At 42.3% G+C, this 60,948-nt stretch overlaps 3 protein-coding genes across 3 annotated transcripts; 1 reads left to right on the top strand and 2 right to left on the bottom strand.

The window, feature by feature from the left end:
- Positions 1 to 23,303: 23,303 nt before the first annotated feature.
- Positions 23,304 to 29,425, bottom strand: LOC311052290 (uncharacterized protein). The gene is made up of 5 exons (XM_084067183.1): positions 29,376 to 29,425; positions 26,800 to 26,893; positions 26,262 to 26,360; positions 24,947 to 25,216; positions 23,304 to 24,683 (listed from the first exon to the last, which is right to left on the bottom strand). Exons 2-5 carry the CDS (start codon positions 26,864 to 26,866, stop codon positions 24,043 to 24,045), a joined length of 1,077 nt encoding a protein of 358 aa, XP_083923309.1. The 5' UTR covers positions 26,867 to 26,893; positions 29,376 to 29,425; the 3' UTR covers positions 23,304 to 24,042.
- Positions 29,426 to 30,328: 903 nt separating this feature from the next.
- Positions 30,329 to 35,434, top strand: ebna1bp2 (EBNA1 binding protein 2). The gene is made up of 9 exons (XM_084066681.1): positions 30,329 to 30,526; positions 30,938 to 31,021; positions 31,391 to 31,578; positions 31,930 to 32,053; positions 32,269 to 32,358; positions 33,513 to 33,588; positions 34,160 to 34,259; positions 34,358 to 34,538; positions 34,705 to 35,434. Exons 1-9 carry the CDS (start codon positions 30,419 to 30,421, stop codon positions 34,750 to 34,752), a joined length of 999 nt encoding a protein of 332 aa, XP_083922807.1. The 5' UTR covers positions 30,329 to 30,418; the 3' UTR covers positions 34,753 to 35,434.
- Positions 35,435 to 35,675: 241 nt separating this feature from the next.
- cfap144 (cilia and flagella associated protein 144) lies at positions 35,676 to 40,231 on the bottom strand (the record flags this gene model as incomplete). Its single annotated transcript, XM_084066329.1, has 4 exons — positions 35,676 to 35,789; positions 39,516 to 39,619; positions 39,853 to 39,912; positions 40,111 to 40,231. The coding sequence occupies 4 exons, from the start codon at positions 40,229 to 40,231 to the stop codon at positions 35,676 to 35,678; spliced, it is 399 nt and encodes a 132-aa protein (XP_083922455.1).
- Between the last annotated feature and the right edge of the window lie 20,717 nt (positions 40,232 to 60,948).

Genomic DNA, 60,948 nt, shown 5'->3' with positions numbered 1-60,948 from the left:
CCCATACACTGCCTTCACACTGATGCTCATTCATATTTACTGATGTGTTATGTTTGTTGTTTAGTTAGTTTATATTTAAATAAAGACATTTTATACACTTTTAACTGTGCCTGTGTCTCCCTTTTGTTGCAACCTTGAGTCAGGTCGTGTGTGTGTGTGTGTGTGTGTGTGTGTGTGTGTGTGTGTGTGTGTGTGTGTGTGTGTGTGTGTGTGTGTGTGTGTGTGTGTGTGTGTGTGTGTGTGTGTGTGTGTGTGTGTGTGTGTGTGTGTGTGTGTGTGTGTGTGTCAGCAGCTCTCAAATTCCTTGTGCATGCTGCTAGCAGGACAAGGAAATCAATCCCCGAATATTTTTCACACCGGTCACCAACAGCTATGCTATTTGTTATTTCTGTAAATTCATAATCTCAGATCCACCATCCCTCCAGGCTAAAAAGATACAATAGCCTACATGTAAGGGTTGTCTTAATAGCCAAATACAATGCTCCTGGTAATCCATGCGTGTAAAATATATATTTTCCAGCTAATCTCTTAAATCTCTTAAATCCAGCTCACACTACAGGATAATCAGGGAGATTTTGGGTTGGGAACGCCCTTCCCGACTATCACGAGTGCTGTTCCCTGTATAATTACAATTTATCCAGATGCGAAATCGGAATTAGCAGAGTAATCATGAGCCCCAGTCAATAAACAACAAGGTAAATGTACACATAAGTAGACTGCAGAGAGAACAAAGTAGTGCCTTGAAAAAAGGCATTACCTGTTCGCCTGATTGGGATGGATTATCTGGCAAGATTGTCCTCTAATGTGAGGGGTTCAAAGATCCAATCTTAAGCCTCCAGATTTGCTCAGGCCGCGCTGAAGATTTTCCAAATATGTTTTATATTTGCTGGATGATTCTGTCCAAGTGGAATGGCAGGTGTGGCGAGCAACCAAGAGAGTTACAAGTACAGGGAGACAGACGTGAAGTGAATGAGAGAACTTTTGACATCGCCGGTCCAAACAACCTGTTACTGTACATATCGACAGCTGAAGCTTGACACCGCATGTTTAACTGGCTCCATTGTTCACAATCTGCATCTGCATGTGTTCATGTGTGATGAGATCATGTGAGGTGCTGCGTTGCTCTGGCAAGATCAATAATCTTAATACAATCCTGTTGTGTGTGATGAGCCTTGGTTACACCAAGATGGTTGTGGTGAAGTAGTGTTGGTTTCATTGGAAAGAGTTTATAAAGATTACTACATCTGTCTCTTCCACAAAGTGCTAGACTGAAGCACACTCATAGACGGAGAGAGGAAAGGAGAGAGAGGAATAGCGGCAGAGAGAGAGAGAGAGAGAGAGCGAGAGAGACAATTTGACATTACTGCATCAGTGTATTATTATTGGGGCATGCCTCCTGGCGGAGATTTGCGCTCCACTGAGCACACTTTTCTTGTTAACAACTGCTTTTATCACCCCCTCTACAATTAGTTGAACAATGAGGTGCATTTCTTGGAAAATATTTATGCTTATTAAGAGTTTTATGTTCCCTGTCCTGCCCATGGATGTGGTTTCCCCCTCCTATATTCACGTACATTTAAGATTATGTATTGAATCTGAAGATAAGCCAGCATAAGAATTATTTTTTATTATTTCAAGCAAGCACCAATACACACAAAAGTGAAACGGCGGCGTCTAGACACACCAAGCGAGTATCAATTTATAACAACAATGAATAATGTCATAATCAATACATGCTTAAGTGCTTCTGAAAATTGCTTTTCATTCTGTGATGTAGGCTCTCTTTTCTAGGGAACAAACCAGATGTAAAACTGTCCACAAAAAGTTCGGAAAGTTAACTTCGTTGATTATTTCTCCCCTTTGATAATACCAATTTGTATTGTGTTTTATATCATTTTTATCGTTGATTATGATTAGTCACCTTTACAATGAGGTACTAGCCTGACACTCAGCCTGAATTTTCATTTCGTTTCACTCCATTATTCAGTCTGAAAGCCCTCTCAATGCAGCCGATTGCTGAGATGGGGGCGTGGCCAACGTTTTTTTTTTCAAAGACTCTTTGGCGATTGGTTCATACTGGATTATCCCGATCCCAATTCGTCGTACAGATTTTCAACCGAGGCTGAGACCTTCTATGAGAGCATCACCAGACCAGAATCGCCTGAACATCTTTTTTTAATGGGCGTGGCTAGCGATTCACGGGCTGGAGCCAGGCTAATGAGGTACAGCTTGTAAGGATCGGCTACAACGTGTGGGTAGCGCCCCAAAATTATTTACCAAAATCCCCTGCAATATCCTTTTGAGTTGCTTGGTGGATTGGATGATTGCACTCTCCCACAGTCCTTTTTTAAGAATCTATGTATATTTTATATTGTTGTTCTGACTGTTGACCCCTTTGTTTCTTTCTGTATTCTTGGTATTGGAGTATTTTGGTTGGAGCTTGTCTGAAACAAATATCACCCACTATTTTACACCTGTAAAGTTGAAATTGAAAAAGTTGAAACTGTTGCCTACCCATTTATTTCACAAAATGCTGACTCAAAAAATGTATGTATGTATTGTTTATTTAGACTATGATTTAAATCTGTTGTTGTTGCCACTGTAGGGTCAGGACTCGCTTCTTACTGATTTTCTCCGAAAATAATAGCTTTGTATTTTTCCTTTGAAAATACTGTCTGCCTTTAATGACAGCAGGTTAGGTCAGGTCAGGTCGGTTTGTGAAACATTTGTCTTCCAAGACACTCTGGATGTATGAGATGAGCTCTCATGAAGATAAAACAACATAACAGTGTTTGCAGGAGGCTACACCTGGCCAAATGACTGAGTCATTACACTGCAGGGCACACAGAGCGAGAGAGAGAGAGAGAGAGAGAGAGAGAGAGAAGGAAGGATGAAAAGAGAGAGATAAAGGGATTGTAAGGAAGAATGGACAGGGGGATGGATGAAAGGGGGAAACGGACAGAAAGGTAGATGGACACTGATTAAACGAGGAAGGCAGTTATTTGGGGCAGGTACAAACAGTAATCAGAAACAGAGGGATGAGGCGGAGGAAAAGAGAAACCGGGATAGAGGGAATGGGGGTCGAAACGGAGAGAAAAACAGAAAAGAGAATGGGTAGGAGGAAAAGAGATGGATGCATGATGGAGGGATGGACAGAGGGATGGATGGATGGAAAAAGCATGACAGGACAGTGTACAGGATGAGAATGTCATCAGTGTCCCATAACTCACTGTGTCAGTACACTTATTGCTCCACATATCGGTTGTGTATTTCATTTCGGCCTTTACAACAGTCAGACGCATCTAGTATTCTACATCACGCTCAGGTAACCGCATCGCACACTCACAGACTGATGCAAAGTGACAGGAATAAAAGTGATATGAAATGTAATACCTTCTACCAAATGTGAAAGGTACATTTGGAAGTGAAAGCAGATTAGAAGTGTAGCATGTAATGCATCTGGTAGGAGTGTAATGCAATTACCTTTGAACCTGGACAAAACATGAGCATGTGTCCGTCCGTGTGTGCGTGCGTGCGTGTGTGTGTGTGTCAGGGGCGGCTCTAGGGGGGTGCTTGGAGGTGCTAAAGCACCTCCAGGGAAGCCCATAGCACCCCCGTAGCACCCCCAAGAAATGTGTATATTTCAATTGGTAGGCTATATCCACAACTCCTTAGCACCTCCATTAATAGTCAAGCTCCCTTCCAGCCCCCCCCCCCCCCCCCCATTAAAAATTGTCTGGAGCCGCCGCTGGTGTGTGTGTGTAAGTATGCATCCAGTGTCTGGGTGTATAGTATGTGTGTGAACTTGGCACATCACTCCTTGTAAATGAAACTGATCTATTGGCCTTTGAGAGAGAACGCGAGAGAGAGAGAGAGAGAGAGAGTTAGCAGAGCGCATAAAGCCAAACTATGGCCAGATGGACATACTGGCTGGCTGCTAGCAGGAAGTAACAGGCTGTACACTTCTTTTTGATTGGCTCTAATTATGATCTACTGCTGTGCCTTCCAGAGAATAGCTGACTTGGTGTGTGTGTGTGTGTGTGTGTGTGTGTGTGTGTGTGTGTGTGTGTGTGTGTGTGTGTGTGTGTGTGTGTGTGTGTGTGTGTGTGTGTGTGTGTGTGGGAAGGGCTTGAGTGTAAGAAGTATGTATATATACGGCCGGGTATAGAGATTACCCCAAAGACGGTTATCAAGGGAAAGGGTTCTATTGTAATATTGCTGGTTTCGCCTAACATGTTAAAGAAACAAGACTAATATTGGAACAAGTAAAAGACATATGGGTAGGATTTGCCGCTTATGAGCCACAGCTATCACATGTATCACTTGTACCTCGCAACAAGCCACTACATTTTAGTAAAATGAACCCTATGAATGACCAATAAATGTAATTACATTTAGTTTGGAACAAGAGGATGTACTTGACCCTGCTTCAATCCCACCCCCAACACATGGCATTGAAAGGACCACAGTGGAAATAAACTCTTGAAAAATAAGCTTTTTCATTTCATCCTTTTTATAATATATGTTCAAATTATGTTCATATATACTTTTTTGTCAATAAAAGCATCACTCAATCAATCATAGTTGTGCTTCGAGAGCCCACAAAAAAAGTAATTGCGACAATGAGAACCCGCTGAAAGCGGAGGGAAGGATGTCAAATATGTGTGAGCGTAATTACAAACTTGGAAATACTGTTAAAAATGAGATTGGATTAAATTCTTCTTAATGCAGAGACCATTAAAAGTGGCAAATGAGCCCTCGAAATATAAATGTGAGAAATGAACCTGGCCTCCTTCTCTCCATGAAGTGAAAGCTGTGTCTAAATTAGAGGGAGGAAACAATTGGTTACAAATAGGGCTGCATCTTGTTATAGCAGCAAGTTTGAAATGTTGCCTAAACTGGATTTCAAATGTATTTGGGACAACAAGAAGTGAGAAGGCAAGGGCTGTAGATGATGCACAGGAAGAATTGTCATCCATTACACACCAATCAAGGTAGGATCAGAGCAGGCTTAATTTCTATAACCAACTTTGTAACGGATATCTGTGACAGATATCCAAAGTCATCAGCATAGAAAGATACTCAATGTTCTGTTCAAGTTATATAAACTAGACCATACCCGTTGGGGAATATGAGCACCCAAAGTGTGCAGTTTGGCTTATGCGCTGAGAACAGAGAGTTTATCAGGGATCGAAAGTGAGTTTGTACTGTGTAGTCCATTGGTTCTCAAAGTGGGGTACGGGGACCCCCAGGGGTACTTGAGGCAGTTCCAGGGGGTCCCCAGCTAAATGATAGATAGGAACCAAATGCACCCTTATGGTTCTGTAACTCTGAGAGTGTACAAATGGAACCAAATGGACCCTAACGGGTCCATTTGGTTCCATTTGCACACTGTCAGAGTTAAATTAACATTGATTTTATAATATAAATTCGGGCCCCAGGTATAAATGCCATTAAATGGGGGTCCGTAGCCTAATGCATGTCAAACTGGGGGTACTTGACATTAAAATGGTTGAGAATCACTGCTAGAAAGCCGTATAAACCTTCTCTTATTGGGGTCCCTGGCTTATCTTTTCAAATGGGGGTCCGCGGGCTAATAAGTGTCAATTTGGGGGTCCTTGACATGAAAAAGTTTGAGAACCACTGGTGTAGTCAGTCGTGTGTACACACACACGGGTGCACATCCCGTCATGGAGGCACAGAACACACCCGCGCATATAACAGGCGGAGCCGTCCCAGCCGTCGTAAGCGCGCACAGCCACAGAGACACACACACACACACACACACACACCACGGTACATCCATGCGGCCCGTGGCCCGTCGCGCACACACACACGGTCGATCATCTACCCCCCAGCCACACACACACACCACGGAGGCACGATGCTACCCCCCCCCCCCGTCCCCCCCCGTCGTCGCAAACACACACACACACACACACACACACACACACACACACACACACACACACACACACACACAGAGAAAGAGATCCGTAACGGCCGATCTAGACCAGGCTTTTCAAAGCGAGCGTATGCGTGGTGCGTACAGCGCGTTTGTTTAGATCCAAGTGATTATCAATGATAGCGGCTACACCAGGCGCGCGGATACGCGAGTCCCCCATACGCAGACTTTTAAAATAGGACTGGATTTAAAAGTGCATATGTGTTGTGCATCGTGTCGTGTGTGTGAGAAAAGTCTGGTGTGTTTCCAGAATGCTCGCACAGAGTGGGCGGGGTCTATGGTGTGGATGGAAGCAGGCTGAGTTGCCATGTCGGCTTATTGTAAGCGCTTTAGTGGCAACATTGGTGGTATTGTGTTTTGGCGTTGGTTGTGAAAGTGCAGGTGGGTGTGGGGACGCGTTGTGTGCTTGTAGATCGGCTGTTTTCCAAGAGGCAAGGTATATGCGTGAAGGCGCTTCGTTTGGCCTTCTTTTCATAGACCTTGCTGCTTGTTTCTCTCGCGAAACCTGGCAACGACGCATGCGCAGTTTGATCAAGAGTCCACCCAACCACCACCCCCACCACCACCACCACCACCACCACCGTGAGGTTACTAGAATTATAATAGGATAGCAGTGAAGAGTGGGGAGCATTTGAGAATAATGGAAAGAGGTTCTAGATACATCAAAGAGCATGGGGAGATCAGGCAACCTTGACGAGTTTGTCAAAAGAAAGTAGTAAGACCTTTCAGCGTTAGGACAAAGTATAACAATTGTATCTTAGAAATACATTTAAATGGCGCGCGTGGTGCAGTGGTAAAGTCCCTGCCCACCACCACGGAGGTTGTGGGTTCAAAGCCACCGTGGTGCATCCAGCTTTGTCGACCGTCTACACAAACCCAATTGGCCCGTGTTTGGTGGAGGAAAGCCAGGCGGGGAGGGTGATATTGGTCATTGCATGTACTCCTACGGGCTGGGACGGCACCTATCAGCGGGGAGTGTTGGGCGGGAGGAGTAGGACTAAGACTCTACGTCCTCCTGGTGGGGACTCCTCACTGGCAGGTGAGTCAGTGGCATACGACAGCGGTGAAAACACAGAAATGTGCGTGGGGAGGAATCAATTGGGATAACGACTATTATAATGTGGAGGCAATGAGAAAGCACAATGTTTATGTCTTCTATTTTAGACGATTATTGCCGTCCTCTAACAAAGCCTGTTTGATCTTCAGAAATTAAGTCTGGCAGGCAAGGATCCAAACGGCATGCCAAGACCTTGTCTAGGATGTCTTTACATCCGAGTTTATAAATGTATTGGTCTCCGGCTGCTGCATTCTTGAAGGTACATGTCGTTCTTGATAATACGCAGAATTAAAGCTTCATTTAAAGTTTGGGGGAGGGAGCTTTATTTCAATTAATCATTAAACATGTGTAATATTAAAGGGTGTAAAGTAGAAAGCAAAACCTATAGTAGCCTACAAGTCAGCCGTAATTCCATCTATAGCTGGCGGCCTGGCGGCCTATTTTGCATTAATTTAAAGAAATCTCCTCTGACTGTATAGATTTATCCACATCCTTCTTGTTATCATGATCTATAGTAGGGATGTCTAAGCTATCTTTAAAAACTAAAAGTTTTTGCAAAAACTGTTTTTTTACAGGTATGGTGTGTATGATATGAAATCCTTAATCATATTTCATCATATATGGAAGGGCCCCAGTAGCCCTTGGAGCCATGCAGGAGCCCTTGAAGGGCCCCAGGAGCCCTTGTCAGGGCCTCAAACCCAGCGAGAATCACTGCTGTAAATACAGAGGAGGGGCCCACACATTTGATATTTGATTAACCTATACATTTCATTTTAGTAAATTGTCGATGGCCGCGTGGCCCAAGTCCCCCGAAGGGCCCCTGAGAGCCAAGGGCCCCTGGGCCACGGCCCCGGCGACCCAATGGCTAATACAGCCCTGGTGGTAGAGGCTATGTTTTGCACCCTGTCTGTCTGTCTGTCTGTTAGTCCGTCTGTCTGTGTGTGTGTGTATGTGTCCGTCTGTCTGTGACCAGCTAATCTCCGGCATGCACTGTTAGGCGGCTCGCAGCGAAACTGTGCACATGCACACCCTCCCTGGATGCTAGAACCCACATTTCTCACATGGGCCTGTTATAGCGCCACCAGGAGGCCGACTTTTGCAAAACAAACAAACAGATTTTTCATATTCTATCCTGATTGGCTAAGATTGGCTTCCAAAGTTTGCAGAAGTGCTCCGTTTTTAACAAAATGCCTCAAATCATGAACACAAATGCACACTAGCCCTAGAAAGAAATGCCACTTGAAGTTTTTCTAATCAGCCTCATGGTGACACTATAACAGGCCGATTCGTGTTTTTACCTATACTGCACCGATCTGTGTAAAACTTTGTATGCACTAGAGGCCAAGGAAAAACCTTTGCCCTGCATTTTTCACATCTGCCTTTTATACAGTAGCACCACCAGGAGGCCGACTTATGTAAAACATATTTTTTTATATTACTCCTACAAATTTTGTCCAAACATCACGCAAATCGGTACACATTATCTCTATAGTCAAGTGATCAAGACGGATGAGTCAGATTTTTCATATGCCATACTGATTGGCGAATTACAAACATTGCTGGCCCACAATAACCTACCTGACCTAGCGGAGACCTGTGCCCCGAGGAGCACTTTTTTTTTTTTTTCTGACCAATTTTTTGCTGTAAGGGTGGAGATGACTCTCCAATCCATGAAAACACAGATTCTTAATGAAGGGCATCCCTGCCCGTTTTCTAGACACAGAGGTCAGCTGCACACAAGAGTGTACTCACACACGCATGCAAGCACACACACAGTCTTTGTGAAGAGGGACTACGCTAATCCAGTTGTCTGCTGATTATGTCCCCTTCACCAGCCCGTTGTCCTCCATCATCGCTAGTCTATACGTGTCTCAGTTGTCCTCCGGCTCTCCTCTCCGTCCCGGGCCCCCTTGTCGCTCCCCTACTCCTCTGTCCCTCCCTCCCTCCTGTGAGCCTCGTCTTTCAGTGTGAGCAGCAATACATGCCAGCACCTCCCTCCCATCCCTTAGCCATCCAAACCCTAATCAGATCAATTCACTATTCCATTCACAGGGATGTAATCAGGTGATTATGCATGGTTCCCTGTTCTGCTCGTCTTTCTCTCTGTCTCTGTCTCTCTCTCTCTTTGTCTCTCTCTCTCTCACACACACACACACACACACACACACACACACACACACACACACACACACACACACACACACACACACACACACACACACACACACACACACACACACACACACACACACACACACACACACACACACACACACAAGCCATGCCCCTTCTTTAGCATTGATGAGGGTTGACGTTGCATTTCCCTTAAACAATTCTGTGGATGTCCTCTGCAGGAGAAACCTTGTAACAATCGGCCTTTTTACATGAAAGGATAATTACTACCAAAAAAAGGAAAAACAACGAGAACGGTGGGTGTTTTAACTGATAAGATTTTTTATATAATAGCCAGGTATAAATGACAGGTCAAACGGTATTTAAATGAAATATGAACACTTTCAAAATTACTTCTGTCCCTGTTATTCTCTCTGGTAAATAAAATAAACAAGCAAACAAACAAATGAATCAAAAACAAACAATAATCACTTTAACTGCCCCTCCCTCCCAAACAAATCCCACTGTCCCTTGTAGCCCAGCGGGTCACAATGCTACCAAAAACAATAAACAAAAACACACGGCGTCTAAGAGTCTGTCATGCACGCACGCTGTTTAAATAAATAAATAAACAGTCCCGCGACCGTCCTCTTCTGACGCGCTGCCGCGACGCAACAGTTCCTTATAATCCAAATGAAAAGAAAAGTCTTCTCCGCCCGACGCGGCCCAAATAATAACTAAATGACGGGGTACCCCTCTAATTTGTATTCCAAAAACGAGCAGAACGCTCGGGTTGATCTCACCGGTTTGGGCTGTCGGCTCCAATCCCCACCGCAGCGCTCGTAGTCCCAACGCACGGTAGAAACGGCCGGTTCCAAACTCTGCGGGGCTCGGAAGTCCTTTTAACCTTAGCTGCAGTCTAATGTCACGTTTAAACTTAGATCAAAACGGTATAAACTGGCGCTTCAAGGTCTCTGCTTTCCTCCTCCGTTCAACCTGTCACCAAACGGTTTGGTTCGTTCCCCCCCCCTGTTGTGTACCACACCCTGTATTAGTAACCTCGGGTGGCATCAATGATTCAATTACCCCCCCAATCAGACCCGTTACAGTTCATGTGAATAGGATCAGTTCATATTTTCTCATGGATTCAAACATGTTACATACAGTATATTTACAAATATAATAACATGCACAGGTCGAGTGGAATACTTATAATAATAATGTGCAATTGTCACAGTCCCCCCCCCCCAAGCTGGAAGCTAATTTTCAAGTCCTACCAAAGTAGGGTTTGAGGTTGACCACATTAAGCGTATCCACTTTGTCACTATCTTTCCATTTCACTCTGTAATTGATGGGGCCTGTCTGACTCGTCACGATAGCTGGACCTGACCATTTTGGCGCAAGCTTCGACGAGTATGCATCAGATGCTTTGGAGAGTGGATGTGTTCTCACCCAGACCAAGTCGCTCGGCTGGAACTGTACATGTTTCCGCCGGGCATTATAATACTTGGCTTGTCTGGCTTGAGACACCCCCACCCTTCGTTTGACCTCTTTGACCATGGCCTGCTGTCTTTCTAGGAGGTTGTATGAGGGTTGTGAGGGCATTGGTGGAGATGCCAACATACGCTCCAAGGGTCCGTACAACCCACGGCCCATGGACATTTCCGCAGGTGTATGGCCAGTGGTTTCATGCATTGCAGTGTTGATGGCGTATCGGAACTCGGGCAACCATTGATCCCACTTGTTGTGCTGGTCTCCCACGAACGATGCGATCATAGTCTTGATGGTCCGGTTTGCCCTCTCCGTGAGGTTGGCCTGAGGGTGGTAACTGGTGGTGAACTTGTGTACCACGCCCCAGGTCTTGCAGAGATCGTCAAAGACATTTCCGGTTAGTTGTGGTCCGCGATCCGAGATCAGGTACTTAGGGACCCCCCATCGAGTGAATATTTCATCCTTAAGGATCGCACTAAGCCTCGGGGCCTTACCATCTCTCAGCGGAAACATTTCCACCCATTTGGTGTAATAATCGATGGTGACCAACAACATGGTGTTTCCCTTCTTGCTCCTCGGGAACGGCCCCATCAGGTCGATCCCGAGGGCCTCTCCTGGTTGGCTTATCTGGGTGGACTGCAACATACCGGATGGTTTTTGATTCTCTGGCTTGTACTGCTGGCAAACTTGACACTTCTTAACATAATCCCACACCTCACGGCGGACCGTCGGCCACCAGGCCACCTCAAGAACTCGAAGTAGGGTCTTCAACCTTCCTAGATGCCCACTCATGGGGCGGTCATGGAAGTACTCCAGGAAACATTGGACAAGGCTCTCGGGCACCACCACCTGATACTTCAGTCCGATGTCCCTGGTTGGCTGCCTCCGATACAATATTCCCTGAATCTCCTCGAAGCCTATCCGATCGGTCCGCTGGTCCGACAGGTCGAGATTCTCCAGAAGATCTCTGACCTTAGGATCCGCGCTTTGTGCTTTGGCTAGATCATCTAGCGTTGTGGGTAGTTCCGAGTTGCCAGACACTGCCACTACTGCACACACTGCCCGCTGTTCAGTAGGAGTCACCGCCCGAGATAAGGCGTCGGGGACGATGTTCAGGTGACCCTTCCTGTAGTATATGTTGAATTGGAACTCTTGAAGGCGTATTGTCCAGCGAGTGAGTCTAGACGAGGACTTAGGGTTCTTGAATGCCCAAGTGAGTGCAGCATGGTCGGTGTACACGTCGAACTCCACTCCTTCAAGGAAGTGTTTCCACTTTTCCACCGCCCACACGACCGCAAGACACTCCCTCTCGGATGTAGAGTAGTTGCATTCGGCTCCTCTGAGTCCCCGAGAGGCATAAGCAATCACCTTCTCTAAGCCGCCCACCTGTTGGGTAAGTACGGCTCCCAACCCGACACTACTGGCGTCAGTATGCACCTGGAACGGTAGTGACAGATCGGGCTGGACCAACACAGGTGCCTCCACCAGAGTCTGCTTCAACTTTTCAAAGTTTGTCTGGCATTCCTCCGTCCAATTCCACTTCACTCCCTTCCGCTTCAAGTGATTTAACGGCGCGGCCAGGTCTGCGAAGTGAGGAATGAATTTGAAATACCAGCCCGCCATTCCGAGAAATCTCTGCAGTGACTTCAAGTCATGGGGAGCTGGATAGTTCATAACGGCAACGGTTTTGTCTGGGTCCGTCTCAACCCCCTGGGAAGAGACGATATGTCCCAGAAACTTCAGCTGCTCTCGGTAGAAGTGACATTTCTCAAGATTCAGGGTGAGGTTGGCGACATGAAGCTTGGCGAACACGGCATCAAGATCTTTCATATGCTGCTCGGGACTTGGAGAGAAAACGATAATGTCGTCGATATAGACGAAACAGCACCTTGCCTTGAGATCACCGAGCACTCTCTCCATCAATCTCTGGAAAGTAGCACCGGCATTTTTCAGTCCAAAGGGCATGGTTCTGAATTGATACAGTCCGATGGGTGTTATGACTGCGGTCTTGTGTTTGCTCTCCTTATCCATTGCCACCTGCCAGTATCCTGCCTTCAGATCCAGGGTGCTAAAATGGCATGCTCCATGCATTGATTCCAAGATGTCGTGTATCAGGGGCATGGGGTAGGCATCCAGATTAGTTTTGGAGTTGAGTCCTTTATAGTTCACACAGAACCGGTTACTCCCGTCCGGCTTCTTGACCAACACCACCGGTGCGGCCCAGGACGAGTCAGAGGGTTCCAAGATCCCCTTGGTGAGCATCCCCTGTACCTCATCCACGATGATTTGGCGTTTGTATGGTGAGACTCGATAGGCTCTACACCGCACCGGCATCTCATCCGTGGTGTGCACCTTATGGGTGGCAACATTGGTCTTACCTAGTTGCCCCGAGCATACAGACGGCCATCTCTGGAAGAGACATTCCACCTCGGGTGGAACATTTCGGACACGGTGTAATGGCGTGACACCAACACTGCCCATCGCTGGCGACACCGGCACAGCAAGATAGAGCTTTGCCGACGGCAGGGCGGGCGCTGCTTGTGAGGCAAAGGGATAGTGTGTGTAGCCCTCAGGACCCCACACCCCGTAAGTCTTTTCGCCAAAGTTAAGGACAGTTTTGGTCTTCAGGCAGAAGTCGAGGCCCAGCATCAAAGGAAAGGTGAGATTGTGGTCGTCTAGGACGAATGTTTCCACAGACCACATATGACCATGCCAGTCGTAGATCAAACCCACCTTCCCCACCGCTTGGTGCTCCTTTCCATCCGCCAGGATGAACTTCCGGTCATCACACTTCCTGAGATGTTCCCCTGCTCGGGATAACCGCTGCCAGTTGCTTCTTCTCATCAGGGTGTATGAACAGCCTGTGTCCATCACCGCTTCAAACTCCACGCCTCTCGTGGCAATGGGCACGAATAATAAGTTCATCCATTCCTCTTGGTCAGGGTGCCCCTGTTTGACATCCATACGTGCCATTTGAGCTCCTTTTCCTGTCGGCGTTTTGACTCCTTTGTCACTGCCTTGTTTGACTCCCTTGTCTCCGCCTTGTTTGGCTCCCTTGTCTCCGCCTTGTTGATTTACTTTCTTCCAGTAGGCGCTGGAGGAAGAACAATCCCGTTCCACCTGGGACCCAACCTTCACCAGTTGATCCACCGTCTGCACGTGCCCGCGCAGACACCCCGCAATCCTCGGATTGCAGTTGTTGAGTATCTTCCTCACCAGTTCACTTTCAGTGATTTCCGGCTTCCACTTCAGACAGAGCGCACGGTAGTCATAGGCAAAGTCTCGAAGACTTTGGGTGGGAAGCTGCAGCATGTCACGCAGTTTCTCCTCCACTTCCGATTGATAATCGGTAGGCAAGAACGCGAGAAAAAACGCTTCCTTGAACATTGCCCACGACTTACACCTCTGCCTCTCGGATGTCCACCAACTCCTGGCGGACCCCTCAAGGACACTCGACAGCGTCCCCATGAGCTCCACGTCTGACAGGGGCCTAACGGAGAAGAAGTTCTCACATTGCTCCACAAAGAACATGATATCCGAAATCTCCTTAGATCCGTCATACTTAGGGAATTCCATTCTGATGGCGGGTTTCGTGTATCGGTAGGCACTGGCAGGTGGTGCACTAGTGGACTGGTCAGTAGCTGCAACGGGGTGCTGCCCCCCAGATGGCGTGACGGATGGACTGGAAGAAACGGGGGCGGGCAGGTCAGGTGAGGCCATAGTGGGAGCTACCTGAGGTGCACTGACGGCCTGACTGGCTGGTACTGGGACGGATGGACCCTGCGAGGCAGCAGTGGGCGGTACCTGAGGTGTACTGTTGGACTGCTGGTGGGGGGTACTTGTGGGATGATGGCGAGGTGTATGTGTTCCATAGAAACTAAATTCTGGGCGAGGTGAAACTTGGACCCTTCTGAGGTGAGCGGTACTTGCTCTTTTTATTTTTGTGACCTCATTATTCCATCTCTCGTCCCTCCTCTGTAAACACTCAACAACCCCTTGCTCTAATTGCTTGACTGAGTTCCTCACAAGCACCTCCATCTCGCCCATCCTACGGTCTATGTACTCCCTCAAAATCTCTTCCCGGTTAATAGTGCTCTCGGCTGCTTTCTCGAACTCCTCCCGCACATGGTGCACATGACCTTCCAAGGTTTGAATCTGGTCCTTAATCATGGCCAAATTCTGCTGTATTGGGCCCGGGCCCTCAATTTCCTCCTCTTCGTCATCGTCATCCTCACCATCCTCATCAGAGATATACAGAGAGCTAATGAGTGATGTGATTTCACCTACAGGATTACGGTGACGTTCAAAGGATTGGCGCTCTGGAATACTCACTTCCTCCTCTTCCTGAACAGTGGCTGGCTCCTCTACAATCAGAGCTAACTGTTCTGGGTTTCCCCCACTTTGTGCCATTGTTTTTTTCCAGAAGTTTTTTTTTACAGTGTATTATTCACTTTTACCCTTTTTTTTCCAAAATCAATTCTCAAAATGCTGGCTTTCAGTGTCTACTTTTAAACCCACGTTCCCCCTACGGGCCACCAAATGTAACAATCGGCCTTTTTACATGAAAGGATAATTACTACCAAAAAAAGGAAAAACAACGAGAACGGTGGGTGTTTTAACTGATAAGATTTTTTATATAATAGCCAGGTATAAATGACAGGTCAAACGGTATTTAAATGAAATATGAACACTTTCAAAATTACTTCTGTCCCTGTTATTCTCTCTGGTAAATAAAATAAACAAGCAAACAAACAAATGAATCAAAAACAAACAATAATCACTTTAACTGCCCCTCCCTCCCAAACAAATCCCACTGTCCCTTGTAGCCCAGCGGGTCACAATGCTACCAAAAACAATAAACAAAAACACACGGCGTCTAAGAGTCTGTCATGCACGCACGCTGTTTAAATAAATAAATAAACAGTCCCGCGACCGTCCTCTTCTGACGCGCTGCCGCGACGCAACAGTTCCTTATAATCCAAATGAAAAGAAAAGTCTTCTCCGCCCGACGCGGCCCAAATAATAACTAAATGACGGGGTACCCCTCTAATTTGTATTCCAAAAACGAGCAGAACGCTCGGGTTGATCTCACCGGTTTGGGCTGTCGGCTCCAATCCCCACCGCAGCGCTCGTAGTCCCAACGCACGGTAGAAACGGCCGGTTCCAAACTCTGCGGGGCTCGGAAGTCCTTTTAACCTTAGCTGCAGTCTAATGTCACGTTTAAACTTAGATCAAAACGGTATAAACTGGCGCTTCAAGGTCTCTGCTTTCCTCCTCCGTTCAACCTGTCACCAAACGGTTTGGTTCGTTCCCCCCCCCTGTTGTGTACCACACCCTGTATTAGTAACCTCGGGTGGCATCAATGATTCAATTACCCCCCCAATCAGACCCGTTACAGTTCATGTGAATAGGATCAGTTCATATTTTCTCATGGATTCAAACATGTTACATACAGTATATTTACAAATATAATAACATGCACAGGTCGAGTGGAATACTTATAATAATAATGTGCAATTGTCACAACCTGGCAACTTGACGCTCCCTCCCGCTTCATTTGTCTCATCACTTCCAATCAGTGTCAGGGGGAGGAATGGAAGGACGTGTGGAAAGGAAGAAAGGAGTAAGAAAGGGACACAACTATAAAGGAGGAAGAGGGTATTGGGGTGGTGATCAAGGAGATTAGAGGGAGTTAGGATGGAGGTATAACAGGCTGAGAAAGAGAGGGCGGAGGGAGGGTGAGGAGGTTGGAGGGGTACAGAAGGATGATTAATAGGAGTGGGGGGGGGGGGGGTACAAGAGGTTGTGGAGGTATATGGGTGCCAGTAAATATCTAATTAAACCACGCCAAGGGGCCTCTTTGGCTCAGGTCCCACCAGCTCTACACACACAGCTGAATTCTGATGGCCATGACCTCTACTGGTGAGGTTTGTCCACTTCCTTGGTCTCTGTATTACCCGTTTCCCATTATAGGAGACCTGTGTGGTCAGCTATCCACTTAAGTCCTTTATATACATTTTCATATGATTAAAAGCTAAAATAGTGTGGCAGTGCATCAAAGAGGGAGACATATACTGTATAAATACTGTCACACAGTATAACAGCAAACTACATTTATAAACATGACAAACAGGAGGGGATCCCTGGGGGATCCATGTGAACAAAGTATGTAGGGTTTAAGTGGTTAAAGTAATACAATGCAGGTCCTCAAATAACGATTTTAGCAGCCTCTGCTGGTCATTACCGTCACCGCAGGTCGTTCGTTTATTCCTGCGTTACCCAGAATTCCATTTATTTTCACCGGAAGCGTTTCAAAAAGCGTTCATTTAATTGTTTTATACTATCTGTGGATCGTTTCTCTTAGCCAGTGAAGCTTTAGTTACCGTGAGCTGTGTTTTCTTTTGCTGTTGTTTTTCGATCTTCAAATCCTTCAATCTCTTAAAAACAGCGTGAGATTCCTTTTTGTTATTAGCGCGGTAGTTCCTGGCCAAACAGGAAACCGGTGCGGTAGTTCCTGGCCAAACAGGAAACCGGTGCATTTCCGTTTCCGTTTGACGGCCGGATGACGTCATTTTCGCGAGAATGACTACCCTAGCCACCGTTTCAACATAAAATAGTTTATAAAAGGCTTTCGGGGGTGAAATTCATGGAGTGGGTGTTGTGAAACATTTGCCACTCACAAAAGATATACAATTTAACTTGAGTTTTGTTGAAAAAGTTACCTAGTATTACTTTAATGTCTGCACACATTCAGCGCAGTGTAAGCTGTCAGAGAGTCAGAGAGAATGATGCAGAGATGTTGACAATAAAGGACGATGGAAGAGAAGAGACCATGTACAACTGTTAATCACATGTCACGCTAATCATCCAGTGATCTTACACATTCAACTCAGTCCGAGCTGTCTTATATCATGTCGTAGAAGAAGATGGATAGAAGTATTACGGCATGCCTTGAGATTTGCGTTCTACTGAGTGCACCTTTCTAGTTGTTTGTATTAAACTGATTAGAACATGTAAGGATAACAGGTCTAACTTAAAGGTCTACCTGATTACGCTGAGGAAGACCTGTTAGGTTGAAGTGTGTGTGTGTGTGTGTGTGTGTGTGTGTGTGTGTGTGTGTGTGTGTGTGTGTGTGTGTGTGTGTGTGTGTGTGTGTGTGTGTGTGTGTGTGTGTGTGTGTGTGTGTGTGCGTGCGTGCGTGCGTGCGTGCGTGCGTGCGTGTCCGTGTGCGCGTGCGTGCGTGCGTGTGTGTGCTGGCTATTTCCTCACCTACCTGATTATAGCCTATCTGAATATAGCACTGTATCATACTTACCTGTTCATACCTACCTTAATACAGAGTAATACTTATTGTCACACCTGTGGAAAAAGAGAGAAGAAAGTTATACAGTACTTACCCGCTGTTAAAATAACAACGGGTCTACTACTGCCAATAGGTGGCAGTAGTAGACCACAGCATCACAGTAAGTTTCTAGAGGGAGGAAGACATAAGGTACACATTTTAGTGAGTGAGTGAGTGAGTGTTGTTTTGTGAACATACCTGTTGCATGTGCTTGTTGCCTCATATAGTCTCCTGTTGTGTTTAAACAAAAAATAACAGTTTTTGTTACACAATAATTATGTCAAGAGTCAATGCAATCTAAAAGTAATTTCATAATAATTATAGGTGGAGTTTTTTAGTGGAGTTCAGGTGTTTTGTTGTATAGAACCTTATTGGAAACAGAGCCTTGTACAGCGGAGTACCTTCTCCTTCAGGCCTGCCTTGGTGAAGAGGATCTCCTCTCTATAGTTGATCTCCTTTTCAGGCCCTGCCTCCGCCTCCTTGTCAATAAGCCTTCAGATCCAGCAGCATATAGTGTAGGCTTACAATGGATGAAGTGGACACTCTTTGTATTTTATTTACGTAGTGCATCAGAAAGTACAGCTAAGACTACTGCTATGGAATTTTTATAATAATAATCCAGTCCAGTCCAGTCTGTTTTGTGTAACATAAGCATGCAGAATGCCGTTTTAATTAGCAGAACAGAAATGAGCGAGGATAGCCCATGAGACTTAAATAGGTGCATGTTCAGCACAACGGCAGCTGTTAGAAATAATGCCTTTTCCTAGGCAAAACACAAGCTCGCATCCACTGTTCCAATATAACTGAGCAGCCTATAATAGCCTTCACAAGTCTAAACAAGCCCAATGGCCATTCGATAAGGTTGATTTGTATAGAAAGGCCTTCTCTAGCTATTGTAATTCTATGTCAGGAGCACTGGGGACTAATTCTCCATTATCCTCATAATCTAAAATCAATATTTCAGATCTAACATACTCTGCACGCTGATCAATGGAGTCAGTTTTATGCCTGCAGCCTCAGAGCCTCAGAATAAGAAGGATGTGTGCTATGTTGCATTTGCTAGCACATTGTGCAAGTGAGACATGATCATAATTATTGACAAAAAGGACCTTGGTGATAGGAATGGTTTGGGCCTGGCACTTCACCCAGTGTTTGGCAGTAGGTGACAGTGGATACTTGATGGCAGCTTGCAGCCAGTGTATGACATAGTGGTGTGTGTGTGTGTGTGTGTGTGTGTGTGTGTGTGTGTGTGTGTGTGTGTGTGTGTGTGTGTGTGTGTGTGTGTGTGTGTGTGTGTGTGTGTGTGTGTGTGTGTGTGTGTGTGTGTGTGTGTGTGTGTGTGTGTGTGTGTGTGTGTGTGTGTGTGTGTGTGAGAGTGTCAGGCATAATTTGTGTGTCAGCGAGTGTCAGTGGCCAGGCATAATTCGGATAATTCGTAAATTAGGTATCTGAATGTCAGTGAGCAGGCCCCTCTCATGGGGTGAAAAGTGACAGTGTAGTGTGAATTAAATAGCCCTGTATGGGTCAAGCGATTAGGATGATATGGAAATGATGGTATTTTGTCTTCTGAAGATGTCTCAGTGCATTCTGAGAGTGAATGAATCAATTAAATGTGGTAAAAGAGTAAACCGACGCTCCATCATAGGAGGATCCTTCTGCAGCACCACATGAGAAGATAAGCCACTGAAAGTGAGTGATGACATTTCTCCTTGGATCTCTCAACCACGGCAAAATACTGTTTCCTTTTATGCTGCCTCTTGGTATTAGTACTGAATTGGCAATTGTATTCGCAGTTGATATAAACTGTATATCAACTGCAATTGTAGACTAGATGCTATTATGCCATTTCTGGGCCAATGTGAAGGTCTGTATGGAGGACAAAAAGGTTTCCAATTAGAATTTCCAGACAATGGGATGTGGAGAACATGGGCAGCAGTTCACACTTTATGCAGTAAAAAACAAGACAGCGTCTAATGATGGCGTGGCATCGTGACGCGTTGTGAGCTTGTAGAATGGCTGTTTTTGCTATGAATACATATGAATTGAGATTTTGAGATCTTGCGCATTGGTGATAACTTTATTTTTTTTAAAACACTGCCATATGCTGACAGATGTCTGATGAGGCTTACGGAGGCAGGTGGACAGGCCAGAGATGGGCCCAGAGTGGAATAAATGAGACGGAACTCAAACTGACCATGATTGTCCTTGGAATAATTCAGACATATAGACACACGCACCCAACACAATCATGTCATGTCTGTCAAACCAGTTTAGCAGCATGCTTCTCCACGTTCCACATGTTTGTTTCCCAATTTATTTGACTAAATCGGGCTACTTTTTGCAGTCAATGTCTGATACATAGTAAACATGCTTTAGAGGCTTAGCTATCACAAATCAAAGGTTGACAGATATCCTGAAAGTATCACAAAATGTAATTAGCAGTAATGACCTCGCTGAAGACAGAGCTGTCCTCTGTCAGTGGACGCCACAAGAGTCTGTCTGGTGGCCAAAGATGGGACCTGCTGCCTTTCAGCATGACCGAGAACCACACACCCACACCCACACACACACCCACCCACCCACCCACACCCACCCACCCACCCACCCACACACACACACACACACACACACACACACACACACACACACACACACACACACACACACACACACACACACACACACACACACACACACACACACACACACAAATGCATACAGTGTAGAGGGAAGACAGATCTTGTCTACTGTCCTCTATCTTGTCAGACAGGCGGTCCCTGCGCCAGCAGAGCATGCAATAGTGTAATCGCTGTTACCTGCGGTACTGAACAGATTCCTCAACATGCCTCAAAGCTGGACTGAAAAGGGTAGCTATTGAATAATAATCAAAATGTTACATTTCCTGAAATAACCAATCCCACACACGTCACCTTTTGAGCAACTGGGGGAAAAATGGTTTGGTTTTCCCATGGATGGGAATGATTTCTTGTCATAGCCATGTCGTCCCAATGTGTATATAGTATACGTAGATCCCCAGAACTTGAGTTTGCTCATTTCAGTGTCAGCAATTACCCCGTCCTTGAACATCTGAAAAGGGAAGTTGTGGACTTAAAATGTATTGAAAGAAGACTGCTTCAGTGCACCCTTGTACATAGACTGGGAAAACTTAAAGGCACCATGGATGTGTTTCTCCAAACAGACCTCAATTTACAATCTATTGATTATTTTGCTTCAATTACTGTCTAGTCAAATGCAAGAGTGCAAGTATTAAAGTATTCTCAAGTATTCTCTCACATCCAGTAGAGCAAGGGTTGATTGGCCCATCGGGTATTTGGAGTCTGCAGAAAAACTCATGGATATGAACTGCTGCACCTACTGTATCGCATCAGTAATCCGGCAATCTAGATCACCGATATAATAATAATGACATATTGGTTACCTATAAACCTTCTATATTTGGTGAATAATTGTAATGTATCCATCTTCATGTACATTCATAGACTGCTTTTTCAGCTCTGCTATTATACAGTAAGCTAATGAAGTAAATTTACTTGAGTAGCCTATCTGTACTTTACTTGAGTATTTTTTTTATACTCCACTGCATCTTAAAGACAAATATTGTAATTTATCTCCTCTACATTTCAAGGCACACACACACACACACACGCACGCACCCACGACACACGCACATACGCACACATGCACATACACACCCACACAGCCGCAGACACGCACACATACACACGCACGCAAGTGTTTATGAAAAGGTTTACTAAGGTAATGAAATCAAGTGTAAAGTTCACCCAACACCTCATTGACATTTATTGAGATTATAATGTATAGCAAACGGTAGAAGGTGAAATAGCGACATCTGCTGGGCCATTAATGGGAACAGCAGGCTGAACTTTGATTGATTTAATACTTTATTTAGAAGTTTGCAGAAAAAAGCACATGAAAGTACAGTTCAAATACAAGGTCAACTAAATAAGATTAAAAAGCCCAAGAAAGCCCAAAAAGTTCACAAGGGGGGGTTAGGTTATGACTTTTACAGGGGCCAGTTTTGAATTGCAGCCATCCGAAGGTACTCTTTTAGGGCAGTTTTGAAGGAGAGTAGGGTTTTACACCCCTTCACTGCTTTGGTAGGGCATTCCACATTTTTGTTGCATAGCAGGAGAACAAATTCAACCCTGAATTTTTGTTGTTTGTGGCAAATCTGGGTTGGACGTGATCAGTGGAGCTATACCTCTAGTGGTGTGATTGTGGACTATACATGGGTACATGGGTATTTTAATTCGGTGTGATGTTTTCTGTTCTTATGCTATTGCCTTCTGTAAGCACTTTGAGATTTCTTGTAAATGTAAAGTGCGTTATAAATAAAATCCATTATTATTATTATCTTAACGTTGTGGTGTATCTTGTAGACCAGGCCCATTGCAAGTTGCTGTACTCTGTCCTCTACCCTGAGCCATCCGACCCTAGCAAAGTGAGCAGGGGTTAGATGAGTTGTGGGTGCAAGGTCAAGGAGTAGCCTTACCAGTGTTTTGGGATGTCTGGAGCCTTGTTTTTAAGGCCTGAGTGGTGTTGTGGTACCATGAGGTGCATGCATAGTCGAAGTTACCTTGGATGAGGGCCCCTGTTAGAATCCTCAAAGTATTCTTACTGACTAGAGAGGAAATCCTATACAAAAAAAACGTGTTCTTTGGTTGACTTTTTTGATGACTTGTTGCCATTTTATCACCTGAAAGATTTGCCTCTAAAATGGAATCTAGTTGAATTGAACGTGGAATTTCCTCTTTTCTTGTGATAACATTATCACCCACTTTGATTGTGAAGATGTCGGCCTTGCCGAGGTTAAAACTACACCCAAAGAGAATGGATTCAGTTTTTCCCATTTTTTGTAGACTGCAGTTGGCGTTTTGCTGCCCCTTACTGTTGGTCTCGGGAACTGTCCATTGTTTATATACAGTACAGTACTATGGATGTTCTCTATATGTTGTTTCTATGTGACCTTCCAGGTCACATAGAGAACATCCATCCATCTAGGAGACAAGAGAACATCCATCTAGGAGTGCAACAGTTAATGCAACAAAATGATGTAGTCAATTATTTTATTTTTTAATCGACAATCAATAATGTAGTAAATTAATTACTTAGTATTGACCCCTATTTTGGACAAAAATCATACAAATAGTGAAAATATTATATGTACAAGCTCACAACGAATCAAGATGTGCTGCATTTTGAGCTTGTAGATCAGCCATTTTCACTAGTCTTGCACAACACTGGTCAGCACCAGTCCATGTGAGAACATAGAACATACATCTAGGAGTGCAACGGTTGGGCTAATCAAACAAAATGATATACTCAATTTTATCTTATTTTATTGATTTTATTGATAATCAATCATTTAGAAACTTAATTGATTGATAATTGATCCCTATTTTGCACATAGAATAGTGAAAAGTGAATTTTGAGCTTGTAGATCAGCTATTTTCACTAGTCTTGCACAACACAGATAATCAATTTGTTAATATATAACAAATAAAATAACTGCTTCTTGATTATTAGATTAATCTGAAAAGTAATCTATAGAATAATCAGTTAGAAAATCATGGATAGTTTCAGCCCTACAGCTGCAAAGGTCTGATCACACATTTCATAGAAATGCAAGATACAACATACACCAACATACAGTACCATGTTACAGGATACAAAATATGCCATAAGATGAAATTCACCAAAGTGGAAGCAACACTCCAAAATAAGGGTTTGCAAGACACTGTCAGTAAATGATAACTGCTTTCTAAAGAAATAAAGAAAAAGGTAACTGATTGACAGTGTCTTGAACTTGATATATTAACAAATGTATATATACATATAACACTTAAAACAAATTGCCGATTGAGGAAATTAAGGATTTAAAACAAAAAAAACAAGAGCTGGGGAATGTCTCCAAAAGACGAGTCCTAACGGAGGTCTCGGTTCACAGGAGCAGTATGAATATCCATAGTAGTTCTGCTTTTCTATCCACCTCCCTACCATCATACAGGTGTTTGATTGTATCCTCCCAGTGAGCTAATGTATAGTGGAATGTTTGTTTCCCTTGGTGTGAATAAACTGGTGGCTTTTTAGACTACCAGAGCTACTGAAACTCTTGTCACACTGTTTACAGTGGAAAGGTTTTTCTCCAGTGTGGACACGCTGGTGTGTCTTCAGGTCACCTGACCACCTGAAACTCTTGTCACAATGTTTACAGTGGAAAGGTTTTTCTCCAGTGTGGACACGCTGGTGTGCCTTCAGGTCACCTGACCACCTGAAACTCTTGTCACAATGTTTACAGTGGTTTCTTTTTTCTCCAGTGTGGACACGCTGGTGTACCATGAAGGAACTTGGCCACATGAAACTCATGTTACAATGTTTACACTGGAAAGGTTTTTCTCCAGTGTGTATACGCTGGTGTGTCTTGAAGTTAGCTGACACACTGAAAGTCTTGTTACAATGTTCACAGTGTAAACGGTTGGCAAACTGTTGATCACCGTAAGAGCTGAGGATTTGCTCACTGGCTAATGAGGTGATCTGTCCATTCCTCACCATTTGGCAAAAGGGGCCATAGTGTCTCTTCCTGATGTGTCTATGGAGGAAGACCTGAGATGTGAAGGCGTATGGACACTCAGAACAAGAGAAGAACGGAGTCTGGGAAGACTGGGACCTCACTCCTGAGAGAGGGGGGGGGGGGTAGTATGGACAGAGGGGAGATAAAGGGGAGGAGAGAAGGGGAGAGGCAGGTTAACAGTGGTGAGTACACTACACAAATACAACTTGAAAGCTTCCATCATCAACCAAGTCCGTTGTTTAGGAGCATTACGGCTTCCCTGTTAATATATTTGATGTAATTGTATTTTTCATCAACCTCTTTTATTCTAACTCCCAGTTTTCCCCACACATGCGAGTCCTGTCCCTGTGTTTAACACTGACTGACCTCCACTGTTCTCCTCCCAGTCTTCAGTTACTTCAGTGTCAGATTCAAGCTTAACTTCAAAGCAACATGTAGAGATGTCTCCATCATCAACTTCCCCTTTCACTGCTAGTAATGTCAACATTGACCCATCAGTCTCCTCTGGTCTTTGAAGTAGCTCCTCCTGTTCCTCTTTGATCTGTGGAGAATCTGGTTCCTCCTGGAGCAGACTGGGGCTCCTCTCCTGTTCAGGAGAAACCTCTTCTTTACACTTAACCACCATGTGCAGGATGTCTAGGAGCAGAAAAATAACATGATAAGCTAACACTGTATTCCTGAAGTGCAAATAAAAATGTCCATCCTCCATGTACAAAAGGAGGTATCACCTACTTAAGGTGTGTTCCCACTGAAAGAGATCAAAAATCGCTCTAGTCGCTTGAATCGTGTCATTTTGGTCGCTGGGTGTTGCGATGGGACAAAAGTGTTCATTTCAGAGAACATTTTCATGTTCAACTTATCGCCTTTTCAAGCTGTCAATCACTAAACATATGGAAACAATAGACAATTCTAATAATTGTTTGCCTTGTTTGCAGACACATACAACAGATATAAAATGTACCCAGGGACCCCTCCAGTGTTAATTTACTGGTTTTAATTTAACACTGGAGTGTACAAATGGAACCAAATGGACATGTAAGGGACCATTTGGTTCAATTTTGTACACTCTCGGGTATACAAACACACCTAAAATGGCTCAGTTTCTGGCTGTGTATCTGCAAGGCCTTGTGTGTTGTCTTTGCCGTGTTGCTGGTTCCCGGCAGAGGAAATGTGTCTATAGGCCAAGCCATATAGAACAAGTAAATAAAAGTAGCCGCACTCCAAAATAATAGATGCAGGACAGGCTCAGATACACATTCTTCTATTTATTGAGAACGCTAATGTGTTTCGTATAGAACAGGGATTGTCTGTATGTAGGTCTGTGAGTCTGCAAATCTCACAAACCGTTTTATCGATCAGCACCACATTTCTGCACGCTGATCAAGGAAGTATTTTTCCACTTCTGATAGAATGTACTATGTACAATGTGAAGTTATATGGTAAAGTTTTTCTTTAGTGTTGCATTTTCTCAAAAGAGATGTGCTTTTGGTTATGGTAATGAGACAAACAATGTTAACAATTCATTTTGAGAGATGTTTTAATGATTGCTAAATGTCAGCATTATTGTTATAATTGTCAAGATATTTTTGCAATGGTTATTGTACAGTGAACATTTGAAATTGTGGCAGTTCTACAACATAACAGAAAAAAATGACAGAAGGAAAGAGCATGTGAAACTTACTGGGTGGCTGGTCTTCAGGTTCCTCCTGTTTAATAGAAATTTCCCTGGCTGAGTCTGGCGAGTTCATCTTCACCTGCAGTCTGGACTCTACAGACTGGTCTGAAATGAAGGAATTTAATAAGGACTTGAATAACTGGAGACCTAGTGGTGTCAAGAATAACAGTAATATTTGCAGAAGGTAAAGAAAATATGGCGTAGGCCCAACTCTCCAACATATGAATCTTGAGTGCAAAGATTATAGGATTCATATATTAGGGAATAAATCCTTCGTAATTTAAGATTACACAAGGAAAATGTGTCAAAAGACTCCTGCAATGAAAATAAATGGTCTAAAGTGAATAAGGTGAAAGTAGCCAATATGTTTTTCATGTTTCTGCAACCAGACAAAGTGAGCAATTTGTTTACTCATCGGGATATCATTGTCATATATTGTGTCATGATTATTTCTTAGCTAAATTAAATCTTGTGACAGCCCTACAACAGAACAGAATTCTTAAAAAAAAAAACATTCAAGAAAGAGCGAGCACATGAAACGTACTGAGGTGTGGGTGGTCTTCAGGTTCCTGTTTAATATGAATGTCCCTGGCGGAGTCTGGAGAGTTCATCTTAACCTGCAGTCTGGACTCCACACACTGGTCTGAAATGAAGGAATTGAATAAGGACTTTAAATATGTTCTTTTTCCCTCTAAAACATGGTCATTGGGTATTGTTATTATACTAGAAGATCGGGCCGCTACGTGGCCCTCACACCTACGTCACACTGCGGATCCGACCAATATGTCCGAGTCATAGTGTTGGGCGCACAAAAAGCACTGAGGGCTTATTTCCATTGTGGTCCTGTGTAGGACAGCCCATGGCTCTGTACAGTCGTTTAGAAAAGGGTCTAGAACAATGGTTCTCAAACTGAGGTCCGGGGACCCCCAGCTGGGTCCTTGAGGGGGTTCTGGGGGGTCCCCCAGTTAAATGTATAGCATCAAAATCAGTGTAACCAGTTTAAACTTATATACGTAGGTGATCTAAAAATAGCAGATTTACAAGGTATTGAATAATGATATATTTATTTATATGTGTTGACAAATGTTGGGCACATACATATTTTATTTGAGGTTTGGCACTATTGAGGTATGAGGTATTACACCTACAGGCTGGGGCGGCACCTGTCAGCGGGGAGTGTTGGGCGGGAGGAGTAGAACGAAGGCTCTACGTCCTCCTGGTGGGGGCTCCTCACTGGCAGGCGAGTCAGTAGGATACGACAGCAGTGACAACACAGACATGTGTGTGGGGAAGTATCAATTGGCATAACGACTAAAATTGGGGTGAAAAAGGGGTACAAAATAATTGGCTACTCTAAATTTAGAGAAAAATAATAATAAAGAGGAAAAAAATGAATTCACAGACAAAAGAATATTGATGAATCACACTTGTAATGTGGGAAGTTGCGTAAATTCCTTTATGTTCAAAATATGGGCGTACAGCTTAGTGAATCGGGCCCATCAGCTTTTCTTTTCTTTTCCTTTGAACTGGAACATAATGGGATGAGCAAGTACTACATGGTTCTTGCAGTATTATCATTAAGGTTGTTGAGTACAATATTTCTGGTTTAAGAAAACAGACAACTAACTATACAGTATGTATATAGCCAATGCCAATGTTGAGTCTTTTCTTGTGCAAGATATAATCTTGTACAAAACTGTTTCACCCATACCTTTAATGCTGTCGTAAAATTGTCATGCAAAATTTAACTTGGAGTATACACACTACATAATAATTATGATAATCAATTATGATAATTGACAAAGGTTTTATCCTTATTTAAAATAAATAAGGATAAAACCTTTGTCAATTATAATAACAGCAGAGAGGTGGTTTTGAAGCTAAACTGTCAATTTGCAGCCCATGAACAAGACAGGGAAACTATTTTCAATGCCATGTATTACCTGGATGGTCATTCTAGGCCTGACACACTACAGCAGAGGTCTTCAACAGGGGGTCCGGGACCCCTAGGGGGTCCTCAGAGTTACTACAGGGGGTCCGCCAAATCTTTGTGTGATTTTAACATTAACCACTTCAACCAAGCATCCCTATTCTGAGGAGAACTTTAGCCAAAAATATCAGATCTACAAGCACACAACGCCTCGCGCTGCGAGGTGTTGTGCACTTGTAGATCTGCTATTTTCGGCAAAGTGGTTTAGTATAGGGGGGGAAAGAGCAGGCTAAGTACAGAGTGAAAGGTCAGGTATACAAGTATTGTTTAAGTGCATGGTTAAATGTCTGGAAATACACATCAACATGAATCCGACATGATAGTGCTGTGAAACAAGTCTATGAAGCTGCCTGTGGCAGCGGTGGCCTAGTGGTTAGAGGGGCGGCCTTGATACCGGAAGGTCCCTAGTTCGATTCCCCAATTCATCACATCAATCATGAATCACCGCTGAATAGCCCTTGAGCAAGGCTTCCATGCAGGGTCCGGCTGGAAACAAGCTTCGTGCTTAGTCCGACACCCTGGGTAAACAACAAACTTTGCTTTGCTTTGCTTTGCCTATGAAATCTATGAAAAAATAAATATTTTATACAATATATAATGGGGGTCCCTGCTTTATCTCGCTGTCAGCCAAGGGGTCCTTGGCCTGAAAACGTTGAAGACCCCTGCACTACAGCATGACACGTTTGGTTGGTAAGGATTCAATGTCTGGTGCATGAAGACATTGAGCTCTAACTTCACCACCTGATTTCACTTGGCAATCAAATTAACATTACTGTGGACAGAGTAAATTCGTACTGGTTTACAAGATACGTTTGCACCTCGTTGCTATGGAGATTAACCACTGCAATTATGCTATAAAACATTGATGTAATATCTATAGGGTTACATGGATAATATTGACGTCAACAACACATGCAACAAAACAATGTATATAAATGTCTTGTTGCTGCTGCTATGGAGCTATTGTTTGTGCTTACGATCACTTTATAACAAGCTAACAGCTAAGAGCAATTAGATTTATGTTTGTTCCAACTTAAAGGATGAGTTAATAAAGACTTTAAAAACAAGACATTGATTCATCTTAAATGATAAATGGATGAAACACAACATGAAGTATAGTTCATCTTTACCTGCTGTGTTTCAGTGGTTGAGTTGCTAGCAAACGTCCTCCTGCAGCTTAACGACGACACTGTTTAGAAACGACACGTTTAGTTTTCGTCGTGTTTTAAAGTGTCAACAGCAGTCAACACACCGAGCTGTTTAAAGTCTGGTGGCGAGGTTATAATAGGGGTGTCTATGCTACAGCACCACCCAGAGGATCCTCAGGGTGGGGGGACATTTTCTTCCCATCTTCTTACCTTAATAATTAGACATTATTTATTATCATTGTTTTTATCATTTATTTGAAGCTATTTCCCCCCCTTCATTCCACCCCCTTCTTTTACTTTTGCGTTGTATTTTCTGCAAGAACCTTTGATCGCCCCAGCTCCAATCGGAACCTCTCCCTCCGCTGTATAGCTCCAAGATGAGGTTCCACTGCGTAGGCTGTCGGCAGAGTGCGACACCGGCAAATGGTAGCCAATATTGTTGATTCTAACCTGTTTCCCGCACATCGTATCCAGAAAGTAAAGATATTCCCCTGCTCTCAAATGCTTTACATTTTAGCGGTCAAGATTTTTTTTCCCCGACGGGTTGAAACAAGCGTTTAAATCGCTTTTTAGTCAGCCTGTGCCATGTTTTCCCGATGCAACCTTAACGGGAGCAGTACTGCGCATACGGACGGGGGTTGACTGGCCACAGGCTGACTAAATAAGCGATTTAAACGCTTGTATAAACCGGTCGGTTACATTTTCTTGACCGCTAAAATGTAAAACATCTGACAGCAGGGGTTAATACCTCTATATTTTGGATACAATGTACGGAAATGCTAAGAATAAACAATATTGGTCACCGTTCGCCAGTGTCACACACTGTCGGTACCCTACGCAGTGGAACCTCATCTCGGAGCTAGCCGTAGACACGTTTCGTCGGTACACATTGAGGGTTGCACCACATTGATCACATCACTTCCTCCCCACGTGAAACACCAGTGCATGCGTGTGTGAAGCTAGAAGTAATACATGATCGCACATTCTGCTTGCTTTGATTCATCCTGGTTGTACATTTAGATCGTATGATCGTCCATAACAACATGATGGAGGCCGTGGGAGAGGATGATCCTTTAGACATGGAGTCAGAGGAGGAGGAGGAGGAGGAAGAAAGTGAACTATCAGATGATGAGGTGAGTGATGCTAATGTTGACTAGTGTTAGCAACGTTAGCCTGCTGGCTGTGTGAGAGGACTTTTGGAGTAAAACCAACAATCAAGTGGTGGAAATAACAAGTACTCGCATATTTTACTTAAGTAAAAGTATGGAGTGGAGTAAAAGTATAATATTTGCCTCTGATATCAGTGATATGTTGTGGAGTACAAGTAAAAGTACTGAAAATTGGAAATACTCCAGTAAAGTAAAAATACCTCAACATTGAACTTAAGTACAGTACTTGAGTAAATGTACTGTAGTTACTTACACCACTGGTCTAATGGTCTTTGGTAAATACCAACCCCGACAATCCTCCTCTGCAGTTAAAATAAAAAATAAATAAAGTATAGCTAACACTTACTTTTTTTTAAAAACTTTTCTTCACTTTAGCTTCAAGATGCGTTCTCAAAAGGATTACTTCAACCTGGACTTAATTTTGTGGAATATGAGCCTAAAAAGTTTGCCAACAATGTGGTAAGTATAATCCATGACAAAAACAAAACATTTTATCAACCATTAATGTTTAGTATTCATGAATGCGTGATGCCCATGCTGGTACTCTTTGTACCTGAAAGGTTATGCTCCACAGACATCAACTCCACAGACACAACATCAATGTTCGCTTTAAAAAATATATATATTCAAAGATTTTCACACATTTTCAAGATTTTTCAAAAATAACAGATCTACAAGCTCATAGCCCGGCACAAAGTGACGTGCTATGAGCTTGTATATCTGCCATTTTTGAATAGCCAAAGTATAAAATAATGGTTAAAATCTGAAATGACACAGCTGCTTTCCAGGTTTGAATGGGTTAATGATGCACTATTTGTTGAAATGCAGGAGGGTTTGAAACAGTGCCTTGCAGACTTAAAAAGTAAAAGTAAAAGCCTCCCATGGGTGGAGAGGCTGGACCTGACGAATGAACCTGCTGAAGACATCATTGCCAAGGCAGAGGGGAAGCTCCCCAATGCTGCAAGCGGGGCGGAAGCGGTTAATGCAGAGGATGATTTTCAGAGGGAGATGTTCTTGTAAGTAACCATAAGCTGGTGTATAGTGTGATTAAAGTCTGTTTCAATCAGACACGGGTGAATCCTGCAATTTGTCATCTATAAGATGTGAATTTATGTCATTGGCTTAAATTAAACTTTATGTCATAAGGATATTTATTTGACCTCAAATATACCATTTTATTAACCACAATCCTATATACTTAGTTGGCCGGAGTCCCCCAGGGGTCTATACTAGGCCCCCTCCTTTTCCCCCCTCTGCACTAAATATCTTTGCCAAAAATAGCTAATCTACAAGTTCACATTGTGAGCTCGTATATCAGCTATTTTCATATTTTCATTCAGTTTCTTAACGTCTTTGATATTCCATAGCTACCGCCAGGCCCAGGCTTCCGTTCTACAGGCACTGCCTCTTCTAAATAAGCTGAACATTGCCACCAAGAGGCCAGAGGATTACTTTGCAGAGATGGCAAAGTCAGACCAGCACATGCAGAAGGTAGGCACATCACGCTTGCCTCTGTATTTTTCAAATCACTAGTCATGGTTAAACTGAATTTATTAGTTTGTCTGTAGTATGATTATGTGTTGCAATTAATTTTTTGAAAACTTAAATGCATCACTCTTCATTACCGTTCTAGGATCTATTAATCCATTCTACACAAATAGAGGACACATGCCACTGAATATAATGTATTTTGTTCGTCTGTCCAGATCAGGAAAAAGCTGATCGCAAAACAGGCAATATTGGAGAAGTCTGAGAAGGCCAAGAAGCTACGAGAGCAAAGAAAGTACGGCAAGAAGGTTAGTCCCTTGTTTATTTCTGTCTCTTGTTTTTTACTGTATACACTGTAGACAACAGAAAGGTCGATAGTGAATACAGGGTGATGTATATATCATTAGCCAAATTCTAACTGGCAGAACAGCCAATACAGGACACCATCTAGGTATCCTCTTTAATACCTTGGGATTTACCACAGGGACCAAGTTGCTCCATGACTGCAGACTAGTACTTGGGGTTCAGGCCCCCCTTGGTGGCGCGTTAACCCATTAAAACTTAGATTTTTGTGTTGGCTATTAAAAAAATAGCAGATATACAAGCTCACAGCGCGTCAATTCGTGCCGCGCTGCAAGCTTGTACATCTGCTATTTTCTCACATTTTTGACAAATCTTGAAAGTGTGAGAAGTGAGAACTATACTGATTTTAGAAGGCATTTGTAGAATCGGCCTCAGGTCTTAATGGGTTAAAGATCACAGGGACGCCTGAGGCCATGTCTTTTTTGCACAAAATCATGACTTTATTTTATCCACTTTCAATGTGTCATTATATTGACAAAAATAGTCGAAGATATAAAAAACAATTATTTGAATAAAATCTAAAAAGTTGAAGTGAAACATAAGTCATGAAAATAGCCGATCTACAGCTGAGCTTGTAGATCGGCTATTATCACTATTGATCTTATGAGAAGTTTAGTGTGTATGTGTGCAGGGTCTCCGATTTTGTCATATGTAAGAAGGGGGCTCACGAGAAAAAAGGTTTTGAACCACTGAACTAGAATAAAAAACCGAGCCAGGGGTTGCATCTGTGAGCAGTTGTCACCCTTATAGATAAAAAAAAGAAAGTACTTGCTTCCCTGGAGATGTGCCGTGTGATTTCTCTTCTTATGCATAACCAGATTAAACAAGGGTCCTCTTAAAAAAAATTAGACGAGGATTTCCTTGAGCTCTGGCTATTTTTTTTAGATTATTTTAGTTTTTTTTTTGTGGCTTTGCCTTTTATGCCTTTATTGATAGGATATCAAGGGTAGGGTATCGGACACTTTGGAGCCTAGGTGCCTGGACCGCTAAGCCAGCGGTCAGGCCTTCCTCTGGCTATTAAATAGGAATTCATGCAAGATGGTTGTACAGTAAAGTTGTCTTTGTTGCATGTTAGTAAATGGTATGATGTTTACTATAGGTACAAGTGGAAGTGATCCAGAGGAGACAGAAGGAGAAGAAGGCAATGATGAATTCTGTAAAGAAGTACCAGAAAGGTGGGTTGTTGCGCTTTACTTATCGCTTTACTTATGTGTTCACTATGTCCAATAATCCGCATAAGCAGCTGTAATAGTGCCACAAACGTCCAAAGTCCAGGCATCTGATTTTTAGATGGAGAGCATCAGATTTTTGTCATGTTATGAGTGCAGATCTGGAATTTCATTTTTATGAGCAAGACCATTATTTTGTCCTTTTGGCACATGTCAACAACTTATGAATGGTCGACTCATTCAGTGTGTCGAAAGTTCTTGCAGGTGCATTGTCTCATATGTCGACTTAATCACTTGAACCCTCGCGTCACTATTCTGGGGCCAACATTTGGTGAAAATAGCAGATCTACAAGCTCAAGTTTGTAGCTATTTTGACAAATATATTTTGTGTAGAGCAAAAATAGGAGGGCCTAATATAGAACCCTTGGGAATCCGGTCAACTAAGTGTAGGGTTTAACTGAAAAAGTCAAATAGTACAACAGCTGTTTTCCAGAAATACCTTACAGCATTGTTTACACCATTTGTTAATTGTAATTGGAATATGGAAATGTACATTTATGATTTTTGTTACTCCTAGGAATGACTGATAAACTAGATTTCTTGGATGGAGATGGGAAGGCAGATGGGAAAACAGGATCCAAACAGGACCCCAAGAAAGGGGGGGTGAACAAGAAAGGGTATGTTATTGCACTGTAGCTGTCCTCAATATTAAGCTCTGTATTTGTCACTATTATCTATGCTTAATTAAAATAATGAACCCAAACTAAATCAACAGACCCAACCCTAAAAACAACTCGAAGAGAAAGTTCAAGGATCAGAAGTTTGGCTTCGGCGGCAAGAAGAGCGGGAAGAAGTGGAACACCAAGGAAAGCTTTAATGATGTGTCTACGTTCCGTGCCAAGGTGGCTCATGGGAAGGGAGGGCCGAAAGGCGGTAACAAGTACGGCAACAAGAATGTAAGTTTCAAACACGAACGGACACTGCATTGTATCATCTGATGAATAATGAAAACATTTCAAGTAAACTGTCATACCATGACTTGAGAAAAAAGTTAACTGACATACCTTGACTAAAAAACATTATTTTTTCTGTTTTGATGACTTGTGTATTTTCTATTTTCAGAAGCGACCGGGCAAGTCTGTGCGCAATAAGGCGAAGAATCGCAAATAAAACTGGATTTAATGCTGCCAGTTATTGAGGACTGGTCAATAGGCTGGATATGGATCTTGCTCTATGGCCAAATATTGCATACCTGCACACCCCGTCATTAAAACTCAATAGACATTGGAGGGATTGGGACGTTACAGTATGTCTTCTATTTGGGTCTTTGTGGAGTGATCAGGATGACATAATATGCCCCTAAATGTGGTCTTGTCATGGAGCTCTTTCTCCATGGCTGTGCAGGTACATTGCCAGGGAAATTCATCCATGGACTAAGAGTATAAAACCTATTATTTAGGATATTAAATAGATTTTCTTTTTTTTAATTCAAAATATTAATCTTGAGTCCATCTATATTGTTTATTGTTGAAATATCTCTATGACGAGGTTGGTTTAAAAATCACTTAGTGATTTCATTATGGAGGAAATACATTTGTGTTAACACTGTGTAAACTTATTTTGTCTGATTCTTTCGAATGTGATTTTCTCCCAGCTCCTTGACCAATTCTTTCTAGCGTGAATTGTAAAATATAACAGCTGCCAATTTATCCCTTTCATGGTTAATTTGTTATCGGAAAGTGTCAGTCTTATAAACCTAAGGAAATGTCTCTTCAAAATATTGAAAAGTTGAAGGTAACTTTTGTTGATACTACATACTGTATCTTGCTTTGATAAATAAATATGAAAATATATGTTTTGTGTCTTTTCAGATCAACATCAAAAGTTTAATTGCTGTAATTTTCTGTAGGCCTACATCAAAGAAGGAATATAGCACTCTTAATACAATACATGAAATTACACTGGAAAGGAAATATGCCTAAATTAGAACGGACTGATTAAGCTGTTTTGTGAGGTATCACGCTTTCATCATTCCTTTTCATATGCTCTGTCAAAAATACTCGTTGGTTCTACAACTTTTGTTATTAGTGGGTTCAGCTGAGGTTCTGGGTCTGTTCTTTGAGGCGCCAGGCTGCATCCATGTATTTGGTGACCTCTGAGTTGTGTCTGGGGAAGTTCAGTCTCCTGTCACTGCGGTCTGTCACAATCTGCATGGGGGGGAAATGGACAATCAACACCGGAGAATGATAATAGTACAGATATTGTATCGCTTGTTTACAGGAGACACCGGGCCACTAGTGTGATTTCACTCAAAATAATTTCTGTATGTTCAACGTTGCTTAAGCAATATTTATATCCACATGGATGAAGTACTGAAACAAGGCCAAGACCTTTAATCTAGTGGCATCATCATTCATAGCCCTAGAATGGTTGATAATACATTGTTGCCTAGTCCAATGTATATTGGGAATATTATGTTGTATTATATAGAACACAATGCATTTTCCTGGATGGATACATTTTGGTAGCATAATTTTCAGTGCTCCCTGCTACAAAATAGATGTACGAGTTTATTTAATGTGCACCTGGACGAGTGGGCACTTAGGGGTGGAGATAACTGGGCACTAGGACGAGTGGGCACCTGAATTAGGATTCTTGTCCACAAGTGTTTTTTAACTTCACATAGCATGCTACTTTGTTGTTGGTAAGTGATATTTAACCCAGTACAATAAAGTAAAGTAATATTAGTTTATTTGAAAAAATAGTACTGAGGTCAAAAGTACATAGAGTTTCAAAGTACAATATAAGAGTGTATTTGCCAAAGTAGTAGTACTTTTAAAAAATAGAACAAATAGGGAAATGATACCAAAAGATAGTCAAATTATCAATTTTAGGATCATAGACAGAGAAAACAGACCTGGTCCAGAACTCACTAACGCTCTGGACCAGGGCTATAGAAAACATAGATAGTACACTATAAAATGATAGAAAACAAATTGAGATTGATAGTAGCCAACTGTTAAAAAATATATAAACATTGAGTGGCTAGTACTGTTAAAAAATAGAGAAAAACAAATAAACTGAACTAAAAGAAATACTTAACTGAATGCTGGGATAGAGAAACCATAGCTAAACAGTAGGTTACACAATAAATAGAAATAAAAACAGACATAAAAAAATCCAGGTGCCCACTCGTCCTAGTGCCTAGTTATCCCGGTGCCTCTCCAGGTGCCCCGATATCCGCGCATACCTGTCAATTTGTCTAGCCGTGTGTGCAGTATGTGTTCGAAGTTTGTGTTTTTTTAGTCAGTGGTCAGTGGTGGAAAAAGTAAATTTTTCACTTTAGTAAAGTCCATGACTGTCATATAATATGACAGTCATGTGTCAGGGCTAGCCATGGTTCACATGACAGTCGTGTTTCAAGGCTAGTCTTGGCCTATATTCCAAACACTCTTATACTGAATCCGTTGATATTCGTTTTCAATAACGCAACGTCCTGCTGCCTCCTGCATGATGTGCTATTTAGAAACAGCTGGTGGGACCCAGGACCGTTGAGTGATTTCCAACGAGCGCTTCCTAAGTAAACACAAATAATCACCTGCACACATACAGTAATGTATTGACAAAGTTGCTCATAACAACGGTGGATTTGTATGAAACAAAAACTTGACAGGTTGAAAGAGGATAAGAGGACAATCCAAGCTTTCTATACAGCTGCATGTTGGTGAGTTTAACGTCGTTTAATACAATCAAAACGACTAGCCTATGTATTTTATCGAGTCTGACTTTTACTTTCATATCTACGAGTAGTCTTGGCTTGGATAGCACCCCCAGTGCGTCCTGCACTTTCACCAGTAAAGCCCGTTCTTCTCCGTACATGTTAAAAAAATATATAAGGTGCTCGGTAGCACCAAATGTTATAACTAGCGCTGTGGAGTCTTTGTGCATTGTATTAGTCCACATTTCTCAATAAACATGTGTTTTAATCCCGTCTGTGCCCAACGCCATTTCCCCCCTCTTTTACTTCCTGTTTACATTGAGTGTAATTCCGGTTTTCACAGGATGCGCCCCGTTACTACCGCCCATGATAGCTCCAATCGGAACCTCACCCTCCGCTGTATAGCTCCGAGATGAGGTTCCATATCGTTCTCTGCCGTTCGGCTGAAAAATGTCCGCACATTTGCCACTTTACATGTTTCTTACCCCTTTCTGCACATCGTATCCAAAAAGTAAAGGTATTCTGAAATGATCACAGATGTTTGAAATTTTAACTCACCATAAAATCTAACAAACGAGTTGAAAAAAGCACTTTATTCGCCTCTCTCCTCCGCCGGTTACATGTTTTTAAGACATTGCGCAAGAGTTGCGCCCATAGAGATAACATTACTGATTCCCCTACTGGTCAAATGTTGAATTGCATCTTCTAATGCATAATATTATTGAACCGGCTGAGGAGAGAGGCGAATAAAGTGTTTTTTTCAACTCGCTTGTTAGATTTTATGGTGAGTTAAATTTTCAAACATCTGTGATCATTTCAGAATACTTTCACTTTTTGGATCGGATGTGCAGAAAGGGGTAAGAAACATGTAAAGTGGCAAATGTGCGGACATTTTTCAGCCGAACGGCAGAGAACGATATAGGACCTCATCTCGGAGCTACATAGCGGAGGGAGAGGTACTATATGGGGCTACGCCCATGAGGGATACAGGGAACTTCCGACAGAATCCGACACAGACGGAATTAAAACACACATCTATTGAAAAAATACGGACTAATACATTGCACAAAGACTCCGAAGGGTGAGTTAACATTTGGTGCAACCGGGTAAGCACCGTATATATATTATTTGTGCATGTACGGAGTAATACGGGCTTTACTGGTGAAAATGCAGGACGCACTGGGGGGTGCAGGCCAAAATGTCAAAATGCAGTGTTGATCCAAGGCTACAATCAGACAGGACTTTTCTGTTTGGATGAATGGGCTGTCAAGGGCTGCCAGATAGCATTAGCATCCGCACAGGACTTTACAAAGTTTACATGCTGTGGAATTTGTTTTATTTAGGCCTATGTATTGTCTTTAACGATGATGTGGTTGAACATTAGCTTCAACTTGCCATGCACTCACTGCATTTAAGTAAAACAAAGAGATGTATAAGGAGAATAAAGTAGAGAGATTGTATTTGATGTCCACCCATTGGAGATGTTGGCAGTAGGCTATGTAGGCTATTTGTTGTGTTTTATTGTATGATGTTTTTATCATGCTGTACAGCACTTTGGTCAACCTGGTTGTTTTTAAACGTGCTTTATGAATAAAATTGACTTGACTTGACATGTGTATATAATTTTGATGCTGCCTATTCTAATTTCATACTGTTTGTGCTTTCATGGCAGACGCTATGATGAGGAGAGAAGAGGCTCAGAGAAAGGCTGCAGAATTGCAGATGTAAAGGTAGGATCAGGAGCTTAATTTTCACCTAACTGTTTGATTCATAGTGATGGTTTCATGTGACAGAGAGAAGGGCAGGACATTGTTTCAGTTGCCAATTGTTTCTGGTGGGGAAAAAACAGGCCCCCCTACTTAAATCTTGATCTGGGCTACAGCAGGCTAGTACAGCCAAATGTATATTAACGCCTGTGTGTGTGTCCATCCTGTCAAAAATGTATGCTTTGGTGAGAAAGTGTTGTGTGGTGTGTCGCTTGGATATGTTGCTTTTCATCGCTGAAGCATAAATCCAAGTTTGTGTTCCGTTCCCCTTCCACGGCTCATATAGCTACTCCAAATCCAGTTATAATGTAGCTGATTTGCAAACACAACTAGACCTGTTAAAACTTTATCACATTGAAAATGTGTTATTAGCACTCAGACCCTGTTAGTACTTGTATGCAGATATTGTTCACTGAATGAATGTTTTGTTATGCTACCGGCTTTCTTACCAGTGGTGTAGATATCCATCCTATCTCCTGACTCTCTGTCTGTGGGTGGGTGTATTTCTTAGTAGGCTCCAGGTAAGCCCTATGGATGGCTTCAATGAAGGCAGCTGGAAAAAAGAGGGGGACATTTTTATAATCAGTTACTCAAGTGGCTTTCCCAGAGCACGAGAGCAGGAATGTTATTTGGGTTACTGATAATATTTTGTAGGATTTTACATTTGTAACCAAACCTTGACTATTACATTTAAAAATGTCATCATCAACAGAATGTGATGATAGAATCTTCCATTATCTAACTTTCCCTGACCCGAAGGAAAATATAGCATGAATGATAACTTACGGTCCTCCTCTGTGAGTTCTTGTGTTTTTCTTGACATGGGCTTGTCTGTAATGGCATGTACTGAGACACAGACATACACTCAGAGTGAGAATCTCCATGAAAACAATGTTCATTCCTGATATAGATGTAGTAGAAAATGTGATGGTATAGCTCCCACACAGAAATTATTGTACAAAATGATTAGGCTATTGTTGAAGTAATCTGAATAATTCTTTGACATTTCTGGAGGGAAGAAAGGAACACAGTACAATCACTTACATTTCTTGTACGGATTGATGCTAAACTGTGTGTAGAGCTTCTGACTTCTTTGCTCTTTCCGTATAGTTTCGGCATGAATTGCATTTTGGTGGACAATATCCAATGCAGCTTTTCCTGCCATTCTAGTATCGGCCTACTTTAAAAAAAAACGTAAGACAACCTGTAGCGAGGTATTATGATAAAAGCAAAGTGGCAATCTTGAAGGCAACTCTTCCTCGCTGACCTGTTACTTAGCAACAGTAAACACTGCCAAGCCCTGCAATTATATGAGTCGTCCACAAGATGGCAGAGTACACTTACCTTTGGTCATGCAGTTCTGATTGCAGATTGTTTAACAAAGGCAAGACCACTCATTGTACTGCAAAGCGGATTGATTGAATACTTTATTAGCAGTTTGCAAAAAAAGCACAGGAAAGTACAGTTCAATACAATTCAATAGAATTGAGTTAAGTAATACACGCTTAAATAAGGTTTGATCTGTTTTAGGTTATTATGATTTTGTATCATAAGTTCATTGATCGGATTCAGCATGATGGCAACAGCTTGGAATGTTTTTTAAATTTTATAAACCTAATAAAAATGTATACCAGCGCATGCAATTTACATTCAGAGTCCAAAGTTGCCTGCAGCTGAATGGCCTTTGCCAGCAGAGACTGCAAATTATAAAATATCTATAACCTTTAACCTCAGTATTTGCTAACTCTGCAAATTACATAGCTGGATACTTTCTTCAAAACTGTACATAATTAACGTCTCTCTGGCCAAGGGCATAGCCTACTGAACCATATGAGAATACTTGGAACAGTGTTCTTGGGCAGTGGGCCAGAACCCAAGAATTATTCATGCTTCTTTCTGGCAGTTTGTCCTCATAAGTGTACTAAGAGCCCTATATTTTAAATAATAATGACCCAGCAAGGGCTCACTGACATTGCTTTATTTTTCTTTGTGCCAGTTGTTTTCAAATTAATATAATCTCACTGCTACTTTTAATTCTATTAAATGATTTTCGTATATATTATGCCAATTTTTAGCCAGACGGGTCAATTAAGAGAACTTAATTTCAGCATGACTTATTTGTTGAAGCCATTTGTTCACATACCGGACCAGTAGACTGTAATACCATTTGTTTCCCTGTGCCTAAATTGTTGATAATATTTGCCAGGAACAAACAAACTCATCAGAATCCACTGGAAAAAAGCTGACAAAAATGTGCCCCAACTGCATAAAAGTGCTGATCCCCAGAACATAGTGTTGACTTTTATTGTTGGTAGCATTATGTTTGTTCGAGCTGTTTTACTCTCCCCACTTAGCATAAGTGTCGTTTTTATTGCCTGAGTTTATGTAGCAAAACAAAAATGTCTCACCTTCTTTTAGTCACTGTTTGCAAACTTATTATGTGTGTGTGTTAAGTAAAGCCTACTTGCGTTGTACGATGGTGTGTTGCTTGCTAAAAATGATTGGCTTTCATGTGAATAATGGTTTTCAAGTATAAATTTGCTTGATTTCCTAAGTTAATGGCTATGAACATTTGACAGTAATGGGAGAGACATAGTGAGTGGTGACAGACAGCCCAGGGCGTGGATGGAAACAGTTTGTTCACGTTGTTCCACAACTTCTACAGTGTGCTTGAATAGCCCTGCTATCTGTGGCGTCAAGAACCTCTGACCTGTGCTTTGTCTGCCTCTCAGCCACTCAGACAGACACAGATAGCACTCATAGACTCAGGCATGTGCCAAAGTGTGAGCGCACTGCACACTCACAGTCTCACACACAGACGCGTTGGACATAGACACAACAGTATGCACACACACACACACACACACACACACACACACACACACACACACACACACACACACACACACACACACACACACACACACACACACACACACACACACACACACACACACACACACACACACACACACACACACACACACACACACTCTACATACAGTGCTTTCACATCTTGTAAATAGCAGGTTCGGTTGGGTGACTCCTGTGGGAGTGCTGATATATTTTCAAGGCTGCGATGACAATCTTGACCGGCCTGCTGACTCCCAGCCATTTGTCTCCTCACATCAAATTCTCTTATTCCATTTGCCTTTCATGGGGTCCCCCGCGGGCCCTCCTTCTACATGCTGTCCCATCTGGTCTTTCTGGAAGTAATCATCTTGTTTCCACTTTTCTCTCTGAATGTGGTGGGTGTGAATGTACGGTCTTTGTGTATAATTGTTTGTCTGCGTGTGTGCGCGCATGCATGTCGCCGAAGCAGACGGCTTAATAAAGGTTGAGATGTTTGGCTCTTAAGCTGCTGCCTCATAACCTGTTTCAAGCTTTATTGGCCCAGCATGAAAGATTTAATTGAAACAAATGATAACATAAAGATAAATGTACATTGGGGCTGTTCTCTTCTGCTAGAGGGTGACACGTGTGTGTGTGTGTGTGTGTGTGTGTGTGTGTGTGTGTGTGTGTGTGTGTGTGTGTGTGTGTGTGTGTGTGTGTGTGTGTGTGTGTGTGTGTGTGTGTGTGTGTGTGTGTGTGTGTGTAAAAGGAAGTGGACTGTGTGCAGGATGGATGCAGGGCTTGTCACACTGCTCTCTGGCTCATGTCACAGTGTCTAACCATGTTATCATCAGGAGGAAAGCCGTTATGTTCCTCTGGCTGTAAATCATCACAGGGCAGTTTGTGGGTTTGTACGAATGAAGCTGGGTTATCCACATGTCACAGAAAGTGTTGTAAGCAGTGGCCAATTTGATCAAGCACAACGCAGGGGGAATAACCTTTGCTTTCTCCTACAAATATATAACTAACTAGGAAAGGGGATTATTCTATTCTTATCCTATATTAAAATTGTCTAGAGGGTCAACTGACGGCGGGCGGGCGGGTGATTGGTGGGTGGACGTCACAAGCGTAACATGCAGACCTGCGAGGCGCACCGTCGCTCCGATTCCGCACCAAACTTGTAACACTGTTCAGGGGTCTGCCATCAGTATAGACAAATCCACAGACGCGCTGCCTGTAGGCGGCCATTGCTGCGGTGTCGCGGTGTATAGGAGCGTTGACACTGCATCTATGGCTGCCTACAGGCAGCGCTTCTGTGGATTCGTCTATAGCCACACCAGGGGCCACATGTGGCCTCCAGGGGCCCCTGGCTGCCACAGGCGCACCGTCGCTCTGAATCGCAGCAAACCTGCCACAAAACACTGTTCAGGGGTCTGCCATTACAATAGCCACGCACATGTTGGGCAAATGAGGCACCCCCAGGGGCCACGGTAGCTAGGTTTGAAGGCCGCGTATCGGCCTGAAAATAATATACTATAACTCTGAAAATTACAAGATTCACCCATAAAGGGTTAATTTTCAGACTTTCAGTGTTCAATTAACAATCAGGATTCTTCTGTGTATTTAACTGCAAAAAATATGGTATACTTGCACGATCGCAAGGGAGTCTTTATCATAGTTTGAATGTGTTGCCTTTGTAAGCGTTATTATCAAATAGGTCAAAGGTCTAATTATGTGACACCAGAAGATGACTTTAAGCAAGATGTCCTTTTATTGTACAATAAATCTTTGCACAGCAACAGCTTTTTGTAGAAATTATAAAGGATTTGCTATGAATATAAAATGTGCACATCTTCTCCTTTGTGTTAAATGGAGTGGGACTTAAACACCCACACTGACATTCAAGTTGCTGCTGCACGGTTTGTCAAAGTGTGCTGCTTGTGTGGAGAATTCCAACTCGTCATTCCTCTTAAAGTCACTCTTTTCTTCTCATCGGAGTGTGCAGGCCAACTGCATGTCACAGCAATGGCCACCTTTTAATTAACGAGTTCCCTTCAAAGCCTGCTAATTAAAGCGCCATGTTATGAATAATTCAGCAATTTTCTTTCCCATTGCTCCACATTAAACAAACAAGAGGTGCACATTTTTTCCGCATGTTCACCTAATTCACTAACGTATGTATAATGGGTAATGAATGCTACTGATATTGTACTGAAAGAAATGTTCGTGGGCATATTTAAAGATATTAAATAGAAGGAGGCGTGACACACATTGTCATATAAACCTTAAAAGTCTTCAATGCTTTGCTTAAAATGTTAAGTGAAGGATAGATGGAGTCGTATGGCATTCGGTTATGCAAGTCATGAATGTTTATACTACTTACTATATTTAGAGTAAAGCTGAGCCTATCTACGGCTTGTCACTATCTTCCAACTCATCAAATCTAACCAAATTACCCAATTAAATAATGTTATATTATATTGATGTGGTATAGAGTGAGTGTAAAACTATATTTCAATTATTACTTTAAATATTAGTTCCGTCTATAAAGCTCAGTCTAAAGTACTCTGAGGATATTGTCATCTCAAGACATCTCACCGTGAGAAAGTGGTTTAGTGGTTTGGCATTGGAGCCCCCCGTGTCTGTTCCGTCTGAGATTAGCACTCAACCAGAACACCAATCTGGAGGCAGATAGTACATGAGTCCGCCCTCTCAGCCCTTTGTCTCCACACATACTGTGATAATACTTTATCTCACAGCCCCCCCCCCCCCCCCCAAAAAAAAAAAACTTAGAGCGGCCTGTGAGTGTTTACCAATCTGATTAGGATTTTTCATTCTTCTCACTGTGCAGCCCAATGTTTAGAGAAGCAAGAGACATTAACACAGATATAAACACATAAGCATGTGCATGGTTTCACTCACTCACTCACTCACTCACTCACTCACTCACTCACTCCCCTTTGCATGGTGGTATATACATACTTTTTTAGATATTCACATACTGTAGCACTGAAGACACCAGGTGATAGTAGAGAGAGAGAGTGAGAGAGACAGACACACACACACACACACACACACACACACACACACATACACATACACATACACATACACATACACATACACATACACATACACATACACATACACATACACACACACATCAACTTACACTGTCCCCCCACACACCTTAGTTTGTTTTGATGGTGCCATACATGTCTGGGAGCCAATGGAGACGTCCCAGTCATGGGAAAGCTGTTTTCCCATCAGATGGTTGCATCGTGTCACCATCGCTCTTCCACCTAATCTCCCTGTTTTGTCTCAGTGAAGGAGACTTTCTTACTGTATGTAGAGCACTGCACAGATTAGGATAGACATAGCTGTAGACGGTTATGCCACCATGTGAAGCACCAAAACATTATCTAAACAGAAAACTCTACATTGTGTCCAGGGTTAGCATAGCATTTGAGCTGTCATGCATGCACTAAAATCAGCAAAGGACTTTCTACAATGGGCATGATAGAAGAAACAGGTGCATCAACAAACGGAAAGCTTTGTTTAGGCTGGTGGCAGATCCGATTTGTTTCTCAAATCTGATGTTTTGGACTGACTGTTCACACTATTATTTGCAAGTGGTCAAATTAGATTTGTCAGATTCGTCGACCTATCTGCAGTGGTTGCTGTGTAATAACTAGGTGTGATAGAGTAATGCTCTATCATACGACGACGACGGTGTCACTTGCCGAAAATAGCCTACAAGCTCATAGGTTGGCTTTTATTTATTTTTTACATCATAGTACAATGAAGTATAAATCAGGCTTCAGTGTTTGAGTGTCCAGACTTTTATCAGATTTCAAACCACCTATGTGTGGTTATTATAGATGTAGGTAATTGTCTAGTTTTGAGCTAGAAGACTATTGGATGGACCGCTGACTGTGAGAGCCCAAAGTGGAATTGATTTCAAATGGATTGTTCACTTGATGGCTGTGTGACACATTGTCGCCATCTATCATTACTGGTAAGGTGCTGTGTCCATGAAAGTTCTCCTAATACAGTTAAGATTTATCCTTCTCTTCCTATTTTCACGAGAAAAGGAAATGCAGTTGACAACACTGGGAGTGAAACATGATTTTAGCACAATTTGAAGCTAATGAGAAAGAATGAAAATGAGAATAATGGAGAGAGCAATGATGATAAGTGAAGAATACTTCCAACTGATCTTTAAAAGCTAAGACTACTGCCTCCATTAAGTCAGTGGTTGGCGTTCTCAGAATTCTGGGCACCAGCCCAGATCACCCTATTAGCCCACATCCACATTTCCCTATATCTCTGAAAGGATCTTGACACTGAGCTGCCATGGAGTTTGGATAATCTCGTCAAACCAGGATGCAGCCGTCATGCACCGGTCCAGTGAAAACTCTGTTTCATAATGCTGTATGCAGGGATAGCATTTTTCTTTAGGTCTCTTAATCTAATTTGTCCTCCGCTAGCCTGCCGTCATTTGCATTTGTAGCCTAGAGTGAGCCTGTCTCGCTCAAGAGTTTTTCTCCGCTTCATGCTGCTAGCATGAGCAAATTATTAGCTCAACTTCAGCCAAGTAAAGCTGGCGAGACAGGACACCCCCAGGTGTACGTGCGTGCGTGCATGCGTGCGTGCATGCTTGCGTGTGTGTATAATATTGTGCAAAGCATAATGTGTGTGAAACTGTATGTGCAAGCATGTGCCTGTGTGTGTGTCTGCATATTGATGATAAACACTTCAAACATTTGCAGAATAAATAATGTTGGCGCTCTCTTCCCCAGTGCTTCAGTTATCACACGGTTAAGTTGTGTGTGTGCGCACTTGTGTGTTTGCAAGCGCGTGTGTGTGTGTGTGTGTGTGTGCTTGCACGTGTGCGTGAAAGGGAGGGGGGGGGCAGGGGAAGACAACAACACCCACAATCAGTACATTTACATTTACACTAGCACTCATTAATCCTGCCCTAGAATGATGATTCTTCCATTCTTATCCCAACTCCAGCTGTGCCCCCTCTTGATTGATTTAATACTTTATTAACAGTTTGCAAAGACAAGCACAGGGAAGTACAGTTCAATACAAGGTCTGTTAAGAGGATTTGAAACCCAAGAAAGCACTATGGCTTGTTTCCATTGGGGTCCTTTGTACTCAATTCATCGAAACATTTAATGACAGACAAATATACACTACTATGCAAAAACATCATATAAACGGGTAGAAATCGAAAATAAAAACATGTACAGTAAACAGTTTGGGGAGGGGGTACTTAAGCAGTAGCGTGAAGGTTATGCAGACAGAGAGGTTGAATAGAACAAGAAGAAGAAAGGAGGGGGACAAGTCATGGAGCTTAACATTTTTTGCTTAACATTTTGAACCCTGTTTAAGTCTCATATCAGTGAGTGAAAATGAGTTTGCGGATGTATGCATAATATCTGTCCTTTAATGTGTTTGGAAAACCCTACCTGAGTTAATTCAGAGGGAAAACTATATTTGTCTGTGGGAAATTGACAATTATTTCTCATTTTTTACAATGCCCTTTTGGTTTGTGTAAAACCGCAGCATCCAGCCGCTCATTAAAGGCTCGGTGCAGCATGATCCAATTATTCTTTCTTATGATTGTGCATAATCTTTTTGTGTGTCAGTTTTTCCCAACACTGTGAAATGAAACACAATAAATCTTTAAAACAGTTCCCCCCTCCTCTTTAAAAATAAAAAAGAATGACTGAGATTCATTTAGGAAACACTGCTAAATGTAGCCTGAAAACTGACATTAATCTGGAGTCCTTGTCCATTTGTGTATACAATCTTTATTTTTTAAGGCCATGATACAGTTTCATGCAATAGTAATGTACAATTATGCCAGGGGTGGGAATTGACACCAGGGACAACATTTATGGGAATAACAAGGTACCTCTATGCATCATGAAAAACTACTGCCTGTCTTTACTGTTTGTAAAATGACCGGTCTAAACAGCCTGCTTACCTATAATGACCTTAGGCAATACAGCTGGGTAAATTTAGCAGAAATTGATATCCAGTTGACCAGAACCGCTGATCCAACCGATATGCCCAAATATGAGCATATACTAATGACATCAGGGATCTCCATATATGAGCACAAAAGGGACACAGACAGACCAGTTCAACGGGGTACTCTTTACAAAGCCCCCGACACAATGACTCAGACATATCAGTCACTGGTTAGCATCATTAACCCTTGCTGACTGTGGGTTAATGCCACTAACACAAGTGTCCATGGCTCATGTCTCCTGAATGGGAGATCATTGGTTGAGAGAGACAGGGTTATCACTCATGTCAAATTCCTGGCCAAAGTGGCCACTTTGTTTGGAAAAGGGATCTAGCTTTTTCATGGCTTGACATTCAGTCATTCCTCCCTCAGGTGAGTGGAGGTCATGACAGTGGAACAAGACGGAGAAGATAGCTTTAGTATCATTTTATAAACTTTTGTAACTTCAAATTGAAGCATTTTCTGTTTAGTTTTACTTGGCACTTTGTTTTAAGTGAGTTACATGGAAGTTTTATATTAGACATAATAATTAATTACATAATTTAGCCAGATTTCAATCTGAAGATCTGTCTTTCATGCTTCTATTCCTGAAAATGTCTGTCTGGAGATAAGAGGTTTTCATCTGACAGCAGTGTGATATGTGACGCAGAAAGTGAAGAGGGCCACTTCATCAATCCTGCCATGGACTCAGTGAAAGACGCTTGACCAGCCATGACAAGCAGACATGATATATCTCTGTCTGTGTGTCAACCCATCATTTAGGAAATTTAAAACGAGTACTGCAGAGTTTGGCAAGTGTTTGTTAAGCCCTGGGGTCTGTTGATCTTCAATTAATGCTTGTCGGTGCATATATTAGTCTACTGACATACGTACACTCATATAATTCATAACCATTACATATAATAACTAGAATAATGTGCTCCTCAGACTTGGCCTAGTGGGAATGTACGTCCAATTCTTCACGCCAATTGGACGCTGCGTTCATGATTTGAGCCATTTTGTTCAAAACGAGCCACTCGTGCAAACTTTGGAAGCCAATCAGGATGGAATATGATTTGATCACATGGAACATGAAATGAACTACAAATTGCAGTGAATCTATATTCTGGAATTTACGTGAAAAGTCATCCATATCAGAATATAATGAATGTTGTGCTTCTGTGGCAAACTAATGTTGCCTGGCAGCATACAGTATACTGTATTTCAGTCAGTAAACAGAGTTATAGAAATTGGAATCAGAGGAGATATGGAAAGTGTGCAGGAAGGAGAGGACGAATAGAAGAGAAGACAATAAGAAGCACAGTACCGTGGAGTTCAGTGTGTACACAGTAAAAATACGGGTTCATTTGATTACATTTGTGCACTCTGAGTTAAATATACAATGATGATTAGTATTGATGTTGCTACAGTCAGTGTAGATTCAACAACACTCTCCATCCACTCTATATTTATGACTTGTGTATAAAAATTCCCATAGTTGTTTGGAGAAAGAGGATCTTGCATTGTTAAACAGTTCTACTTGGCAGAGTTGTGGGCCTTAAATTGCCGGGTCTCTTAAAATGATGTCTTCCCATTGAGTAATAAGTTCACTAATCTTCTGCACTTCCTCAGGTTATCTGGAAGACAGAAGTCCTCTCTCTCTCTTTCTCTGTCTGTCTCTCCCGTTGACGAGCCAGCTATATGTCAAATCTGTCAACAGCTACCACTTTACCCCAAAGCGACAAAAGAGGGATCAGGTTTCCACCGTGGTGCTGTGTTGACTAGCAGTCAGTAGATGCCTGTGACCTGAAGGGGGTGAGGGAGTGGCGAGTGGGGAACAGGCATTTTAAATTATGTTTTACTTTGGTACAACATGTTTGTCAACTTGATATTAAGGCTAACAACAAAACACTGATACTCAAAAATAGTACATTCTTTTTCTTCTTTAAAAACAAAGTACATTGCCACTTAAAAAAACAATTGGCATATGCTTAATACAAAAAGCTTGTGAAGTTTTGTGAAATTCTTGCCTGGCATTTGGTGTATGGCCAACCAGGCTCTGTCATAAAGGGATATATAGTGTCATGGCCATTTCATGCATGATTCTTCTTATTTTCTTTGTTCTCCATCTGTCTAACTCTTAGAATTAGCCACTACCTCCACATAGTTTTCCCATAATACAGAGCCTCTTGACAATCATCCTGCTTTCTAGCAGAAACCTTTGAGGGTTTCATTTAGGCATGTCACAATTCTTTAAAATAATCACAATTACTTTGCATAATTGCTTATTTTTGTTTCTATGTTGAAACATTTTCATACATTTTCAAACATTTTTTATATAGCAGAAATGTCAGATCTACAAGCTCACAACATGTGTAAAATTATTAAATATGACCTATTATTTATTTTGATTATTGGTATCAGTCTTTCAGTCATTTCTGTGACACATCTGCCTTGTGTAAAGCCTAAAATGCAAACAATTTCTATTCATATGTTCCAATGGTCAATGCCAAAAACACAATTAAATCATTAATCACAGTTATTTTTATGACAATTAATCATCAAATATGATTGTGAAACTGGCGAAAGCAAATAAGAGAAGAAAACAGTTTGTGGATTTCAATCAGACTGTTTATTGATAAAAGTGTCTGGTTGTTAAGTGAAGGATGGGAACCACATTACGTCTTTGAGTTTGTTGTGTCTGGGGTAGATCAAATAGAGATCGATGTTCTTATTAAGTCCAAAAAGACAGACAGACAGAGAGAGAAGTCATTAAAACTTCAGCATTCTGAGCCCTTTGACTTTCGGGCCAAGGGTATATAGCCTAATGGTCGTAAGGAATCTGTAGAATCATTCAAACTTGGAGTTATCACACAGTAAATAGAAGGATTTATCAAATGTTATATTCTTTGAGGACATTGCTATTTTTAAACAACCACAAATGTGTTGATTTGTGTATAGTATTTAGGTTTTGGGTCCAACACAACGGCAGGTAAAGTAATTAATTAAAAAATCACCTCGTGTGGGTTTGGAGTCAAAAGTTGAATACCTTGAATACCATGGCCATACCATAAAATGAAATTACTCTTTTCAACAAGCTTTGGGAGGTGAAGTAATTCAGACGTAACGGAAAAGAGTAACAAAGTGACCTGATTGTCGTACTGAGCTTTTTAGTCCAATTCTGTTCCCAGTTTTAATGTGGCCTTGCCAAACCTTAGTCTGACAGTACGTTTTAACAGCGGGCGACTCACGGGTGATCGGCGGGCGACATCGTCCAGATAAAGAAAATCCATCTTTCATCGCCCCCCGCCCACTTTGCCCAATCGCCAGTAGTTGCCGGCTCTCATAGACATATAATGACGTCGCCCGGCGATCGCCCGAGAGTCGCCCGCTGTTAAAACGTACCGTAAGTGTGGTCATCTCTTCCGTCTCTTTAGAGGAAGAGAAGATTAATTGAAAGAAAGTCTTGCTTGCCTTGCGCTCGCCATGTGGGTCAAACATCCCTCTCCTCCTGTCATCTTCACATGCCCTGGTGGCCAGACTGATGTGATCTCTCATATAGTGACACTCGCAGGCACTGTGCACCTCAAGATGTCAGAACAGCCAAGGAAAAGCAAACAACACTCACATCTACATTCTAATCATCCCCTAATGACAAAGTTTGAAAGTGTTGTCTGAGACAGAAGTAATTAGGCTCATGTTTGTTGTTCATGCTTCACTGTGTGTGTGTGTGTGTGTGTGTGTGTGTGTGTGAGAGAGGGGGGGTGGCTGCGTGAAACAAGGAGAGAAGAGTGGCATTGTGTTGGTTAAGCTTTCCTAACGCTCTCCCACAGCGGGTGAAAAGCTGACTGGCATTTTCCAGCGCAGCATGGGAAAGCATGCATAGAGAATACAGCCACACACCTGGGGGCCTTTATGGGCTTTACGGCCAACAGTTGTTGCCAACAACCCATCATCACACCTTTTACCTGGCTCGACAGTCCATCCTTTTACAGCACTACCGTGTGTGTGTGTGTGTGTGTGTGTGTGTGTGTGTGTGTGTGTGTGTGTGTGTGTGTGTGTGTGTGTGTGTGTGTGTGTGTGTGTGTGTGTGTGTGTGTGTGTGTGTGTGTGTGTGTGTGTGTGTGTGTGTGTGTGTGTGTGTGTGTGTGTGTGCGTGTGTGCGTGCACGCACGCCCATGTATTTGTTTGTTGGTGTTTCTTTGTTAATGTTTCATAAAATGACGTGGTGACGAGTACTGGGTATAGTTGGCCATGTATGTAGCCAACACATATAGTACACACACACACACACACACACACACACACACACACACACACACACACACACACACACACACACACACACACACACACACACGAGTGATGGAAAGAGTAAGATCAAGGCAACAAGCCATAGAACACGAGTGGCAGCAGTTTATGAAGCTCCATAAAGTGGTGTTATATGCTTGTCATTTGTCCCCCTGATCAACAGGTGTACTTTACGATGTCTCAGTGAGTGGAGGATAGGGAGAAAAACGGAGGAGCGAGTGAGAAGGAGAAAAACAACAGGAAAAAGAGACAGAGTATATGTTGAAGATTGAACACGATTGAGAGAGAGAGGGAGACATAGAGGGAAATAAAAGAAAATGATGACTGACAGTTTGGATTAAAGCTAGGTGACGAATGACAAATAGAAAGCTGAATGCATGTGCTCTCTCTCTCCTTCTCTGTCACTCCACACCAGCCATTTGGCGATCTTGTTACTTCTACAATCCACCTACACACACACACACACACACACACACACACACACACACACACACACACACACACACACACACACAGCTGGAGTGGCCTCTTTTGTCCAGGTATGTGTTCTGCTATCATTGGCCTCTTAAGACAGATAAGCGTGCGAAACAAGTTGACAGTGTGCGTAAGTGTTGAGATTGAATTTGTGTGTGTGTGTGGTATGTCAGAGACAGCATTTGTCAGAATGCAGTCACTGTGGGGTCTGGCAGAGGATTGTGTTCAGACTGGCTCTCTAAATCTTGATTTAAACTTAGTTGCACACTGGTGTTGTGCACCAGATACAGCAGACACGGCTTTGTGCGACACGCCGCGCGACTATAGTATAAATCAAGCATATGGATCTAGAATTACAGCTGGGAAGCTCAGTCAGATAACCAGAACCATCATGAGCTTTGTTCTATTCTGTACAACCAGATTGTCTATATTTCACACATACTTGCACAACTCTCTCTCATTGACACACACACTGTGTTACCCTTGATTTATACTTGGTTGCGTGCAGTGTATTGTGAGCATGTAGAGTCACACTATTTTCCATGTGCGACACCGACATACAACGGAGTATAAATCAGGCTTCATATGCACCATATACCATATAAGTGCTTCCATCCATCCATTCCCATTCCAGGTCTCAGAAATACATCTATATTAAAATGGTTTCAAATAGTCAAAGTAGTCAAGATGATTTATCTTTCCAGAAAACTGCAACAGCCTAAAAAGCAGACATATTCAAGTTACAGGCAAGAGAAATGAAGGGCTGCTTGAATTCTTTTCTCCAATTCAAAATGTATTCTGCTACGTTTGAGGAGGTTTTTTATTCCAAAACAATATGTATCCATTTAAGGGGAGAGAAATTGGCTGAAGTTTATTTTACCAAATGCAAGTACACATGTCAGGTTTTTCAGTTGGTGGGTGTCTCATTTTGGAACAACACCCTTTTTTCGTATTCCCACAGGTTCCCAATGAACTATTCTAGTTTGTACAGTTTGCACATTTTTTATCTCTCCTGCAGTTTACAGAGTCCCCATAGACAGCAGAGACTTAAAAATACATTTTACCCCAGCAGCTGTAGAACCCTGTGTATTGCTAACCCATTGCAACAACAGAAACATCACAGTAAATAAACTGTCTCACAGCAGCAAAGACAAACGCACCCACAGCACATTGACGGCACAGTGAAACCGAAGTCTATCAGTATTTGACTTATTAATAAGTGTTATAGGGTATTAGGGTTATAACCCTAATATCAGTTTCAAAGTTTGTTTTCGTTTTTTTCAATTCCACTGATTATGGCAGAGCTGAAAGACTGGATATCTGGTTAAGGGGTGACATGGAATGGGAAGTAAACATTTGACTGAAAAGACATCGTGTGCTGAAAATAGATGGTCTACCAGTATAAATTAAGAAAAACTTGTGTCTGCCCAGTAACAGCTCTGTGGACAGCGAGTTCAGCTATGTGACAGCTTGCCTTGCTGGGCTTATGTCCCTAGACAAACTGTTCCTGTCGAAATCTCTTTGGAGAGAGTTGCATGTTCATCTCAATCGTGTGGGGGGGGGTGTGTGTGTGTGTGTGTGTGTGTGTGTGTGTGTGTGTGTGTGTGTGTGTGTGTGTGTGTGTGTGTGCGCGCACATCACATATTAGACATGAACAAGGAATGTGTTAATTGATAATAAGTAGGTCCTTTGCCTGTGCATACAGTAAGCATCAACATACTTTAGGTATGGTACTAAAAGGTGTTAAAATAAGAGTTAGATAGCTCTATATTATTCCCATAGCAATCATTGCTATAGAGTGTTTGTTCAAGAACATGGGTCTCCCTGTCTCTCCAGCACTTTAGTAAATACATTTTCAGGTCAGGATACCAATTTCATGCAATCTGGAGAGAGAACTCATGCAGGATACAGGTCAGGATAAACAAGCAAAATTGGAAGTGATGGAGAAAAAAAGAGCAGATACAATTGGACAACACATACAATTTAAGCTGATGAATGATCTCTCTCATGATTGGATGAAATTGGTGTCCCGCCTGAACATTTACAGCCTGTTTAGGTAGCGCTTGATAATAACTTTGTTATAAGTAGTTAATGGAGCATTCATAAACTGTTAGTTAATTAGTTATTAATGCCTTGTTAAGTATTTGTTAATGGCTAGTTAAGGATAATAACGATGACTTTATAACTAGTTAATAGATCATTCATAACTGTTAGTTAATGAGTTATTAGTGACTTGTTTAATAACTCATTAGTTTATGAATGATCTATTAACCAGTTATAACGAATAGTTATTATTAAATGCTACCCGCTTTTAAATCTCGGGGAGACACATTGAGGGTCAAGGTACAATAAAGCATAAAATGGGTAAAGAATGGTGGAAATAAAAACCTTATTGTATACACATAATACACATCCAAGGAAAAACATAAAACAGAGTTTATCTTCATTTGCTAAAGCGATAGTGCAGCAGATTAATGACATAATCGTTCTACTTTGTGATGCAAGCATGAACATTTGCACACATACTATCTAAGGGCCACTTTTATGGAAAAAGGCGCTGGCCACTCAAAAATCCAACATTGTGACCATTTTTTTCAAGATGGCCGCCACCTTAGCGGAGCAGATAGTGATATAATCTTTCAGATTGTGATACAAGGATGAAATTTGGTACAAATACTCTGTAAGGGCCATACAAAAGAAAATCCCAATCAGTTTAATCCAAATTATTACATTGTTTTCATCTTGACTTTAACAACCAAGTGTAGCCTAGTTCTTTCCGACAGCTCAAACTAAAAAATATATAAAATACCAGAGTGGGTTGTGTAAAAGTTCTTGGCTTTGATGGAATCTTAGATTAGGTGTAGTTCTATTTGATGCAGAAGCACAACATAATTGCTTTGATGCAAGTAATATTAACGCGTGTCAACGAGCGTCAACTGGACAGTGACACACACCTCAGCTGTGCTGAACTGAAAGTGACTGGTTAGTTTTAAAAAAGCTGTTGGATAAGACTGAAGACATGATGTTTACTGTGATTATGGTAAGCTTACATTTCATATCACAAACACCACGGAGTAAAAACTCCATAACTTTAACCAGCAAAAAATTGAAAATTGAAAATTGACAATTGATTCTTACATGAATCAATTGTTTTTCAACACCCGTAGTCAATGCCCGTGTGCAAGTTCAGATCCATTGCTCAACCCACTGAGGAGAAAAATGTGGAACAGACAGACTGACTGACTGCGTGATTGACTGATGTACAGAGGTTTCCTTAATATATAATGGGGTATAAAAGGATAATTGTACGTCTCTTTCTCCCTCTCTCTCTTTGCCACAATCTCCTCCCTCTTTATCGCTCTTTAATACGTAATTCTTATTGTTCTTTGGGTATTGTGAGGTCCAACAGAAAATAAATACAAACACATATCTACTTTATTTGTTGTGAATACAGTCTTGTCATGGCTTGTTCCTCATGGACAAATAGGCTAATACAGCAGTCTTCTCTGGGGTGTCTGTGAGCGGGTTTTGACAAACGAGGTTCCCCCTGGAGATCAAATCCCCTGTAATGAGTGTAGCTTAGGAGCATTACACATCTCCCCAAAACTACATCTCACAAGACAAGGGAGCAACGTTTGTGTCCGCGGTGCACAGGAAAATTTAATTATCGCATATTATAAATCTCTTGACAATAATAAGAGTAGTAAAAACAAAACCCATAGTTCCAATTTACAGTTATAGCTGGTCACAATTTAAATATTGTGTACTACTGAGGGTGCTTGTGCCCAAAGCGAAAAAGAATAGAATTAAATCATTAATCTTTCATTCAGTTGTAGACAATTAGAAATAAAGAAGAAATAAACTATATTAGCATGCCTTATTGCCATAAATACAGACAGAAATGCTGTCACCAGGGAACCATTTCTCCTGCTCCCCCTCTCTGTGTCCTAATTTGTCCCAGATGGATCACCATTCATTCCCTGCCGAAAAGTGTGATCCACTCCAACTTGACAGCTGTTGGACACAGGAGACACTCTTCAGCAGCCACACACACATATATGCACACACACACACACACACACACACACACACACACACACACACACACACACACACACACACACACACACACACACACACACACACACACACACACACACACACACACACACACACACACTTTATATATATATATATATATACTGTAGGGAGTGAGTGAATGAGCGGGTGTGTGAGTGATGGAGAGTGATTGAGAGAGCTGTTGCTATTCTTTATAGAGGGTGTCTATCTGTTTGTGTTCATACGCTTGGCCGTATGTATGTATACAGTACGTGTGTGTGTGTGTTTGTGTGTGTGTATATTTATATATACACGCACACGCACACGCAGGTATAGCCAAATGTATGAATAATCACGCACATACATTTCACATTCCACTAAAACTCTCACACAAACAGACACCCTCTATAAAGAGTGGCAACAGCTCTCTCAATCACCCTCCATCACTCCCTCACTCGCTCACACACACATACACATACACAAACATACAGATACACACACACGCCACACTGTGCTCTGATGTGTTTCCTTTCCCCGTGCAGTGTGATTAGTTGTTTGGGTTATATTTGGACTAAATGGCAGTAGGTGGTGAAACAACATGACGCATCGTTAATGTACCAGTTTCATTAATTACAGTCATTATACCAGCACCCCCACCAGTCAGACACACACACGCGTGCGTGTGCACGCCTCGTGTACACACAATCATTACTGTATGTGTAGCCTCCCTCCTGCCTGACACTAATGTTTCAGCACAACTAAATGAATGCACCTGTTGACACAGCTGGACGCAGAGGTGCAGGTGTGTGTGTGTGTGGGTGTGTGTGTGGGTGTGAAGGAACACGTTAACTTTGTAGGATATAGTCCCAGATACGCAACCAACAACTGTGCCCTCATGAATCATCGCCACTGACACATGGTACTATGCACTTTCTTCAGACATTTTTCTTTTCAGTAGCGTCCAAAACATTCACTTCCCCACAGTGTTTGGCTCATGTTCAGCAGAGCGATATATGTACCAGGTGTCATGGTGTGAATAAGGATTGTTCTGCTCTGCAGAAAGATGATCCTTAATCAAATGACAAATATAAGGGAAGACGACTGGTTCTCCGTTGCTAACTCATCCCACAATCTGTGCATCTGGACAGAGATCTATAGCTTTGCCTACAGGGGAGGGATAACATCTGACTCATCCACTACACGCAAAAGAAAGGGACGCAGATAGGCACCGTGAAACCAACATGTATTTTATTGTTTGTTTTTGCCAACAGATAGACATACACTTTGTGCAGCGATCCGGGATTGTATAATCTAATCTTGTGTATGTCTCAGTCAGCAGATGCCAATCATTTTTTTCCCATGTCTCGCCTGCCAACCTAATCCTAACACTGATGTTGAGTCAAGCTGTTCATCCATCGAGCTACAGCCACACACTGTATACTTTACTGTAAGTCTGAGAACTCTTGAGAAAGTATAGATTCTGCTGTGCAGACAGACATGCTGTAGATGCTGAACAGTTCTAATTTATTACAGTTTTTCCATTAACGTTAAACAAGTCACCAGTAGTTCCGGTGCGCCCTCATAAAAAGTGTCAGATTGTGGGCTTTATTGCTTAACGATAATATTTCTGTTCCATCAGCCAACAACTGAATCACTGTTGGTTTTAACAATGAAAGCAGCAGAAGGAATCATTTATCATAAATCTTTCCAGATACTGACTTAATACTGCTAATACCGGCTTAAATAAAGTGAGCAAAGGGCCACTCAGTGGACAATTGAATTGAAACATGAAACACAAGGTGCTGAATTATGTTAAAACTGCATGAATTTGGTAGACATGACAGATGACAGATGCTGTACAATAAGGTATTTGCCAAGCCAGAAGGCCTGGTCCTTGCTTCACAACACAATCATTTTCTGTTACAAAATGTTTTTACAGCTGTATGTGTCACTCTGGCGTGTGACCGTATGCTAACCCGTGTGTGGTGTAGATCAGTCTCACCGTTGGTTTCCATATACAGAATAGGGATAGCATCTGAAGACTGCTTTAAAGTGAGTGAGAGAGGACCATTGGCACCAGGCAGGCAGTGATGATGTGTCTGAGAGACAGAGATGAGGAGGAGTGATGGCGATGGTGGGACGAAGATGGGAGAGGTGTGGGGGCGGGAGGGACAAAGGCGTCAGACCGGACACGCAGTCTGACAATCGGCAGCCTTGCTGTCTCCATTCCACTCTCCCTGTCTCCATTTTCTCACTCTTTATCTCTCTTTCCTCTCCTTCCCTTAAGGCACATTACCTCTACTTGTCCACTCTTGGCCTGTCTCTCTCAGGCATGCGAACGAGCGCGCACATGCAGGCATGCACACACATTTACACGCACACACACACACACACACACACACACACACACACACACACACACACACACACACACACACACACACACACACACACACACACACACACACACCCACCTACACAGAGAAGTGAAAAGGTTGCCATCTGTCTTTCAGAATATGATAGTAGAGTGGTAGTGACACTTGGCCAAATAGTTACTGAAAACATGTCAAACTCCTGTAAAAGAAAAAAACTAAAAATGTGGGTGAATGATGGGTTTCCCTTGATTGTCTGATATGTCTGATATGCGCAAATGATATCTGATATAATACAGTATGCAGTTCTCACCCAGATCTGACTGGACATTATGACAGAAACCACGTGATTGTCGTAAAAAAACAAAAAAACATTTGCGTTCTCAAGGATCCTTTTTGACAGTGTAAGTAAGTAGGTATTGTGTGACATAATTATGCCTTCTTCTTATTCACTTTTCATAAAAGGTATGTGTAATTTTCTTCTCTTGAAAGCATGCAGCATTTACTCTCCCTGCGGCTACCAGGCAGAACATCCACTTACTGTAGGTGCAACATAAAATAAAACATACCCCCACCACTCCCTTTACACACTCAGAAACAGGACTTGAACAGGACGTGTTAATGTCAAGCCTGTGTTTGTCACTCATCCATCCACAGGCTGTAATGCTCCCTCATTTGCTCCGAGAGACCAGTCTCGTTTGTCAGCACCACCGCCTCACTGTTTTCTCATACATCTGTCTATGATTCGGCCTGGGTGAGTTAACAGCAGCCTAATTCCTGCCGTTCATCCATTCATCCCTGCCGTCGTTCCTTCCTCCGTTTGCCGGAGTCATGCAGTGATTGAGTGCTGGAGAAACTTAACTACGCTGAGTGGAAACTCGCACCGGGAAGGAAGGGTTTTCCCTTCTGATGTGATGATTGATAAATGATTGTCTGAAGGCCTCCAGGCCTCATCCCCCTCCCCACTGTAATGACTGGTTACATAGCAAGAGGAGAGCTTGGAGACACGAGTAAATCCTTCCACTGCTCTCTCCATGAGCCCCCCTCTCTCTCTCTCTCTCTCTCTCTCTCTCTCTCTCTCTCTCTCTCTCTCTCTCTCTCTCTCTCTCTCTCTCTCTCTGTTTCTTTCCCTCTCTCTCCAACAGTATAGCCACTGTCTGCGTATGGGGTTCTAATCTGTGACGACTGAAGGCTCACAGTTTAAATGTGGGTCTTTTTCTGCCCAACACATTAGTTTGATGGATCGTTAGAAAACACTGGTGACCACACAAGGAAATTTCAGCCCAATTTAGGCCACCTTAAATTCACATCAGTTTTGATCGCTTATGGACCCGTTCCATTCTGCACTACACTCCTGGTTTAAAGTGATATTTCACTTCAATGGATCATTGGTAGTTTCTGGGATGCACATCGTAAATGGCTTCTTAAGGCTTAAGCAACTCACCAATATCGATAGGGATGTTCTTTTGAGATAATTGTTAATACATTGTTAATTGTTTTGTCTGTTTATAATCAATAAGGAGAGTTGTGGGGAGGGGGTCCAATTAACAGTGGTGAGCAACCATTTCAGGACCACCTAATGATTTTAGTTTTGAAGTAGCTGGTAAGTGTCATGACAAGGGCTGTAAAGTGCTGTGATAAAAAATAAATGAACACTTCAACCACTTAAATCCCCCTCTTGGCCCGTCCTGTTTTCCCTCTACACCAAATCTCCTCACCACAAATAACAGATCTTCAAGTTCCCAATGCGTCACAATGCTACTTGTTGTGAGCTTGTAGATCTGGTACTTGCACAGAATGTTCACCTATTTT

The sequence above is a fragment of the Gymnoscopelus microlampas genome (assembly GCF_963454915.1).
Source record: "Gymnoscopelus microlampas genome assembly, chromosome: 9".
Lineage (NCBI taxonomy): Eukaryota > Metazoa > Chordata > Actinopteri > Myctophiformes > Myctophidae > Gymnoscopelus > Gymnoscopelus microlampas.
Note: the sequence above shows the minus strand (reverse complement) of the source record. Positions and strands in the feature narration are given on the sequence as shown.

Coding starts and splice junctions, on each gene's coding strand:
- LOC311052290 (XM_084067183.1), bottom strand. CDS start 26,866: ATGAACTCTCCAGACTCCGCCAGGGACATTCATATTAAACAGGAACCT. Junction 25,217..26,261: donor ACCTGAAGACCAGCCACCCA/GTAAGTTTCACA, acceptor TTCTGCTCCTAG/ACATCCTGCACATGGTGGTT. Junction 24,684..24,946: donor CTGGGAGGAGAACAGTGGAG/GTCAGTCAGTGT, acceptor CCCCTCTCTCAG/GAGTGAGGTCCCAGTCTTCC.
- ebna1bp2 (XM_084066681.1), top strand. CDS start 30,419: ATGATCGTCCATAACAACATGATGGAGGCCGTGGGAGAGGATGATCCT. Junction 32,054..32,268: donor CAGACCAGCACATGCAGAAG/GTAGGCACATCA, acceptor TCGTCTGTCCAG/ATCAGGAAAAAGCTGATCGC. Junction 33,589..34,159: donor TGTAAAGAAGTACCAGAAAG/GTGGGTTGTTGC, acceptor TGTTACTCCTAG/GAATGACTGATAAACTAGAT.